The 72,089-nt window shown below is 46.6% G+C and overlaps 2 protein-coding genes and 2 long non-coding RNA genes across 8 annotated transcripts; 2 read left to right on the forward strand and 2 right to left on the reverse strand.

Moving 5' to 3' along the window:
• Positions 1-676: 676 nt before the first annotated feature.
• Positions 677-2,985, forward strand: LOC120643961 (adenine/guanine permease AZG2). Its single transcript, XM_039920480.1, has one exon. It carries the CDS (start codon positions 724-726, stop codon positions 2,365-2,367), a length of 1,644 nt encoding a protein of 547 aa, XP_039776414.1. The 5' UTR covers positions 677-723; the 3' UTR covers positions 2,368-2,985.
• Positions 2,986-27,213: 24,228 nt separating this feature from the next.
• On the forward strand, positions 27,214-29,114 carry LOC120643962. 2 transcript variants are annotated; one of them, XM_039920481.1, is made up of 3 exons: positions 27,214-27,746; positions 27,867-28,022; positions 28,832-29,114. In XM_039920481.1, exons 1-3 carry the CDS (start codon positions 27,720-27,722, stop codon positions 28,949-28,951), a joined length of 303 nt encoding a protein of 100 aa, XP_039776415.1. In that variant the 5' UTR covers positions 27,214-27,719; the 3' UTR covers positions 28,952-29,114. The 2 variants fall into 2 exon arrangements, 1 of the variants encoding a protein (XP_039776415.1); XR_005663252.1 differs by lacking the exon at positions 28,832-29,114 and adding an exon at positions 28,188-28,207 and having other exon boundaries at positions 27,215-27,746.
• A 3,315-nt stretch (positions 29,115-32,429) lies between these two features.
• On the reverse strand, positions 32,430-36,187 carry LOC120646169. Its single transcript, XR_005664301.1, has 3 exons — positions 36,146-36,187; positions 33,226-33,309; positions 32,430-32,759 (listed from the first exon to the last, which is right to left on the reverse strand). It is a non-coding gene; the product is annotated as an uncharacterized LOC120646169 (long non-coding RNA).
• Positions 36,188-60,104: 23,917 nt separating this feature from the next.
• On the reverse strand, positions 60,105-63,101 carry LOC120643963. 4 transcript variants are annotated; one of them, XR_005663256.1, is made up of 4 exons: positions 62,308-63,101; positions 61,937-61,984; positions 60,670-61,554; positions 60,105-60,419 (listed from the first exon to the last, which is right to left on the reverse strand). It is a non-coding gene; the product is annotated as an uncharacterized LOC120643963 (long non-coding RNA). The 4 variants fall into 4 exon arrangements; XR_005663254.1 differs by having other exon boundaries at positions 60,670-61,984; positions 62,308-62,792; positions 62,917-63,100; XR_005663255.1 differs by having other exon boundaries at positions 60,670-60,727; positions 61,143-61,984; positions 62,308-63,100.
• Between the last annotated feature and the right edge of the window lie 8,988 nt (positions 63,102-72,089).

Below are 72,089 nucleotides of genomic sequence, written 5' to 3' on the forward strand. Positions count from 1 at the left end.
GCTGCTTTGGGAGGAGGAAGAGGCGCGGGGCGCCGCGATTGGTGGAGGAGGAGGTGGCGCGGGCCGCCGCGATGGGTGGTGGAGGAGGAGGCGCGGGCTGCCGTGTTCAGAGGAGGAGGGGGCGCGGGCGGGAGCTCGAGGCCGAGGAAGGGGCCGGCGGCGGCAGGATCATGAGGCTGGGAGGGAGTCGGCGGCGGTGAGAGCGAGGCTGGGGGTTTGGGCGGCGGCGAGAGCGAGGCGGGCGCCGGGGAGGTGCGCCGAATGGATAAGGAGGAGGAGGGGGAAAAAGAAAAGGGAGAGGAAAAGAAAAGGAGGGGAAATAAAGGAAAAGAAAGCAAATGGAAAAAAAAGAAAAAAAGAAAGGGTAGTTTAGACATTTCACAACCTCAATTTAACTGGTGGAGCTGTTTTGCCAAACATTTTTCAAAACGACTTCGGCTCCACCCGAGAAGCCGCTCCACCAGAGGAGCCGGAGCCGGAGCTGGAGCTATTTTTGGAGGAGCCGGAGCTCTACCAAACGGGCCATTGTACTATCATGACACCAAGAATAAACTTCTGAAAAGTGGGCCCTCTGTGCACCATTCCCAGGAAAGGACGCCCATTGTGGGTCCAGCTCACATCTGCCAACCCCAAACGCTTCTTCAACCCTCTCCACTAACTTGCGCTATAAGTTCCGGGACCCCCCCAAATCTCAAGTCTCAAGTCGAAGAACACAGCAAGAAAATGACGACGTCGGCCAAGAGGACGGCGCCATGGCACAGGCTCTCGGAGGCGGAGGCCGCCTTGAACCGCGCCGTCGCGGCGAGCTGGGTGGGGAGGTATTTCAAGCTGGACGCCCGCAAGAGCTCCTTCACCAAGGAGCTCCGCGCCGGCGCCGCCACGTTCCTCACCATGGCCTACATCATCTCCGTCAACGCGGCGATCCTCACCGACTCCGGCGGGCCGTGCACAGTGCGGGATTGCACGCCGGTGGCGAACTCGACGGAAGCGCCCGGGCCGGAGTGCACGGCCGGGCCGAGCCCGAACCCCGGGTACGAGCAGTGCCTGGCGCGCACCAAGAGCGACCTGATCGTGGCCACGGCGGTGGCCGCCATGGCCGGCTCCTTCGCCATGGGCGTGTTCGCCAACCTCCCGCTCGCCCTGGCCCCCGGCATGGGCGCCAACGCCTACTTCGCCTACAACATGGTCGGGTTCCACGGCTCGGGTTCCATCCCCTACGGCACGGCGCTCGCCGTGGTGATGCTGGAGGGCGTCGTCTTCCTCGCGCTGTCGGCCGTCGGCCTCCGGTCCAGGCTGGCGCGGCTGATCCCGCGGAACATCCGGCTCGCCTCGGCCGTCGGCATCGGCCTGTTCCTGGCCTTCACCGGCCTCCAGGCGCACCAGGGCATCGGGCTCGTCGGCGCCAGCCCGTCGACGCTGGTCACGCTCGCCGCTTGCTCCGAGGTCGACCCGGCCACCGGCGCGTGCCTCGGCGGCACCATGCGCAGCCCGACGTTCTGGCTCGGCGCCGCCGGGTTCCTCGTCACGGCGACGTGCCTGGCCCGGAACGTGAAGGGGGCCATGATCTACGGCATCGTGGTCGTCACGGCAGTGTCGTGGATCCGCGGCACGAGCGTGACGGTGTTCCCGGACACGGCGGCCGGCGACGCCGCCTTCACCTACTTCAGGAAGGTGGTCGGCTTCCACATGATCAGCACCACCGCGGGGGAGATCAGCTTCGCCGGCTTCCGCCACGGCAACGTCTGGGTGGCCCTGGTGACGCTCCTCTACGTGGACGTGCTGGACACGACGGGGACAATGTACTCCATGGCTGAGTACGGCGGGTTCGCCGACGAGGCCACCGGCGGGTTCGAGGGCGAGTACCGGGCGTTCCTGGTGGACGCCGGGTCGACGGTGCTCAGCGCGGGGCTCGGGAGCTCCACCGTGACCACCTACATCGAGTCGGCGGCGGGGATCCGGGAGGGCGGCCGGACGGGGCTGACCGCCGTCACCGTGGCCGCCGGCTTCCTGGCGTCGCTCTTCTTCGGGCCGCTGCTGACGAGCGTGCCGCCGTGGGCGGTGGGCCCGTCGCTGGTGCTGGTGGGCGCGATGATGATGCGGGTGGCCGGGGAGATCGAGTGGGGGGACATGAAGGAGGGCGTGCCGGCGTTCGTGACCATGGCGCTCATGCCGCTGTCCTTCTCCATCGCCTACGGCATCATCGCCGGGCTGGGCGTGTACGTCGCGCTGCACTGGTATGACTGGGCGCGCCACGGGTTGGGCAAGGTGAGGGGCGTGCTGGACGAGCGGCGGAACCAGGTGGCCGCCGCCGCGGGCGAGGTCGTCGGCCCGGCGGCGGCGGCGGCGGAGCAGGACGACGTCGTCTGAGCTCCGTTTGTTGCATTGATGCGCGCAAGATCGTAGAAGGTCGCAAGCTCTTTAATTAGTAGGTTGATTAGTTGTTTTAATTAGTACGGTGGATCACTTAATTTGGGGGAGAGCTGAGCTGAGCTGAGCGTTGTCTTTAGTATTATGGTGGTTACTGGATTAGGGAAAAGGAGTGGGAACGGGGCCTGCTGGGAGATTCTTGATGTGTGAGGAGGTGTTTGTACTTTGACCACCATTGGAGGCAGCGTTCTCATTGATTCCCCTCCCATCGCTCCCTTTGGCACGTTTCACGTTTCTTTTTCTGGCATGTTCGTGGGAACATGCATGGGCGACTGGTGTGTATTTTTGTGGGAGGGTCAGGTCAATGCCATCATTGTGAGAGCGAGTGACTACGGTAGAAGCAACAGAACGAACTGCTTGCTGAATGACCAGTGCCAGCAGCAGGGCGAGGCTCGCTGTCACGGGACCATGCACCACCTACCATGCTATGCGAGGCTGGCCTGCTCCAGTGCTATCCCTGTTCAGGATACGGTGTGTTTAGATCATGTAAAAATTTGAACGAAATTTGCTGTAGAAATTTTCAACTGAAGATTAGAAGGACTAAACATGATTTAATTATAAAACTAATTATACGGATGGACGGAAAATCACGAGACGAATCTATTAAGTCTAATTAATATGTCATTAGATATTGTTTACTGTAGCACAACATTATCTAATCATAGTTCAATTATGCTTAAATGATTCGTCTCGCAATTACACCTGGGATTGTGGAATGGATTTTGTTAGTTATTCACATTTAATACTCCTAATTAGTAGTCAAACATTCAAATTTACTGTAGTGCTTGAAAAAGTTTGGGATCTAAGGCCTTATAGTTTACCCCATCCCAGTACACAAAGAATTATGAGCTGGTTGTTTGGCACATGCTGGTATCATGGAGCAGAGCAGTAGATCAGTTCTTATAATTGTAAGTACTAAGTGGAGAGAGGTTGCTAGGCTGTAGCTAGGCTAAGTGGATATGGTCATGACTCATGAAGAGTCACTGTCTGAAACTGTGTGTCATGGATATAGGCTATCTCAAAGACAAATTCGTTTGTGTACCTCACAGCACTCGAATCTTATCCAGATATGTACCCTACTAGGATGGTTGGCGCGCTAACGCCGCGGCTGTAGGGCAAGACTTGTATCGACTATGTTATCATTCATCAGCATTAGTATAGTATATAATTAATTAATGGAGCCTTTACGGCTGCAGTACAACAGTTGAAACAATAAAAATACTAACCCCGTATAAGACATGCAGACTTACGGACTTAGGGTCTATTTGAATTAGCTAAAGTTAGGTGCTAAACTTTAGCGTCTACTCCCTCCGTCTTGAAATTTAAGATATTAGAGAATTTAAAATTTATACTCAAATGTAAGGCATCCTAAATTTTTTGGCCCAATCTCTCCCCTCATTAATTCCAGTGGGCTAGAAAATAATAAAAGGAATGAAGATCTCATAGGTTTTACTGCAGCAATCAATAGCTAGCTGATCCATCTAAAAAACCAATAGCTGGCTGATAATCTTGCAATTAATTAACCAAATATAGAACTAATGAGGGGTACATGCGTCTTTTTCTATCTCTTTATTTTGTTTGCAAAAAGCTACAACACTCGATACATTTCAGGACGAAGGGAGTACTTCGTATTAACAATCATACCCCATACTAAAGTTTTTGAATAATGGCAAAAGGTTAGCCCAACCTAGCACTGTAGTTTTGAGAAGCTAGTGTTAAAGTTTACCTTTTTTTAGATATTAGCACCTGGATCCAAACAACCACTTATAAATAGGATGTAGGTCAGACTAAAGAAAAAAGCGTGGACCAAGGATCTATTTGGAGGAGATAAAGTTGAGTGGAAACTTTAGCATATATTGACACTCATGCACATACTAAAGTTGAGTGTTGGCTAAAGATTAGCCCACCCAATTAGCACTTTAATTTGTAGTGCTAAAATTTAGCATTTTTACCTATTAATACTTGGATTCAAACAGGGCTAGCTCGGGAGTTATATGATTTTGTGAAGCACGTGCATAGAAAAAGATGTAGTTCCAAAATTGAAAAAAAAATGTAGTTCCGAAATTGAAACAAACAATAGCAGCATCTCTTGTAGGCGGCAAGAGGTTTAATACGGTGGAGGCAGATACGTGCTCTGAGAGCCTGTATCACCTTCTTATTGGTCAGCTCCCGTTCACTGCAGGTCTGCATGTTGCGCGAGGCGAGAGGGAAATTTTTGAAATACGCGCTGCATATATTACCATGTAAGGAAAACATACATAGACGCGTACAAATACGAACGCATACGCAAAGGATACACGGGGGACAGCTGCCCCAACCAAACTTGACAGAGGCCCTCACCAAAAAAGAAAAAAACATGGAAGTCCTTGGGAGCTTCTGTAACCACCGGAGTCACCGCCTTCCACCGACTTCCACCACCGACGGAGTCGCCGGAAAAAGCCGCAGCAAGCAGCCCCCATCCACAGGCCCGGGAGAGCACCACCGCACACAGGCTTTGAAGAGAGCCGCAGAAATCTCCCGAAACGAACGGGACACAAACCAAAGACGAACATCGGCCGGGGACGCGCCCCATGCAGACCCAGGCCTGGATCTGGCCATCCTGCCGGAGACCGGAAGAAAGAGAAGCCAGATTGACATACCAGACTGCCACAGCCCCGAGAGCTTCCCCGCAAGCCTCCTCGCGTCGCGCCGCTAACACCAACGCCGCCGACAAGAGCCGGCCAAAAGTCCCTACACAGAAGCCGACGAGACCTGGAACTCCAGATCCGGTCGAACACCACCTCACACGCCCATCGCCGTCACCGGAGCAGAAGACGGCGAGGTGGAACGGGACGAGGAGGACCTTATTCCACATAGACAGCGCCGCATCCACCAAGCAGTCGCCGCCGGGATACAAACCCATAAAGGGACCTAATCTACACCGCCAGGCGAGGAGACGCCGATCCCCCACACATCCGAGGGCCAGAAGGCCGCCGGAGGCGGAGGGGATCAACGCTCCGGCCGGCGGGAGCACAGGAAGATGGGTTCGCCCCCTTTTCGCCTCTCTCGACTGTAGCAGAGAGAGAGGTTTCGAGAGCAAAAGCTGAGGCTCCAAAGTTACTTTATTTGGTACTACTAGTGCGAGAGGGAAATTTTAGCGAGGCAAGGACGGTGCTTAGCCTCCGCGTGTGATGCCCACATGATGGGCAGGTTGGGCCCACATATCATCATGCATGCGCGAGCCCGGTAATTCAAAAAGGCAGGCGTGTAACCATTTACCGCAACACGGAAGGCTGCCACGCCTAGCGGACACGCGGCGCGATAGCACCGGCGAAATAGCTGAGGCTCTCCGTTGGCCTCCGTTTAGTTCAGGGTTAATTGGATCCATGTCATTACAATTTTTTAAATTCAGCGATCTGCTATTACAATTCATCTATTTGGATATATGCCATTATAATTCATTCTTGGCTTGAAATGTGCCATTTTATATGTATTTAATGCTCTTAGGTCCACTTGCAGACTTTTATATTTTCGTATGGTCCAAATTGCCCGTGCAACTTCTCTTCTCTCCACTCCATGACATGTGGGCCCCACGTCATCTTCTCCCTCCTTCCTCTCTTCTCCGACCACCCTCTCTTCTCTCCAGCGCCGCCGCGGTTGCCGCTGGCCGCATCACCCTCAGCAGTGCCGCAGCGTTGCTGCCGGCCGCATCACCCGCCATTGTCAAGCACTAGCGCCGGCGGGCTGGCTCCTTGTCCCAGCCACCTCTCCTTGCCGGTCGGGTGCCTTTTTCTCCTCCTCCCGCTGGCTGCAGACGCACGATTGTGTGGCTCTGCAGAGGTCGTTGTGGTTGCTTGGGACGTGGTGTCGTCCAGCCCGTCGAAGCCCGCGCCGGCATCGGACATGACGAGGTATGCGGATCCCCCAATTCTCACCTATCGCTGCCGCAGCAGTGCTTCGTTCTGCATTCTTGGTTCTCCCTTGGTGTTCTTTCTTGAGATTCCGTTCTCATATATTGTAGCTTTTCATTCTGAATTTCCACTCGCGTTCTGTGCTGATTCCTCTGCACAAATCTCTGAATGGCCTGTTTAGTCTGAAGTTTTTTTTTGCAATTTGTGAGAGTGGTGATTTTTTTGGTTCCGAATTCTGGCACAAATACGAGGATTTGCCCTTCCTTTAGTCCCCTGTTCGAAGTGTTCGACCATGTTCTTACCCAATCTAGTCGCTGGCTCGACTTGCGTTTGATTGATGATTTTTGTTGTAGATTCTAGAGGCCCAGGTCAGATTGCCTCCCGCACCCCAATATCATCACCGGCGGCAGCAATGTCAGCGGTAGCAGGAAGTCGCCGGCCACACCGGCCTCGAGATCGAGCAAGGACGACGCTGCACCGACAGTCGCCACCGACAGCTCCCGCCTGGCGGCGTTCCCGGCCTTGACATCGCTCGAGCCCAAGCCGCGAGCTCACACTCCAAAGCCGCTGGCACAGGGGGTGCCTTCCTCGTCCCCCACCGCGGTCGCAACCCGGAGATGAAGAACAGAGGAGGAGAGGGGAAGAAAGGATGGAAGAAGGGGATGACATGTGGGTGTAAAGATCACCGGGGTGTCCGACCCTAGAGGGGGAGGGGGTGAATAGGGTCGCTAATCGCTTTTTAACCTAGGGCTCAATCTACTTGCATAAGATAAACCTAACACGTCCTATGCATGCTAGTTATGACTAAGGTTTATCTTTGCTACTCTCTACTTGCCCCAAAAACTTGGAACCTATAGCCAATCCTAATCAAACTAACTAGGAATGTTTAGGCACACAAGAAGAGTAAATGCGGAAACGTAATACGGTAAGTAAAGAGGTAAGTGCAAGAGGGATGCAAACTCCCGAGTAGACACGGTCATGTAACGTGGTTCGGCACAAACGCTTATGCCCACGGGACACCGAGGCTCTTCCGATCACCGTCTTGCACTACGCCACCAATGGCGATGCCGGCAAGCAAAGGCAAGTGCCCACAAGACACCGAGTCTTATGCACCGCCACCGTCTCTCTCGGTCACCTGGCCGAAATCCACTACGGAGCTTCTCCACCAAGGAAGGGGCCTCCTCTTCCCCCGCACAAAGTGTCGTTGCCACTCCACACCAAGACGGAGGGTCACACGACGGATCACAAGTTGCTTGCCGCAGCAAGGCTTCTCTCAAGGGAGCTCTCGCAAGAACTAATCCCTATTACAAGCACTAAGCACTCTCACAAGTGTGCTTAAGCCTATATGATGTACAATGAAGCTCTATGGTGGTTGGAGATGTTCTTAGGTGTGTGTGGGATGTCCAGCAACTCCAGCAATCTTCAAATGGCCGGGGTGAGGCGTATATATAGGCCACCAAGTCTTGTAGCCGTTGCTCCAACGGTTAGCTGAAAATCTGCGTACCACCGGAAGAACCGATGCCTCTTGGCGGGGTAGCGTCGGTTCTTCCGGTCACTCATAACACGAAGTAGCCGTTGGACTCCTGACGGCTGACGCAGAGACCACCGGTTGAACCGATGCTTTGCACCGATGCTTCACCGGTTCAACCGGTGCTGAAGGAATCTTCTCCTGGACGCTGACGTCATTACACCGGTGGTATGCACCGATGCACCGTCGGTTGAACCGGTGCTGAAGAAACTTCTTCTGGGCACTTGACATCGTCTCTGGTACAAAGGACTGCCAATGCACCGATGCCCTTTTTTTGGACCGTCGGTTCAACCGGTGCCTAAAGGCTGACTTGGCTTCGATTCCATTCTGCACCAAAGTGTCATGGCGTCGGTTCTTCCGATTACCACCAGATGCTCCGATGTCCTGGCGTCGGTTCTTCCGGTGCTCCTGAACCGACGAGCTTTCAGGGCGCTGCCCTGAGACCCGCGAGGGGCGGCTCCCCCTCGACCCCCGTCCGCTAACTGGGTAGCGGAATCCCCGTAGGGATGGCCCTTCGGGCCTTGCTACGCCTATCTTCTCTTTCTCTTTGTCATCACTTGAACCTAAAAGCCTGAGAATGGTCATCTTAACAATCATATTAGTCCAAGTGTTGTGTTGTCATTTGATCACCAAAATCACTTGAAATGGCATAAATGGTGCCATGTTCCTTACAGTGGGGCCATATGTCAATGAGTGTAGAGGGAGGATCGTAGCATGGGTATTTTGGTCTATACAGTAATATTGATGTCTGCACGTGGGCTCGAGGTCGTTGGAGACGTAGAAAATGGCAAGCATCAAGTAGACGAAGAATTGTAATGGCATATCTCCAAATAGGTGAATTATAATAGTAAATCAGTAAGCTTATGAAATTGTAATGGCATGGATCTAATTAACCCTTTAATTCAGCGATATATGTTTACATATTTACATATATGCTAGCATGCTCGGCTTCCCTGTTTCCTCCAGCGGATACGTTCATCTCCTTTTTGTGGCTGCGTGGCCAAAGAAAAACCACAAATCTACCAAATGAACACAAAAGAAAAGGGATGGGCATAAGAACTTTGTGTCTGAGTTAAGGAAGACTAAATAATACAGAAGAATACCAGTGAGCAAAAGTCAAAATACAACATGACTGGCCATGCGTAGTAGAGAGCTTAGTAGAGAGCAGCGGGTGCGGACAAAGCTAGAAAAAATTCATAACCACTTATAACTTCTAGATTTTCACAATATTTGTACCACTAACACCTTAATCACATATTTGTATTACTAACCTAGTTTCACAATTATTTTAGAGAATTGTCTGTTTTAGATGAGAAAGAGTAGAATAAAACGAAAACACGATGAAGACGCCACAAAACAACGCAAAAAATCGCATCCGGCGTCACCCACTTATAAAGAGGACCCACCTGAAAGAGCAAACGGACGCGTCATGATGTACGAGAGAATAAGATTGAGAGCCCACCTATCAGCCTGCCAGAGGAAGGCACACCTGGGGGAGCGCCACTAGGGGTCGACCGAACCCTCGGTTCAGCCGAACCTGGCCTGCGCTCCCGTCCAGGTGCGTCTCAAGGAGGAGTAGCCTCTACACTTCCTGGTCACCTTCCATACGAGGAGCTGGAGGGAACTGGCCTCCAACACTATACATAGGCACCCTCTCCCCCTCATTCAACACACACACACACTTCACACCACACTCTCCAAGGAGGCTCTCTCCTAGGCTAGTGTAGTGTAACGTCCCGCCTCCCCCGAGGCCAGGCCCGCTTAAATCTGGCAGCTTTTTAGGACATAGACTACCCTCACAGACCAACACATGTCTTTTCTGCGCACTTTGTCCTCACTCGTGCGCACCCGGGAAGAAGTTCCCGGTCGGTCACCCATCCCGAAATTGCTCCAGGCCAAGCACGCTTAATTTTGGAGTTCTTTCGAGATCGGCTTCCGGAAAAAAAGTTGCAACTTGTTGATATGAGTATTCTATCAATTCTATTAAGCCCTTGGGCTGGGGTGTCACATGGAGCTAGGCTAGTTTTTACTTAGCGAATCAAGTCGTCCTCGAAGTTAGCGAGTAATCCTTGACTCTCGGTATGGATTTGTATTCTAACTGTAGTTTATCAATCCATACTTATCTCGATAGTTATGCTATCTCGGTAGTTTAACAATCCATGCTTTGGTTATTCATGAGTTATGCTAAGAGTGTGGTTAGGCCAGATGATCCGGGTACGGATATGGGTTCGTTGTACTTTCGGGCTTGCTCTAGTATTTTACTTGTACATTCGAAGGGTGAGAGACCCGGGGATGCTAAGGTAGTGACCTCATACACGGGCGTGGTGCTTAGGTATGCGGGATCCTTCAGATATGATCGTGCTCCACGGTGTGACTAGGTAGATGGCAGGTGGTGACAGTCCTGTCCGTCCGTCGTAACAACGGTGTTGCGATTAGTGCATTTCCCGACGTTTGAGTTTGGTGTAGGAGTTCATGTAAAGATGTAACGACCCTAACAGTACCTGCCGAGACATTCTCCCCGATACTCTCATTTTTTTGACACCTGCAGCCCTAATCATGTGCTAACATAATCTTTGCTTTTAATAGAAGCACTATGACCCTCTAAACTAGTCTAAACTCCAGCTAACTTAACATAACATATAACAGTTTAGTTTGTTTTTCTTTCTTTTTATTCTTGTTCTTCCTTTGAGAGTTACAGAACCCTTCATTGGTCCCGGTTGGAAACCGGCTTTAGTCCCGATTTTTCAACCGGGACTGCCAGTCCGGGACTAATGTGACTAGCCTTTTGTCCCGGCGCCTATTGAACCGGGATGAATGTAATTTTTCATAATAAAAAAATCTAGGCCTAGTTCCGCCGCTCGGCCCCTGCCGGGGCCTGCAGCTTTGTCTCGAGCGCCACTTCTTGAGCTCCAACCAACCACCTCGAACGCCATAGAGATGCACTCAAATCGAGAGCAAGATACAACCGAATGATTCACATCACATGAGTTCAATTATTTGATTCATCAACTGATTCACAACACAAGAATTCGATTTGATTCACAGTACAACATCTAATTCACAACACACTGCAAACGAATCATTCAAGAACACAAATCATTTACAACACATGAATTTATATGTAGCTTTTCACCGGATGGATCCGCTGCAGCCGGACCTGTCCTCGCGTCTGGCGGCGACATGCGGCCCTCGCGCTCGCGATGATGGGCTTGGCCTCGCCGTGAGGCAAGGTGCGCACGCGCCGTTGCAAGCTAGACCCACCATCGCTCGCCGCGGACCTGAGCCATAGCAGCGCGGCGCTGGTTGCCGCGGCCTCGCGCCACAGCCGCTCGTGGACTCGCCGCAGCGCTGCTTGCTGCGGCCCCGCGACGCCACCGCGGCAGCGCTGCTCCTCGCGACCTCGCGTGCCGCCGCCGCCGCCGCTCGCCGCGGTCACGCGCTGCCGTGCACCACTCGCCGCAGTCCCGCTCCACATCTCCATGCTTCGCTACTCCTACTGGCTACCAGCTGTTGAAGGAAAAAAAAAGAGAGGAAGGATGAGGGAGAGGAGACCGAAGAAGATAGGAGAGGGAAGAAGATAAGGAAGAGAGAGAAGAGCACGGGAGAGATTGAGAGATGAGAGAGATAAGGAGGTGGGTCCGTGGGAGGCGTGCACGACAAAAGGGGGGAAAGGCAGCTCACTTTTTTGATCCCGGTGCTAGCCTCCACCCGGGACTAATGTGCTGGGTCTTATTCTGGTTGGAGGTTCTAACCGGGACAAATAGTGCGCGGGACCATTAGTCTCGGTTGGAGCCATAAAACGGGATTAAAAAGAGACGTTTAGTCCCGGTTGGTAGCTCCAACCGAGATCAAAGGTCTTTTTATTGCTTCTAGCAGTTGGACTCGGGACAAAAGTCTCTATTGGTCCCGGGTCCAACAACAGCCTAGACAAATGTGAAGGATCAAAGGCCTGTTCTGTAGTAGTAGTTGGTTCTGTGTTTCTATCACATTACTCTTGCTTATTTATTTATCATGGCTTATCCATGTTAGAGTTTGCCTATTGCTTAAGGAACAATATCATGATTAATGTTAAGTACAATATCTTTGCCACTGCCATATTTCGGAAAAATATAAATAATGATACCCTTTCATTCTGGATGAAATGATATAACAGTATATTTATGTGCTTCCGAATTGTTTCTGTAATCGTAAAGTTATACGAGAGTGGGTCTTTCATGGTGCCGTCACTGGGCGTGGGCTTAACACTTCCGTTTCTAGTGATTTCGTTAAGGAATGCCGACAAGTATTTCTGGTGCCGTTGCCGGGGACACAAACATGATCGTGATACTAAAAAATGTCAACAGCTAGCTTCAATATTATACACATACTATAAAGCGCCGCACCCTTTCTATTTTTCTCTAGCTTTGTCGCTGTGTAGGAACTAAGGGGGTGTTTAGTTGATGAAAATTTTTGGTACAAATGTCACATCAAATGTTTGACCAGATGTCAGGAGAGATTTTCGGGTACTAATTAAAAAACTAATTTCAGAACTCGCTTGGAAACCGCGAGACGAATCTTTTGAGGTCTTTGACCACATCATTAGCACATGTGGGTTATTGTAGCACTTATGGCTAATCATGCACTAATTAGGCTCAAAAGATTCGTCTCGTCGTGTACATCTAAACTGTGCAATTTGTTTTATTTTTTAACTACATTTAATACTCCATACATATGTCTAAAGGTGAGGCAAAAATTTTTGGGTGAAAATTTTTGGTAACTAAACGGGCTCTAAACCAAGAAAACCTTAGACAAATAAATTTTGTGCACGTGTCGGTAATAAGAACTTCACATCTTCTAGCAGGCCATTTTATTCGTGGAAAGTGTGTGCCTTATGAGGATATGCAGTATGACGAATAGATGGTCACAATTATGTTATCGCTCAAAGCGGTCAGGGCCATTTTGCACAGATTGTCTTTAATTATTACCTAGCATCGGTATCGAATGTTTTTATTAGCTAAAAGTCAAAGCATTGACCGTCAATCACTATTACGGTTTCAATTTCTACCGGTAGTGAAAATAGATTATTACCGCCGGTCCGTAACAGATGTAGTTATCACTGCCAACGCCGGTGGGGTGGGGGTGGGGCCCGTGCTGGCTCCAACCCTGCGTGGTGGTGCTGCACAAGGTCATGTGGGTCATCACCATGCCTGCGACAGTCCGTGTACGTGGCCGCTGCATGCTTGCATCAGTGAGCTGTGCATGTAGTGGACTGCGGGTGAATGATTAAAAAAAATACTTCATCCGTTCTTAAGTATTTGACATCGTTGATTTTTATATAAACGTTTGACTATTCATTCATCTTATTCAAAAAAATCTTAATATTACTAATTAGAGGCTTTTTTTGAAGCCTCCAGATGAAGCCACCCAGGATCCTACGTGGACAGTCTGAAAAAATAGAGAAATCCTACAAATTCTCACAAAAATCAAAAACATTCGGCCATCAATTCGGCAACTCTAATCATAATAGCCATTGAATCTGTTATTTTTTCTAATAAATTACCCACCTTTGCCATTATGAAAATAGACTAAAGTAACCCCCTAAACATATATCTAAATTATCTACCTTTGCCATTATAAAAATAATTTAAAGTAACCCCTCTAATCTTCATATAAATTACCCACTTATACCGTTATAAAATAATATCAAATAACTCCTTAAATTTTTATGCGTGTTACCCAATAATAATGATAACATAATAAAAAGTTAAAATAAACCCAAAATCTGAATCAGAATTATATTATTATAATAAGATCTTAACGCGTGTCAATATAGAATTCTAAATTACTATTTCTATCATTATTAATATATTATTTATGTTATTATTTATATAAAATACTAACCATAATGTGTGTGTCACCATATATTCATGTATAAGAGAAAAGATAAGAATATCAATCTTACTATTACTAATTGGAGGTACTTTTTGAAGACTCCAGGTGAAGCCACATATGATTCTACGTGGACAGTCTAAAAAAATAGAGAAATCCTACAAATTCTCGCAAAAATCAGAAACATCCGTCCATCAATTTGGCAACTCTAATCATAATAGTCATTGGATCTGTTATTTTTTCTAATAAATTACCCACCTTTGTCATTATAAAAATAGACTAAAATAACCCCTAAACATGTATCTAAATTACCCATCTCTGCCATTATAAAAAATAATCTAAAGTAACCCCTCTAATCTTCATGTAAATTACTCATTTATACCATTATAAAATAATATCAAATAACCCCTTAAATTTTTATGCGTGTTACCCAATAATAACATAATAAAAAGTTAAAATAAACCCAAAATATGAATCAAAATTATATTATTATAATAAGATCTTAACGCGCATCAATATAGAATTCTAAATTAATATTTCTATTATTAATAATATATTATTTATGTTATTATTTATATTAAATACTAACCATAATGTGTGTGTCACCATATATTCATGTATATAAGAGAAAAGATAAGAATACTAATTTTCATATTGTTCACGTAGCTCAAACAAAGTGTTCAATTGAATACATATCAAACACATATGGATGTGTGATGCAAAGTGAGAAAAAATGTTAGTAACTAAACCTATTATATTTATTACAATTATATAATAAATATGTATCTTTATAGTACTATATTAGAATATTTAATTATTTAAAAATTCGTGAGATAGATAATTATTAGATATATCTAATTAGCCTGTGCGGAAGCACGGGGTGATAGACTAGTTTATATAATTATTATTTATTTTATGATCATTTGTTTTATCATTATACATACTTTAAGCATAATTCATGTTCTTTTATATTTGCATAATTTTTTAAAGTACGACGATAGTGAAACATTTGACAGGCCCGGTACGGACGATGGAGAATGATTTTTTCTTACATGTTAAATTTAAATATTTCTTATCCTTACAAATAAGAGTTAATTTTAGGAGACGTTGGAGAATGATTTTTCCCATAAATTTTAAATTTAAAGGGTGGATAGTGAAATTCATAGAGGTGCTCTTAAGTTCCCCTGAAATTACCACATTACCATTGGAAAACCATTTGGTTCCATGTACCTTATCCCTAAGTTCTTCATCTACACTAGCTATTTTTTTTTCCCAACAAGCAGAGGTAGAGACCTGCCAAACAGTGACCCCGAAAGTTCTGGAATTCTGGTCTTTCTAAGATAGAAATTGAAGATCGATCGTGTGAACATAATTGATCGTACCTATCATTTCTATAGTCTACAAGGAATCAAAAATTTCCATATTCATATATAATCCATGCATGCCAAAATAGCACTGAACATGATTTCCTGGCCTACATATATGAACAGACGAGCCATGAGGCTTTTCCTGACACATCAATAGGTAGGAGAGACATAAAAAAAAAGATTGGCCAAAGAAGCAACGAGGGATCGATCTCCATCATGGCCAAGGCCACAGGTCGTCAAGTGTTCTTCCTCGTCGCTCTCCTTAGCAGCAGCTACCTGCACGGCGGCGAGGCCCAGCGGGGCTGCCGGCCATCCGACATCTCCGTGGCGGTGGAGGAGACGGGGCTCTTCTTCCACGGCCAGCCGGAGTGTAACACTCAGGTGTTAATCCACTAGTTAGTTAAATTAATCTCCGGTCATTAGTTTCAAACCACGCGACGAAGCACCAAACTTGTTTCTGTCAGCCCTGGGCCAGTTCAGCCCGGACCGGTCTGACCGGTATGGGCGACCAGTCTGACCGGTCTAGCCCGAATTGGTCGGGTTGGGCCCCACAGTATTTAAATCTCTCTCTCACTCCCACACCAGAACCCATGTCCTCAGCGCCCAGCTCTCTCCCTCCCGAGCTCCCTCCTCCCCAAACTCTCCCTCCTAAATTCCTCACCCCAAATGCATTCCAAGGCTAGGGGAGCTTCAAATCGGAGTCAAGGATCATCTCCTCCATGTTCTCCTCCATGGGGTGACGCGGGATTGCAAGTTCTTCGTAGGGAAGGAGCCATTCAAGGTAAATTAGAAGTTTGGATCGATCTCTTGTTCTAGAAGATTTTAGGTGGTGTTCTCTGGTCAAAAGCGTCCCCATGAACCCTTGAACTAGATCCTAGAAGGTATTTGGAGTTGGTGGGCGATTTTCGCCGCGCCAAGGAATCCTAGGTTTTCACTGGGTAGGACCGGTCTGACCGGTCGGAGGGACCGGTCTGACAGGTGTCACAGTAGGTTCATTAGGACCGGTCTGACCGGTCTGATGGACCGGTCTGACCGGTGGGGTGTTGGCTGAGAAGGTAAAAGTCGGGGTAGTTGGTACAATTGGTTAGAAATTATTTTGGCTATTAGTTACTTATAATTTTTATAACTCATGCATGTATTCTCATGTCATATGCATATGCACACGTGTAGCAGCCGCGGCGGAGGAGGTCATGTACGAGGTGGTTAAGGAGCAACAGGAGCCGCAGGGGCCAGCCCCGCAGGAGGAGGTTCGCGGGGAGTCGGCCCAAGCCCAACTCATCCTAGTGTTGAGCAGCAGACGCAAGGCAAGCCCCGGTGCAACTCCTATTATTTCAAATTATAACACATATATATGTCTCTACTACTTGTGCATTAGGTTTAGGAATTTCTTGGAACCCTAGCTGCATGATCCCTAGGTTTCCTCGAGTTTATACTAGTATGTATAGGACGATAGAAGTGCTATGTTGAATAGTTCCCGGTAGAAGACGAGTGACCTCTTACCACTCGCGAGATATAGGATGTTTAGAAGTCGAGTAATTTCCGGTTACTCGCGAGATACAGGGTATAGTCATATTCCAGTACATGAGTTGTGAAATTGGTACGCAATGAATGGAGAATTGAGATCGGACGGGGAATGATGATGTATAGGTATGGCAGCAGGACATGGTTCCTGGATGTCTTAGTCCCGTCTGTGTCGTTTAAGGACCGAGCCGTTGTTGGCCATGCTGATCATGTTTGAACAGTACTAACCGCATACCGGGAGTAGGAGGTAGTCGAAACCGGTAAGCCGAGTACTGCCTTGCTTCGAAAGTACAGGAACCCGCACCCAACTCCTGGGGCGAGTCGAGTAGTCGCGAAGAATTGGGATGCATATGTTTGCTTTTGGTGGTCTCACGTTGAGCTCGGCTGACCATATGTCGTTGGGCTGGTTCCTGTAGTTCGAGGCGGGGAGGGGAATGGTTGGCATGAATAGTCTGACGGGGCAAATACGTGTTGTGTTGGTTAGGTCCACCTTGCAAGGTTAAATCGGATCGATTCGCCGTCAGTCGCTCTCGGATATGTGCACCTTGATCACCAAGTCGCAGCTTAGTGCGAGTAGGGATGATAAGTGATTAATATAAGGTTTCTCTATATTGATTTTATACCTATTGCTCCACCATGTTTGCTATAGTTAGTTTATGCTAATGATAGATCATGGTTAGATTATATATACAATCTGGGCTAAAATCATGAAAGTAAGGACTTACTTTAGCCGCGGTTTCTGCAAAATAACCACCAGCCAAAAGCCTTGCATGTCTAGTTATGTGGGCTAAGTTATACCCACTAGTCGGGTAAGCCTTGCTGAGTATTAGAATACTCAGGGTTTGTTGCCACATTTATTATTACAGGACACCCGGACGTCGACTTCTGCCCCTGTTGTTTCAAGTTCATCCGCCGGGATGCAGAGGGGTGGCAGGTCGAGAAGCGGGACCCTTAGGTTAGGGCGCTGTCGAGTTGTACACTTGTGAGCTGAGTGTGCAGCCTTTCTGTTTTGCGTAGACCGGTCTGACCGGTCCGTGGGACCGGTCTGACCGGTGGAGTTTGCAGCGGGGTGCCGACCGGTTCGACCGGTTGGATGATCCGGTCCGACCGGTCGGGGTGGATCAGAACTGATGTAAGCTAGAGTAGTTGTAGGATCTTTGTATTCGACTTCAGTCATGTCTATGTAAGTGTTAATCTTGTAAATTATTTATGTATTTGAACTCGGTTTGTAAAACTAAATGTTTCGTGTCGTGAACACTCTTGTATTTTCAAATAATGAGTCGTGCTTGTACCATCTGCGCCCACCTTCGCGTGGGACTACCGGTGTTGTTTCGATCGGGCCGTGGGTTGAGAAAGGATCGCCAAATTAAGCCGTTAAGCTAAGGCGCCCGATGTGTTCAAATGACGGCCATTACGCTTAATTAGAGATTTAATTCGGCGGTTCCGTCACAGCTGGTATCAAAGCCGAAACGCACTGGGGATGGTACAAGCATGATTAATTTTGAATATTACAAACTAAAAATGAAATTCTGACTTAGGGTGAGAAGTAGTTAAGTAGTATGGGTGGGAATTATGCGAAGTAAGCCATAGATATATATTAAGTGCTAGAGTCGTAAGTAGGGTTTTAGTTTTGGTCGAGAGGTTAACGTAGGACGCTCATGCATCATGCATCATGGCATTTAAATTTTTGGTTGCATGTGAAAGTTTGGCACGGGAGTTCATGTATTATATCATGCATCATGGCATCGTGATTTCCAAATTGCAGAAAATAATTTGAATTATGGGGTTGGTGCACAGATAGTACTTAGAAGTTTATTTCTGCTGAGGACCGGTCTGACCGGTCTTGGCCACCGGTCTGACCGGTTGATCTACGTAGAGCCCATGCAGAGCCATGCAGACCAGTCTGACCGGTCGGTTGCACCGGTCTGACTGGTTGAGCGCAGACAGAGACCCCTAAGTTGTGTTCAAATAATTGATTTTCGGCGATTTCTTCCATGATTCGGGTGTTAGTTGCAGTCAAGATTTTTCTTAAGTAATCAAAAAAATGTAACTAACCCAATCATGGTTGAATGCAGAATGGGAGAGCCACCAAACCCTCCTGAGTTGGCCCAGGCTATTGCGGCCATGCTCACCGGACGCGATGAGCAGACGGCACTCCTCCGTGAGCTTGTGGCGCAGGGCAGAGCGCCGCGGCCTGAGCATCACCACTAGCCACCTGCTCCAGGATATCCGGAGTTTCTGGCCACTCAGCCACCGCTCTTTCATAAGGTGGATGAACTACTAGAGGCGGACAGTTGGCTTCGGACCATCGAGTTCAAATTCACCTTGCACCCATGCAATGATGGGGATAAAGCAGGATTGGCAGTCTAGCAGCTGAGGGGTCTCGCGCGCACATGGTGGGGGAATCATGTAGCAATGTTCCCCGCGGACACCCGGTTCACTTGGGCTCAGTTCAAGGAGGCTTTCAGAGTGCACCATATTCCAGCTGGTGCGATCCGAAGGAAGCTCACAGAGTTCTTAGCCATGAAGCAGGGCAATAACAGTGTGCTACAGTACTCCCATGCCTTCAACACACTGGCACAGTATGCGGGGTACCATGTAGACACCGATGAGAAGAAGCAGGCTTGCTTCAGGCAGGGGCTCAGTAGTAAGCTCCAGGATCGCTTGGTAATGGTCAAGTTTGACAGTTTCAGTGAGCTGGTCAATGGGGCTATCATACAGGAGGACGCCCACATAGCTCACAAGGCAGAAAAGAAGAAAAAGGCGCCGGCAGCGGGATCTTCTAGCAGTGCCCCTCAGAGGTTTCGCTTGGTGCAGTCGGGCCCACAGCAAGCCCCCTTTCAGCACCAGCCGCCGCAGCAGTGGGGATACAGACCCTCTCAGTACACTCAGCCACAGGGGACAGTTAGGCCTCCTGTCCCTCAGCAGAGTGAGCAGAAGGTGTGGGTGTAGCAGCCGGGGATGCGCCCCAATTTGTTTCCGTGCTACAACTATGGACAGCTTGATCACTTTGCACGGAACTGCCCAATGCCACCCAAGCAAAGCCAGCAATCGAGCCAGCAGGGTCAGAAGCAGCAAGTGGCTCACTTCAAGCCAGGACAGGTGCACTACACCACCCTCGAGGGTATTCCTGAGGGAGCTCCAGTGATGGCGGGTACGTTCTCAGTAAATGAACAATCCGTTACAGTATTATTTGATTCAGGGGCGTCTCATACCTTTATTAGCAAGGGGTGTGTTGTTAGACTGGGGTTGAAAATTGAAAGCATGCCCAAGCCATACCATATTCATTCGCCTGGGGGAAAGTTAATCACCAATCAGTTTGTTAAGCAAGTACCCCTACAGTTGCAAGGAAATTTTTTTTCCTACGGCCCTGATTATGTTACCAACCCAATGGATAGATATTATATTGGGTATGAACTGGATGGAGGGTCAGGGAGTTACTCTGGACACGACCTCACAATCTGTGCACATCTAATCCTCTACTCATGGTAGTATGACTTTGAATTTAGGGATCACGTGTCTTTGACTCATACCGTGAACCACGCCGAAGACAAGAAGCTAGCAGATATACTAGTGGTGTGTGAGTATCCGGACGTCTTTCCGGATGATTTGCCTGGAATGCCGCATGATCGTGACGTGGAGTTTACCATTGAATTGCAACCGGGTACGGCACCGATTTCTAGGAGGCCTTACCGGATGCCACCCAATGAGCTGGCGGATTTAAAGAAACAATTACAGGAATTGCTGGATAAGGGTTATATCCGTCCTAGCACGTCACCTTGGGGCTGTCCTGCACTCTTTGTGAAAAAGAAAGATTAAAGCCTCAGGTTGTGTGTGGACTATAGACTTCTGAATGCCGTCACAATCAAAAATAAATATCCCCTTCCCCGGATTAATATTCTGTTTGATCAGCTATTCGGGGCCAAAGTATTTTCCAAGATTGATCTCCGCTCTGGCTATTATCAGATAAAGCTTAGAGCTGAGGATATTCCCAAGACGGCTTTTTCCACCAGATACGGACTTTTTGAATATCTGGTCATGTCTTTCGGGCTAACGAATGCCCCTGCTCATTTCATGTATCTCATGAACTTGGTGTTCATGCCCGAGCTAGATAAGTTCGTCGTGATTTTCATTGACGACATCCTGATATTTACCAAGAATGAAGAAGAACATGCAGAGCATCTCCGCATTGTGCTTCAGCACCTGCGGGAGCACAAGCTGTATGCCAAATTCAGTAAATGTGATTTCTAGCTCAAGGAAGTCCAGTTCTTGGGCCACATCATCTCAGACAAGGGGATTTCTGTTGATCCTAGCAAGATTCAGGATGTCCTGAATTGGAAGACTCCAGAGTCTGTTTCAGAGATCCGGAGTTTCCTTGGGCTAGCAGGGTATTACCGGCGGTTTGTACCTGAGTTCTCAAAAATTGCTAGGCCCATGACTGAGTTACTCAAGAAAGGGGTGAGATTTAGTTGGGACGACAAATGCGAGCAGGCCTTCTGGACTTTGAGGAAGCTTCTGATGTCTGCCCCTGTCCTCACTCAGCCAGATATTACTCGGCCTTTCGATGTGTATTCTGATGCATCAGGTACGGGTCCCGACTACGTTCTCATCCCTGTTTGTTTTCGCCAGATATTATTCGGTCATTAATACTTGTTGTAATGCATCAGGTACGGGCCTAGGCCGCGTCCTTATGCAGGATCAGTGAGTGATTGCTTATGCCTCCAGAGCCCTCAGACGGCACGAAGAGAATTATGCTACACATGATCTGGAGCTGGCAGCAGTCATGCATTAAAGATTTGGCGCCATTATCTTCTGGGCAATCCCATTCACATATACCCAGACCACAAGAGTCTTAAGTATATTTTCACCCAGAGCGAGCTGAATTTGTGCCAGAGACGGTGGTTGGAGCTGATCATAGACTATGATTTGGAGATTCATTATCACCCGGGCAAGGCTAACGTTGTAGCCGATGCCTTAAGTTGCAAGGCAAGTTGTAGCTGTGTGTCCGCTACAGTCCTGCATGAATCCTTGTGCCAAGAGATGGAGAAGATGAACTTGGCTATTGTGTCTGAGGGAACACTGGCTAACATTACCATCACCCCTACACTTCGTGATCAAATTGTTGCTGCTCAGAAAAATGATGTGGGCATGGATAAGATCAGACAACGGCTCAGTGGGAATGATCCTCAGGTTCAATGCTTTCATCAAGATAGTGAAGGGGTTCTATGGTTCATGAATCAGTTAGTGGTACCTAAAGATTTGGGGCTTCGGAAGCAGATTCTAGATGAGGCTCATCTCTCTAGGTATTCCATCCATCCTGGCAGCAACAAAATGTATCAGGACCTCAGACAGCGGTTGTGGTGGACAAAAATGAAGCGGGAAGTCGCCCAATATGTGTCTGAGTGTGACATTTGTAAAAGGGTGAAAGTGAGCCACTTGAGGCCAGCTGGTCTTCTACAGCCCCTGACTATTCCATCAGGAAAATGGGAAGATATTAGTATGGATTTTATTGTCGGACTTCCCAAGACTGCAAAGGGTTATGACTCCATTTGGGTTGTAGTGGATCGCTTCACAAAATCCGCTCATTTTATTCCAGTCAAAACAGGGTATAAATCCCACCAGTATGCCGAGTTGTACATTGCCTGGATTGTGAGTCTTCATGGTATTCCTAAGACCATTATATCTGACAGGGGCTCACAGTTTGTTGCACGCTTTTGGGAATAGTTGCATGGAGCTCTTGGTACTCAACTCATCCGCAGCTCGGCTTATCATCCCCAAACCGACGGACAGACGGAGAGAATAAATCAGATTCTTGAAGATATGCTTCGAGCTTGTGCGCTCACATACAACCAGAAATGGGATGATTGTTTACCTTTGGCTGAGTTCGCCTATAACAACAGTTATCAGGAGAGTATCAAAATGGCTCCCTTTGAGGCCTTATATGGGCGAAGATGTAGGACTCCATTGAACTGGTCGGAAGTTGGGGAGAGGAATTTCTTTGGGCCGGATATAGTTAATAAAGCTAAAGAGCAAGTTCAGCTCATACAGAAAAATTTGAAAACGGCTCAATCCCGCCAAAAGAGTTATGCGGACAAAAAGCGACAAGCTATCTCGTTCCAAGTGGGGGATCATGTCTATTTGCGGGTATCTCCAATGAAGGGGGTCCGGCGGTTCAGGGTCAAAGGAAAGCTCGCACCTTGCTATGTTGGGTCTTTTCCCATTCTTGAGCGGTGTGGGCCAGTGGCATATCGCCTGGAACTCCCTGCACGATTATCCGCAGTGCATAATATATTCCATGTCTCGCAGCTCAGAAAATGCCTTCGTGTTCCCACCAAGATTGTGGATATAGATGAGTTACAATTGGAGCCCGATCTTGTGTATCCCGAGCACCAGGTGAGAATTGTCGATAATAAGACTCGAGTCACTCGAAATCACACTAGCAACTTTTATAAAGTGCAATGGAGTAATCACTCCGAGCGGGAAGCAACTTGGGAGACGGAGGAATTTGTTCGGACTAAATGTCCGGAACTATTACAAACCTATCAAGGTACTCATCAAGTCCTAACTTTCCATTTAGTGCATTTATTAAATCTCGGGACAAGATTTCTTTTAGGGGGTAGGATTGTAACACTCAGGTATTAATCCACTAGTTAGTTAAATTAATCTCCGGTCATTAGTTTCAAACCACGCGACGAAGCACCAAACTTGTTTCTGTCAGCCCTGGGCCAGTTCAGCCCGGACCGGTCTGACCGGTATGGGCGACCGGTCTGACCGGTCTAGCCCGAGTTGGTCGGGTTGGGCCCCACAACATTTAAATCTCTCTCTCTCACTCACTCCTACACCAGAACCCATGTCCTCAGCACCCAGCTCTCTCCCTCCCGAGCTCCCTCCTCCCCAAACCCTCCCTTCTAAATTCCTCACCCCAAATCCATTCCAAGGCTAGGGGAGCTTCAAATCGGAGTCAAGGATCATCTCCTCCATGTTCTCCTCCATGGGGTGACGCGGGATTGCAAGTTCTTCGTAGGGAAGGAGCCATTCAAGGTAAATTAGAAGTTTGGATCGATGTCTTGTTCTAGAAGGTTTTAGGTGGTGTACTTTGATCAAAAGCGTCCCCATGAACCCTTGAACTAGATCCTAGAAGGTATTTGGAGTTGGTGGGCGATCTTCGCCACGCCAAGGAATCCTAGGTTTTCACTGGGTAGGACCGGTCTGACCGGTCAGAGGGACCGGTCTGACCGGTGTCACGGTAGGTTCAGTAGGACCGGTCTGACCGGTGGGGTGTTGGCTGAGAAGGTAAAAGTCGGGGTAGTTGGTACAATTGGTTAGAAATTATTTTGGCTATTAGTTACTTATAATTTTTATAACTCATGCATGCATTCTCATGTCATATGCATATGCACACGTGTAGTAGCCACGGCGGAGGAGGTCGTGTACGAGGTGGTTGCGGAGCCACAGGAGCCGCAGGGGCCAGCCCCGCAGGAGGAGGTTCGCGGGGAGTCGGCCCAAGGCCCAACTCATCCTAGTGTTGAGCAGCAGACGCAAGGCAAGCCCCGTGCAACTCCTATTATTTCTAATTATAACACCTATATATGTCTCTATTACTTGTGCATTAGGTTTAGGAATTTCTTGGAACCCTAGCTGCATGATCCCTAGATTTCCTCGAGTTTATACTAGTATGTATAGGACGATAGAAGTGTTATGCTGAATAGTTCCCGGTAGAAGACGAGTGACCTCTTACCACACGCGAGATATAGGATGTTTAGAAGTCGAGTAATTTCCGGTTACTCGCGAGATACAGGGTATAGTCATATTCCAGTACATGAGTTGTGAAATTGGTACGCAATGAATGGAGAATTGAGACCGGACGGGGAATGATGATGTATAGGTATGGCAGCAGGACAGGGTTCCTGGGTGTCTTAGTCCCGTCTGTGTCGGTTAAGGACCGAGCCGTTATTGGCCCTGCTGATCATGTTTGAACTGTACTAACCGCATACCTGGAGTAGGAGGTAGTCGAAGCCGGTAAGCCGAGTACTGCCTTGCTTCGAAAGTACAGGAACCCGCACCCAACTCCTGGGGCGAGTCGAGTAGTCGCGAAGAATTGGAATGCATATGTTTACTTTTGGTGGTCTCACGTTGAGCTCGGCTGACCATATATCGTTGGGCTGGTTCCTGTAGTTCGAGGCGGGGAGAGGAATGGTTGGCATGAATAGTCTGACGGGGCAAATACGTGTTGTGTTGGTTAGGTCCACCTTGCAAGGTTAAATCGGATCGATTCGCCGTCAGTCGCTCTCGGATATGAGCACCTTGATCACCGAGTGGCAGCGTAGTGCGAGTAGGGATGATAAGTGATTAATATAAGGTTTCTCTATATTGATTTTATACCTGTTGCTCCACAATGTTTGCTATAGTTAGTTTATGCTAATGATAGATCATGGTTAGATTATATATACAATCTGTGCTAAAATCATGAAAGTAAGGACTTACTTTAGCCGCGGTTTCTGCAAAATAACCACCAGCCAAAAGCCTTACATGTCTAGTTATGTGGGCTAAGTTATACCCACTAGTCGGGTAAGCCTTGCTGAGTATTAGAATACTCAGGGTTTGTTGCCACATTTATTATTGCAGGATACCCGGACGTCGACTTCTGCCCCTGTTGTGTCAAGTTCATCCGCCGGGATGCAGAGGGGTGGCAGGTCGAGGAGCGGGACCCTTAGGTTAGGGCGCTGTCGAGTTGTACACTTGTGGCCTGAGTGTGCAGCCTTTCTATTTTGCGTAAACCGGTTTGACCGGTCCGTGGGACCGGTCTGACCGGTGGAGTTGGCAGCGGGGTGCCGACCGGTCCGACCGGTTGGGTGAACCGGTCGACTAGTTCGACCGGTTGGGTGAACCGGTCCGACCGGTCGGGGTGGATTAGAACTGATGTAAGCTAGAGTAGTTGTAGGATCTTTGTATTCGACTTCAGTCATGTCTATGTAAGTGTTAATCTTGTAAATTATTTATGTATTTGAACTCGGTTTGTAAAACTAAATGTTTCTTGTCGTGAACACTCTTGTATTTTCAAGTAATGAGTCGTGCTTGTACCATCTGCGCCCACCTTCGTGTGGGACTACCGGTGTTGTTTCGATCGGGCCGTGGGTTGAGAAAGGATCGCCAAATTAAGCCGTTAAGCTAATGCGCCTGATGTGTTCAAATGACAGCCATTACGCTTAATTAGAGTTTTAATTTGGCGGTTCCGTCACACGGAGCACAAGGTGACGTTCCGCTCCGAGTGCCCCTGCCCGATGGCGAGGGTGCACGTGACGTGCGCCAGCGTCGACGGCAGTGCGGAGCCGCTGGACGCCGACAAGGTGGAGGTGGACTACGGGATGTGCGTCCTCAAGCAGCCCGTCGTCGCCGGCACGCCCTACTCGTTCAACTACGCCCTCGCCGCGCCGGTCAACTTCCACGTCTTCAGCGGCGCACTACCACAAAACGGAGATTTCATGAGGGGGGCTCCATTTTCATGAGAGTAATGAACAACTCTCATGAAATACTTTATTTTCTTGAAGGTGGTCTAAAAACTCTCACGAAAAGCTATTTTTGTGAAGGTATTTATGGACCTCCACGAAAATAACTGTTTTCGTGAAGGTGTTGAAAAAACTCTCACAGAATCTATGTAGATTTCGTGAAGGTGTTATTTAACACTCATGAAAAGCTATTTTCATGTAGGTATTTACAGACCGTCATGAAAATGATTATTTTTCATGAAGGTGATGCAGCAACTCTCATGAAATATGTGTTGATTTGGTGACAACATACTCTCATGTAATAGTTGGATGTACACTCTAGTGTTCCAAGTCACAATAGTTATTAAATTTTAATAATATCTAAATTCTCTCAAACAATTATGAAATTTGGCTAAGCACCAATATAAATCCTTATGACTTGCCCAAAAAAATTTCATGATGAAAATCTTGTTTCGGTAAAAACTTGTTTCCTTTGGTGTTCATTTGAGAGCATTTGTTCAAAGTCAACTATCTCCACTTTAACAAGATCCAAGGTGATATCCTACTTCATCTTTTTTTTCAAAAAATTAATATAACCTTGATTAAGTATGTTTTCCATTCAAATAATTTAACCACACCTTTAAGGCAATAATATACATTTCTTAGTATTGTAATTTATTTATACCAATTTATTTGAATTACATCACCTTTGAACTAGATGAATTGTAAAAGTTATCCCTAAGTTCCAAAGAAACATATATGGAGTTAGATTTATACATTTCAATACAACATGAAAATTGGGAAGGAAATATTTAAATGTTTAGTTATATACTTTACACTCTTGTTTTCTTAGTCACTTTATAGGTTCTAAAATTTAATAATACCTTAATTTTCTCAGAAAATTATGAAATTTAGATAGTTTCATCAATAAAATAAAATTAAGTTAATGGTTTGGTTCATTTAGTGGTCATATCGAATCACAAGTTCACGTCAACTCTCTCTTCTCTAGCAAGATTCTAAGTGATCAATAGATAACTTTACTTTTTCGCATAAAAATTGATACAACAATGAGCTAGTATATTTGTTAATGAAGACACTTGAACTATACTTTTTATGCAATTTTGTGCCTTTTGAAACGAATTTAATTGCATTTCAATTTAAGCAAAATACCTGTTAATTTTTTGTTAAACGGGCTGAAACACCTACACCTGGGCCGCTTCTTTTTGGCTCGCCCACACGGCCTTCCATGGCCCGATCAGTTCTGACCGTCCACCTCCGATCTGACGGTTTGGATCGCGCTGTAATGGGATGAAAGGGCTGCTGGTCGACTCATCTTGAAACCCTAGCTTCTTCTCCTCCCCCCCTCTGTTCACATCTCCTATGGCGGCTCATCTCATCTGGGGGCGCTCCCTTCCCCTGCCTGCAATCCCAAAGCCATCTCTCTTTCTCAGCAGCAGCAGCAGTAATAGCAGCAGGTCGAGGAGCAGAGAGGCTCGATGGGGATCTGCGTGTCGTCGAGGCTGGTGGAGCAGGAGCAGGAGTGCGACGAGAGCGTGGTGTACGTGATGGACGAGCAGTGCGGCGGTGGGGGAGGCGAGGACGGGACGGGGACGGCCGTGGCGCGGCGCCGGCGATGATGGCGACGGCAGCCTGCCGGAAGGTGCCGTGGGATCTCTCCTATCTGCTTTTTTCTCGGGTCATTTTGGTTCACAACTGCCTCTGCAGTTTCCTCCGTCTCTCTGCTCATTTCTTCCCCTCTCTCTCTCCATTTTTTTTACAGCTGAGCTCTGGTAGATCTGTACCGGAGCCGTTGCCGCTGGTGCCGGGCCGGGCTCACCTGTCGCAGGGCGTGCCGCCGCTCGGCTTGGCCACTGCAGCAAAGCTCCTAAAGAGCGTTGGTGCCAGATCTACAGGGGCGGCTTGTTTGATGGTTCAGGTTTGTTTTCACAAAGCACAGCCTGTTTGTTCAAATGCTCTATTGCAAAGATGGTTACTTTGCTATTCTGCATAATCAGTTGCCTCAACGAACCTGATTAGTTGCTTGTATTTTGAAGGTTATAATACCCGACTTGTTCTGTATTTTGAGCCTGTTTGTTTTCAGCTGTCTTGTTCAGGAAGCTGAAAAAAGGATAGCTGAACTGACTTTGAAGGGTCGAAGTGCAGTAGAAGCTGAGCTTGAGACTTAATGTTTCATACTAAGGCTTTCTCCAACCATTCCCCCCATCCAACTCCCCCCAAACATACTATTTACTATATTTTACTATCTCTCTCCAAAAGATTTCTCCCCCTTTAACTTCTTCTCTCCAACCATTCCCTCCATATCTATTCCTCCTATATATTATCACTCATTAACTAACTATTTAATTAACGTTTTTGAATTTAAAAAAAATCATACACTATTTGTACTGCCATAATACACATTATCATCGTGTTACGGGCTCAAACGGGATTAATATCGCGAAGAAACGGTGTGATTAGAAATATAGTGGGAGTTGAAACTCCCCCATACGTGGGGGGAGATTCATCTCTCCCCCTGCGTAGGGGGAGCTGTGGGGGGAGCCGTTGGAACGCTCGCTCCCCCCAAAGCCCCCCCTACGTAGCGTGGGGGGCGGCTTACGGTGAGCCGTTGGAGCTCGCCTAAAGGTTGCTTTGTACCCTTCTTTGATAATTCACCTAACACCAGTTAATCCTATGTTCTTTTATTCTCCATAATACTAATACAAGTTCTCTTATCTCCTTTTGTAGACAGTGAAAAGGGATCTCCTTTTGTTAAGGTGGAATCTGCATGGGGACTTGTTACTTGTTAAGGTGGAAGGGTACAATAGCCTCTTCTGTAGTTTGTGTATATATGATGTTCTAAACTAACTGTAGGAGCTGGACTTGTTTTGTAGCCTACTTTAAGTTCTTTTGGTTCAAAGTGAAGTTATGCAACACTACTTTAATGATATCTATATGAATGATGGATTTGTGCTGAATTGATATGTGGGGTTATTTGTGCTGGAATAAGATCAGATGTTTTATGTGTGTATTTCTTCCTGTGGCACGAACTCATGAAAATGGCATTATTTTTGTGGTGGAACTAACTCATGGAAATGACACTATTTTCATGACGGGATGAACGCTCATGAAAATGAAATCTGCCCTTTGGCTCAGCATTTTTCGTGGCGGCCTGCATTTATTTCGTGGTGGTTTCACATGGTCACGAAAGTGAATTTTTATGGGTGTTAGCCTACAGGAAAAATATTCAAGGTGGCTTTTTCGTGATGTCTGGCTCTCATGAAAATAATCTTGGAGGCCAGGTGGTAGAATTCATTTCGTGGAGGTCACTGACATGAAATGCCTCCACGAGAATGGATCCTGGCGGTTGACTTTCACGAGAATGGTATTTTCGTGAAGCCTGATCTGTGAGTGGGTTTTCGTGAGAGTTGGACGTCACAGATTATTTTCATGACGGTTTTACCTATTTTCGTGACTATTTTCAGCTCTCACGAAATTTCAAGATTCTGGTAGTGGCGGCCCAGCATGCGGCGTTTGACAGCTGTACAGATTTTGATTGCGGTCCCTGTAGCCGAAGATGCAGGGAATAATTGTATGGGATAACGTACCAATTTTCATAGTATCTTGGTTATCAACGTATCAAGATATGAAAACTGTAGGAAATAATAAATGCATAGTTATTCAAGATAATCAAAGCACTTTAATGCTGTGCATATATGCATTTTTCTAGTCCCCTGTATACAACAATGCATTTTTGCCACATGGATTCGAAGAAAACCATAACACGCTATTAAAAATAAAGTGATAAAAGCAATGGAGAAATGAGGATCACAAAGATAGTGATTTTTTTTGTTTTCGTTCCACTACTACAGAACTCTTGATTTGTTCCGGTTGGGAAATCTCTATTGTTAGGGCGAGGGCAATGTTAGAGGACCGCATGGTCCATAAGGCGGGGGCCACACCAGGTGTCAATAGTCTAAAAGTTACTTCACAATGTGCAAATAACTAGGTAGGTCATACGGTGAGTCCCACAAGTTAAAAAAATTCTGTTTTTACTCAACCTCCTCATTTCCAACACCAACTGGTTCAGTTTAATATCCATTTGTACACAGTAAAATCAAAAGTTAATATATTCTATTCTCTTATGGCCGGTCCATATGGCTATGAACTACTTTAGCAATCATTACTATAAAGACCACATGTGCAATGTATATAGCCAGTCCTCAAAGGTGCATTTATTGCATAATGACCACTTGTTTACCACATTGCGGCTGCCCTTAGGACTAAAGAGGTCGCTAGTCCCACCCTGGACGAAAAGGGCTGCCAGCTCCGACGTGGTGGGCACACCCTATGGTTCTTGTTTGTAAAGGTCTTTTTTTCTCTTTTCTTTTCTATTTATTTCTTTTTTATATCAATTATACTTTTGTATTTGAATTCTATGCGAAGTATGAACTCTACTAATATATCTGTACATATTTATATATATATAATATTTGTCTTTAATATTTACCATATGTCATATGGCGATTCGTGTGTGTGAATGTATGTATCTATATATATATATACATATATATATATATATATACACACACACGGTAGCGCTATTCTACACTCTAGTTGTAGAATGGGATTCTACACCCAACCAACCCAACACCAACCAGACTCATAACCCCACCACTCCGACCCGTCCCCCCGGGTGTCCAGCTTCTTTGTTCACGAGCACGAGCCGCGAGCGGCGCGGAGCGGGCGCGAGTGGCGAGTGCGAGATCTTCCAGAATCGACGGCGCGCAGGACGGTGGTGGCTGCGGCAGCGCGCAGGAGTGTGAGGCGGCAGCGGCCCGCTGGCTGGTGCTGGCAGCAGCGGCGACGCGCTGAGGGGCGGCGGCGCGCGGAGGGGCAAGGTGTGGCGGAGCGTAGGATGGCGAGGGTAGTGGTAGCGCGCAGCGGGACGAGGCTCCCATAGTAGCAGCGCGACCAGCGGTTGGCGGCGCAAGGAACAGCGCAGCCAGCTAGCAGTCCCCGATCTGAGGACCAAGGGCGCGCGACAGGGGGAGCAGAGGCGCTGCGGCCCGCTGCTGGGCAGTGGCGACGCGGGTAGCAGTGGCGTTGAGGGTTCCCCTCGGCTTCTTCTCCATGGATTAGATTGGGAAATCAAAAATTACTGAGCCTTCCGCTAAAGTTCAATAAATTACCGAAGCACTTGGCATCTTCTCTTAGTAATTGAGCTACTACTCATCATGTTCTAACTTTTCTTTCTTTCTTTTTGCTGTGATTGAGTTCAGTAATTTAGTTTTAAACATCGAGATCAGTAATTGATATTATAATGAGTCAATTCAGCCTAGCAATCAGTGTTGATGATCTATCAAATCACAGGAGTACTAAAATTACTGAATTCATGTATGCATGAATTACTAAATTCAGTAAAATTATGGATGATTTCTCGAATTACTAAAATACTAAAGTTACTGATGTATCACGGCAAGTTGTTTTTTATTAAACAAAAATGTATTACTGATGCTCTCTTGTATTACTAGATTACTGGTTGCATTGGTCAGTAGGTTTTATGTAATGTTGGTAGTATCAATCACATTGCTCGTTCAAGGGGAAACACAAGGCGGAAGTTTAGAATAGGAGGCCGGGGATGGAGGCGTGCCCTTTTTACACACATTGTGCTTCAGCATAACTACAAGCACGTCCCTACACTACGTATAAGGAAGCGTACGAGAGCGCACAAGGTGAAAACCCAACTATGATGAATCCAGTTGACACCATATGTGCAAGCCATGTCCTCTACCCCAATGTTTTGCGCATCCTACACAGTGTTGACCAACATATATTACTGGATTACTGAATATTTATTACTATAATGTTGGATACTGAATACAAGACATGTGCACAAACATCACTGGATCACAAAAAATTCTATTGATTTGCTAGATAAATTGTAAAAAGAATTACTAGGCCTGCATGTATTGAATAATTGTAAAAAGAATTACTAGACCTGCATGTATTGAATAACTGAATCTACATATACATAAAAAATACTGAATTGATGTATCACCATGTTACTGGACCCAAATGAATGTACAGAATTATTAGATGTATTACCAAATAAACATATACAAAGGTATTGTTGGATGAACATATGCATATGCATTACTGAATAACTGAAACTGTGCATTACTGAAATGAAGCATGTAAATGGTTGTTACAAGAAAATGATTCCCCCAAAACATGAGAAGTTACTAGAAGTGCATAATACTGAATAACTGATTCTCTAGATTACCGAAAATTCAAGCATATACATTTAGTTGGCGGTGAGCATGGATGTATGGATAACTGGAAATACTGAATAACTGGATGTCCCTGTTACTGAAATGAAGTATGTACATGGTGTGTTACTGGGGAAACCATTCATCAATAATCTGAGGAACCGCTGAAAAAAAGTACATAATACTGAATAGCAAGTTCCCTGGATTAGATATACATGTAGTTGGGCGGTGACTACGCATGTGTACACATATTAGTTAAGATTGTCTATCTCATGCAGCCTCCAAAAATACAAAAAGTCTTCAAAAAACACATGAAGCATCTTTCTCTTCACTTGGAACCCTCTCCCCTTGTGTCGTGTGCATGAGGTGACAGAGTTGGAAAGTGGTGCCATGCCCACATAAACCTGACACCAGTAAAACTCTGAAAAGATCATTGACAAAAATAGAGCAAGAATGACATGATATTAAATTGCTGGGTTACTGCTTTACCGAGAGTAACTGAATTACTACAAAGTATTACTAGGTTATAGAGAATTTACTGAAAAATGTGCAAGTAATTCTCGGGTGTCGAGGGATTACTGATATTTGTAAGTATTACTGGAACTGGAGACATACCGTAAGCAAGGGCAGTAGGACGACCCCATATCTGATAGAATTGGAGTTTAGTTCTTTATCATCAACCATCAGTAATGAAAAAAATATTGGCTATCTACGAAACCTAAAAAATTATTGATACTAAATCCTAACAAAAACTACTAGCCTAACTAGCCAACATGGAGCACAGTTTAGAGCATCAAAATGTATTCAGTGATCGCTGACAAAAAATGGCTTGTGATTTTGGATAATGAACATTACTCCCGCTGTTCTTACCTCATGTTGTCAGCATCATTGCTTGCTTAACGACTAGCTTGATGTGATCAACGTGTCTCCATTTCCAGCATACCGCGAGAAACCCTAGAACACATATATCAATCAAATATTGCGCAGATGATTCAGTAATTAGCATATTCAAACTATGTTGAGTGTCTGGCTCTAGATGATTCATGAGATGATTGAGCTCAATAGTTTTTTTAGTTTCAGTAGTTTTAGTTACTGAGCTCTATTTCAATCTCATGTAGTGAGATAGTCTAGTATTTCATTACTGAACTACTAAACTACCTACTCGGTTCAGATCATAAGTGCTCAGAAAAAAATACAGAACTAACCACTAAACCTAACAAAATTACTGATACCACTGGCCTAACTAAATTTTGAGCATCAACATTTATTAGTGATTGCCAACAAAAATAAGTGGTGCTGGAAATAATCGTAGACAAAAATAGGCATGTGAAGTTGGATATTAAGCACTACTCCCACTGTTTTTACGAATTTATCAGTGCCGTTGATTGCTTAATGACCAGCTTGATGGGATCAACATGTCTCCATTCAAATTTTGCATACATGGATACGATCGGATAACTCAAGAAAGAGTTAAAGAGCACTTCAAGCTGAAGCCGAAGCCGGAGCCCGAGAAAGTGATAAATCCGATAGATTTGAAATTTTTTAAGGGAATGTGCGAAGCAAATAAGAGAAAATTCATTCCGAGAGACCCCCCTTCAGACTATGAACGCACAATTATCAAAACTTGAGAAAAAGAAGAGACAATCAAAGTCGTCGTCGTCCGACGTTCCACAGCTCGGAGCCCAAAAGAAACAATCAATAGAGCCTCTCGTAGTGGGACAGACGACGCAAGAACAAGACTTTGTTATATTTTTGAAAGAATCAAACCTGACGGCCGCTCAGATTGCAGGGGGAGAAGATATTCCAAAGGCCGATGTGGTCGTCAAATGGACGTTTGAGATCGGCAAAACTCTTGTACCCCCCGAAGTAGTGTTTGTGCTTCCAACGCAAATGTATAAGCTGCACCAGCACTACATGCGTGCGATGGACGATTGCATCTTCATGCAGGGCGTAAAGATTAAAGATGACGATTTTTTACAGGGGGAGGCCATTATATGGATAAACAGGGAAGAAATTTACCAACTATTCCATCAGGAGGCCCTCGACATCTCTATGGTCGGCTTGTGGGTTCTGTAAGTATTTTACTCTCCTTACGTATTGTTTTGCATGATCTCAACATACTGATCTCTTGATTTATTCGGTATCATGTAGAATGGAGATACATACTTGCAGAAGAAAGGGATACTCTCACCTCAGCTTCATCAACCCAATTACTTGTAATTGGAGGCTTCTACGTGACAATTCCGATGAGATATTCCAAAACTTGTTCAAGTACATAAGCGTTCATCACAACAAGCAAATGATATTGTTTCCTTACAACTTTGCGTGAGTGATTCCTTCCGTCTAACTCTTTCTATTCTGTAATCGAATTGTTTAAAACTTAACTACCAAGAACTGCCTCCGTATAATCTTGCAGTGAACACTTTGTCCTAATTGTCATAATTCCCGAGAAGAGCCTACTCGTGGTTATGGACTCATTGAGGAGACCTCCAGAACAATACGAAAATCTTCTTAACATGATGAAAAAGTAATTCTACCACTACTCCGTCGATGACCGATAATTTGAATCACTTTGTTACTTGACTATAATTGTTCTAATCATGCACAGGGTTTGGAAAGAATTCGCTAAAAATCATCCAGGCAAATTTGACAAGGAATTGAAGATCAAGACAGATTTTTCGGTACGCACTTGGATGATTCGTTGCATGATTCATTAGTTTTATTATATATTCATGTAAATACCTGATAATTTCTTCTCTCTTAAAGTGTATGAGGCAGAAACCAGGCACTGTATTGTGCGCATACTATGTATGCGAGAACATCCATGGTCTGGTAGGTCCTCCAAAGGGCTGGACAGATTGGGAGGAGGAAGTAAGTAAAAAACTTGTTAATATTTGAACTCGTATTTTAATTAGTATAAATTAATTATCCCCTTTTTCCATAGGTCGGGGAGATGCGTGATAAACTCATACCGGAGGAAAAGATTATGGCGATTCAAGAACAATTCTCCGGATTTATTGTTGAGCAAGTCCTCGATCCAAAAGGCGAATTCTACTATGATGGAATATCTAATATTGACAATCACAGCAAATATGACAATATACTTGTATATATGTAATTAAGAACGAATATAACTATGTAAATATATATGTGTGTCTATGTATTAAATTTCTATTTATGAGTATGTATGTATGTATGTATTAAATTTCCAAAAGACGAATTCTACTATGTAATTAAGAACGAATATACTTATGCAAATATGATGTAGTATGTATGTATTATATATATAAGCATTCCAATAATATATATGTGTATATATATATTTATATAATATTGGTCCTAGACATTTTCATATGTAAAGGAATTCACATGTATAGATATGTGTATACATATATATATATAAGTGAATTAATTTATATATGAAAACTATCTAGGACAAATATTACATAAGTAACTATATATATGTATATATTAGTGGAGATCATACACACTGAATTCCAATACATAAGTTTAATTGAAATGCAAAATTATAATTGAAATAGAAAAAGAATTGAGAAAAAAACATGAAAAAAAAGAGACCTTTTGTCCCGGTTGGTAACACCAACCGGGACAAAAGGTCCTCTTTTGTCCCGGTTGCCACACCCGGGACAAAAGGGCACCCCTTTTGTCCCGGACTGGCGTTCCCGGTTGGGAAACCGGGACAACAACGGTTTCCCAACCGGGACAAATCAACGTTTTTGTAGTAGTGGGAATTGCATAAATTAGAAAAACAATGCAGTGTGATGCTCACCGGAGCACCTCACGTAGGATCAGGATGCCTCTTCAACCTGCTGCTCATCGGATCGTGCAGGGAGGGAGCACTAGGCGTGCAGGGGAGGGATGCTTTCAGGCCGCATCCCCACAGCTCGAGGCTGCCGCGACCACTATGCAAGTGCCCAATGCGAGGATGGGGTGAACGCGGGTATCTGGCAACCTCCGAGACGCCGCTCGATGCTGCTGTAGGCAACCGGCAAGGGCCCAGGCGAGTGTGTGTGGGACCACGTCTACTGCACTCCATCGCTTGTGACGCACCTCGGCCGCTGAAGGATGTCGATGAGGCGCCTCTGCGCCACGCCACTCGCCGCCGCAGCAGCCTCCGCGCCCCGCTCAACACCTCCGCCTCACGCAACTCGACGCCTCTGCGCCTTGGGTGCCAGATGCCTTGAATCTCGCTGCTGTGGCAGAACCACCTGAATTATCCCGGCTCAAGTGCGCAGGCCATCACCATAAAGGCAACACCGACTCAAACGCACTTCAAACGGAACAATTATTGGTCTGTCGGGTAACGTCCCGATACAACCACTGGTTCTCGGATCAAACAAGCATACCCCGCACGAAAGCGAGTCCAGAGATATTACAACCACAATTTTACAACACAGGCAAAATAGTGATTACAACGTGTTTCAAAGTACTTATTACAAAACCAAACTTTGTAAAACAGTTATACAAGCCATAACTTTTAACTTCAGAGTTTAAAAAGCAGCAGAAAAAGAACACGACAGCTACAACACATAGCAAAAGTATACCAGGCTAGCCCAAGCATGGTATCACTCGTCAGGGTCATTGCCGGCCGAAGACGTATCCCACTCTACGGACCAGCCAGGAGGCAAAGAGCAGGGCCAAGACAAACTAGCGACCTGGTCCTCAAAACTCATACCTGAAAAAGGGTTTCAATAGCAAGGCTGAGTATTCTAATACTCAGCAAGACTTAACCGTCAACGGGTATACATAGCCCACCTAACTAGACTATGCGGGGTTCTGTGAGGCTTTGGTTTTCCTTTTGCTGAAAAGCAATAAAGAGTAGGTCCTTACTTTCAAATTTTAGCTTCCAAGATTCTAGTTGATTAACCATTCTATGTATGCAACTACTATTCAACCATGGTAGAACTTTAAGCAAACGCCAAGATTGATCATAATAAAGTTGCTCTTGTTACTCTGTGTGGCAAAGGGATCAAGCAGTCCCAAACCGTGAGAAGCGGACGATTCGAATCGAATTTGTTAACTTGGCTAGGCAGACCTAACACACACATTTGGAACACCGTCGGGTCGTTCCCAAACAACCGTTTACCTTTCTTTCCGGCTTGTGGATAGAGTCGCTCTCCCCGACTACAGGGCTCCAAGGTCCAACCTTGTCCCTCCTAGCCGTTGTGTTGCGCAACATAAAAATAAATCCTATCCCTAAGAGAGAGTGAGAGGTATATCAACTCCCCGGTCCAATCGGCTACTAGGCTTGCCGCGTATCATATTTACGACATGTGGCTAGTACGTTCAAAAACTTAATCACCACTACCACACACCGCGACCTTAGCAAATTCATCAACACAGACGGGGTCTCACACAAGGTCATGATATCGAACACAATACCGTCCGTCGTCCTTATATTGATAACAGAAAGTAAACAAGCAATTCCTATAGAGCTCGCGAGTGACAGGCAATCACTCGACTTTTACCGGTCCTATAAGCTTAGCAATTATTCGAACTCAGGTCTAGTGTTCAGTACATAGGTTCCTAGGATCATGCATCTAGGGTTTCAATTCAAATCCTAAGAACTGTAAATGCACAAGTAAGTAATAACAATAAATGATAATAATTTGAAATATAGGTTATGTCCGGGGCTTGCCTTCTCGGTAGTCACTAACTATTTCAGCCCTGGGCTCTTCTGAACTTTGGTCCGGGGCTTCAGTTAGTACAACAGTGTTCACTTGAGCTTCGAAATCACCTCCATCAGACTCCGGGATCAGCTCGTACGTCCTGTCCGACAGAGCAGTCGTATCTAAATGTAATGCAATAGATGGAATTACAATCACACTTATTTCACGATAAAGTTGTAGTCTACAAATAGCAACACAATTTAGCATATGGGCAATCGTTTATAGAGTAGATAACTAACATATCTAACTACACAAGGCATCATGATCAACAGCACAAAAGAAGCTCACTAACTTCATAAAACAAGTTGTAGTGAAATCCTATAGCTTCCAATTCATGGTTTGCTAAAAATTACCTAACTCAGCACACTTTCAGTAGTAAATTCAGAAAAAATTACATCAAACAGAAGGCAAACAGAGTGATCCACCCTGAAAATTTCATACCAAAACATGCAGCCATTTATTCAGGACAAATCATTTATTATGACAACTCCTAGAACAAGATTGAATTCTACAGATTAAACTATAGCAAAACAAATAATATAAATTAAACAGAATACCAACACAGTGCTAACTAAGCATCTGTAAAATTTTCAGGATTTATTCTGCACAGAATTAATTCTAAGAAAATAAACAAAATTGACAGCAAGTTAAAAAGATTCATTTTTAGCTTCTTTTCTATTCATGAACTGGTGCTCAATTTTTATAAACAGTAACATATGACTAAATCAAGGTTCTACAAAAATTACCAGGATTTTCTAAGCAATGAAACTATTTAACATGAATAAAGCTCACTTAACAAGCATTAAATCAAAGAAATAGCTAAACATGAGAACTGAACACTAAATATTTATAGCAATACTAGAGTCACATAAGCATCTCACCATAAAAATTTCACAGCAAGATATGGTTTCAAACATCAGTTAAGGAAAAGGTAAAAACAACTAGCATTTAAACACTAGTAACACAAATCTATTTTTACAGCAAAAACTCTCAACTAACACCCAACATATTATGATTCTACTGTAAAGATCTCTTCATGAGGATTCCAAAACATCAAGATTTGCATTTTTTTGATTTTTCTCTGAATTCCTATGGAATTTCAAAGTTTACAACAAAAATATCAAAAAGGTCCCTAATGGCACTATTCACTTGAGTCACGGTCTATTCACATAACCCCCCTAGGTTTCTTGAATTCTAACAGGGGGTCCTCGATCGGATCGGGAACAGAGGAGGGGTGGCCGGCCGAATCCCGGCAAAAGGAGTCACCGGCGGCGAGGCTTAGGGTGGGGAAAACGGAGAGGAGGCCGAGGCGAACCAGCAGAGGTGCTCGGTAGGGGCAGAGACGGTCGGAGGAGACAGGTCTGCGGAGCACGGCGGTCGCCGGCGATCTGCGTTGACAGGGATGGCGCTCCGGTGGAAGATGGTCGACGAGAAGAGGTCGACTAGCTGCGCGAGGGCGAGGCGGAGCTAGTGGAGGGGTTAGGTTGAGCAAAGGAGGACCGGAGCTAGGGCGACGACGGCGAGCAGCGGCGGCGGAGCTCGGGACACGGCGGCGGGGTGGCTCCAGTGAAGATTGGGCGAGGAGGAGGGGTGGGTGAGCTTCGCGGGGACATGGCGGAGCTGTTGGTAGGGTCAGCGCGTGCGGAGAGGATCGGAAAAGGTAGGGCGACGGTGAGCTTGAGGCTCGCCGGCGTTCGGTGGGCGGCGACGGCGTTCTGGGCTTCCGGAGCGGGGAGCAAGTGAAAGAGCGCGCAGAATAGAATGCTGGGGTTCTCTAGATGCTGGGGCGTGCGCGAGTTGGGGTCCTGGGGTGCTGCAGCGAGCCAGCCACGACGGCGGCGAGGTGGCGGCCGGCGGGCGGTTCTGTGTGGCGTGGCAGAGCGGGGAGGGCACAGCGCGAGGGGTAGAGGGCGGTGGGGAGCTTCAGCGTGACGCGTGGATGCCAGCGCAAGCAGGAGGTGGCCGGGCTGGCCCTCCACGGTTGCGGGCGGCACTGCACAACGGCGGCGGCCAGAGGAGCAGAGCAGACAGTCAGGCTGGAGGTGGAAGAAAGTACTAGTTTGCAATTTTCGAAAATTCCAGGGACCTAACTTTAAACCAGCAATAACTTTTAATCTAGGGCTCAAATGATAAAGTGCCCAACATGAAAGTTGTTCAACTTTTCAAGATCTACAACTTTGATGTTGTGCAAAAATTTATTTGATCAAAGCTTAAAGAGTTATTTTTGAAAGATTTCCTGCAAAGTAATGATGTTGTGCAAAAATTTATTTGATCAAAGCTCAAAGGACTTTTGTCTTTTTCAAAGCAAAATCACTTTAAATCTAGGCTGAATTGGAAGATTTCCTGCAAAGTAATGGTTACACTACATTTTGCAAATAAACCCTCCACAAAAGCTATAATCACACATCCTATTCAAATAAAACTGTAAAGTTGACCTTGGAACAATTCATAATTACACAAAGGTCCTTAAAGTTTTAAAATAGGCCCTTGCCCAATCAATTTCACACATGAAGCATAGAAAATATATGTAGTTTTATTGTGCAGACACCTAGGGTGTCACAGCTGCCGCCGTCGCCGCCCGCCTGGGATCCTACCGCCGCTGCGGACGCCGAATGCTGGAGGCGGGGTTAGGTTTGCGTGGGGGGTGGTGAGGGGAGGAGGCAGCCGGGACGGGGGTAACGAGCGCGCGGGAACGTGGGCCATGGGCCTGTAGGGTGGGAGCAAAGGTGAAGGTTCGGATCGGGTCTGGGGGTGGGCTTGGTTTGGATTGGGGCTTGGTATTATGGCTCCTAAAACTCAGTATAACAGCATTGATAAATAACTCATTTAAATTAGATATATTGCAAGATCTAATTTAAAAACTTATGCTAGAAGTGTTTTTTGGGCCTACCAATTTTACACAAGCCTATACTCACCAAATGCAACACTCTGGTCAAAGATGACATGCATCAAAAGGATGGATCTTGAGATTTAAATAAAAGTGCATTAAACTGGTATTTAAAATAGAGCAAGATACATTGATCATATGAAAAACTTTATATAAAAAAAGTTGTAGATATTATTTCATAGAATCCAGAATAGTTGAGTTTGTATTTTTCCGATTTGTTTACGATTTTATATCGATTTTACAAGTTCACTGTTTAATGCGCCCTGGACGCCAGGATCTAAATATAATTTTTTTACATTTAGGTCCTATCGCCAACTGGATGGGCGACAGCCCATGTCGCCCATTAAAGAGGCGACAGGCACCCATTATTTAAAACTTCCTTATTCGACATATATTTTTAAAATTTTATTTTTTTTAAATACATAAAAAAGGCGCCGGCCTGGCCCAGACTAATCCGGCCCGGCTGGCCCAGCCATATAAAATGGCCCCCTCCTCTCCCCAAACCCTAGAACCCCGCCCACTCGGCGTCCTCCACACCGCCCAGCGCGCCTTTTTTATTTTTGCATTTTTCAAAAAAAAATTTTACAGAAATATATTTTTGGATTTAGGTTTTACAGTTCTATACCCCTACCGCCCGGCAGGGGGGGCAGGGGGCCTACCGCCCGGCAGGTGGGCGGTAGGGACCTATATGTAAATAAAAATAAAAAATTTTTGCGCAGAGGTCCTTGGAGGGGGCCTGCCGCCCCCTGCCGGGCGGCAGGCCCCCTGCCGCCAACTGGTGGGGCGGCAGGGGGCCTGCCGCCCGGCAGGGGGGCGGCAGGCTCCCTCCTCAAATATAAAACTCCAACCCTTCCCTCTGCGCCCTCATTTTCTGCCCACGAGATCCAGAGAGGGGAGAGGGAGAGAGGAGGGGTGAGGGAGGTAAAAAAACCGACGAAGCCCTGCAGGATTTTGGATCCGAACCGCAGGTAACCAATATTTCTCAACTATTATAGACTTGTTTCTAAAATAAACATGAATTAGAATAGATTTAGATTTTGGATAGTGAAATATAGAATAGTAAACTTAGTATGACAGTACCTTACTGTTATTGCAGCATAAGACAATGTCTGCCTCCAATTCTGTTGGATTTTCATGGACTGAAGAAAAATCCAGTATATTTCTTGAGATCATGACACGTCTTGTAATCAGTAAGAAGTTGGATCCATTAGCGGATGGTACGATAGAGATGGTGTTGTCCAAATTAGTTGAGTTTAAATATTTGACATTGTTTCGAGGTATTACAATGCAAGATTTAAAGGAATACCTGCTAGAACGTAGGAAGATATATATGAGGGTATGTGAACTAGCGAATCATCAACATGTTATTGGATTCCTACAAACTACTTGTAAGATATGGATGCGGCCAGAGGTGTATGAGATGCGCATTAAGGTAACTCTTATTCAGTTCTAATCACGTCCGTTATTTGTAATCCATATTTACGAAATAGTAAAATTATTGTGTAATTATATGCTAGGATTACCCCGAGGACATGGAGTTGATTAACAAATCGATACCAAATTTCAAAAAATTGGTATGTATCTTCGGTGGAGTTATGCCGCAAACTAGACGAAGGAGGTGGAAAAGATCTTCGGGTCATAGTTCTCGGCCTCCGCAAGAACACGTGACCGGAGGTTCGTCAATTCGTGCTGCACCACCTCGAGCACCTAGTTGTGTTAACTGGGATGACGATATGGATGACTTCATGCCCCCCAAATCATGGCCTCGAACACCTGATGTTCCTCCCCCTGTACATGAAAGTAGAACCATAAAAGAGAGAAAGGGAAAGTCAAGAGGTTCGTCAAGTCAAACTGCACCACCTCCAGCACCAAGTTCTATTAACTGGGATCACGACTTAGATGATTTCATGCCACCCAAACCATGGCCTCCAAGAGATGATGTTCCTCCCCTTGTGCGTGACTACCTAGATGATTTCATGAAATAATGTGTAACATATATTGTTCGTCGGTCTAGATTGCGAAGCAAATTGTACTGAAATAATTTAGATTCTTCAGTATCATGGATGTGTACTCATTTAGCTATCTTCTATGTGTCACATTATGTGGTGGCTTGTGCTATAGGTGGCGACAAACGTTAAACAAGATACCACATAAGATATTACATTAAAGGTTACGTTCATTACAACCAAATTCTATAGAAATACGCACTGCCAACTAGTTAAACAAGACATTTAGGCATAGTACATACACAATATACTTAATTTCGTACACACAAATAAATGCACAACTAGATGCGGCGAATCCTTGTAGGTGGAGCCGATCCATCCGTCGGATTCCCGGAAGGTCCAGCCTCGGCAGCAGCATTGGGTACTGATAGCTGTGGGCACTTCTTGTAAGTGTGACCGTCCGCTCCACACAAGTTGCAATATTTTTTCTTCTTTCCAGCCTCGGCCTCGTCCATTCCGTTCCGAATACGACGTGTCTGCCGTCGGCCTATGCCCCGCTTCGTAGCTGCATCAGGGATGAGAATTGGATGGGGATTTTTTTGAGTGAATGGGCCTAGAATACCAATGCCGTATATCTCATGACACCAAGTCTGTGCTGGGGCTTCTTTTGTGAAATATTGAGGAACATATGACGTAGCATCTAACCCAGATACAGAACAAGCCGCGTTGACATGGGAGCATGGTAAGTGATGCACCTTTGGCTTTTGACATCGGCAGAACACCCTCCCGTCAATGGTTTTCAAAACTTCTTGAATTACCCTTTGTCTGCGGACACCCTGTCCGGTCCTGTCCCTGCATGATACCTCAAATCTTTGCTCCTTTGTGCCCATCGATATGACTGAGTGAAATCGAGCCTTTTCAACTTTTTTCTCCATGTACTCATTGACCCTTCTGCAAAAATGCACTCCTGGATCATTAAGTAAGGGAGCGGCTGATGTGTATCGCTCCCGAAAATACCTTATGCATCCATACATGATGAACTCAACAATGTCAACAAGAGGAAATCCACGAACACGACACATTACCATATTGTAACATTCAGCATGGTTGGTCGTCTCTATCCCATAACGTCTCCCATCTGTGTCATACAGAAGTGACCACTTCTCTTTAGGTGCACCATCAATCCACTGTGAAAATGGCTTAGCATGTCCAACTAATGAATCTGTAGAACGTCTCCTGCTGGATGATGAGGCCTGGCTCTTAAGCAATTCAGCACTTATGTCATCAATTATACCCCACAAAGCATCAAACTTCCTCTGCTGATTCTGAGTGCACAATCGCTTGAACAAATTCATCAGATCCTTATTCTTGAACCGCTCATAAAAGTTAGCAGCCATATGCCTCACACACCACCTATTGACAACATCTGGCCATATAGGAGGTGAAAATTGACTACCTTCTTGGAGCTGCCTTATAGCTGCAAGTAGACCTGCATGTCTATCACTGATAAGGCAAACATTAGGCCTTCCAGCAACAACGTGAATCTTCAGACGTTCAAGAAACCAGTACTAGCTTTCTGTGTTCTCATTCTCAACAAAGGCAAAGGCGATGGGAACTATCTACTTGTTGCAATCAATTCCGATTGCCGTCAATATTGTTCCCTTATATTTCCCTGTCAGGAAAGTGCCGTCAATACACAGAACAGGAAGACAGTAAATGAATGCCCTCACACATGCTCCAATGCAGAAGAAAACTTGCAGCAGAATGCTTGGCCCCCCTGACAAGCTCGGTACACTGTATGTATCAAAAGCACTTCCAGGATTTCTTTGCACAATTGCTTCAAGCATACGAGGTAGGTTGTCATGTGATGCTTCATAAGTGCCAAACCTCATCTCAAATTCTTTTTGTTTAGCCCGCCAAGCTTTTGCATAGCTGATCACATACTGGAAATTCTGTTCAATGTCCCTAATTATCAATGCAGGCTCATAATCCATTTTGTCAAGAATCACCCCATACATCTTCTTAGCCACGAAAGTTGATGTGATATTACGATGATGTCCCACTACACCTGTCAATCTACAAGTATGTGGTGTAACAATTGAACATTCCCAGTGTGTCTTGAACTTTCCCTTGTATGCATCCACTCGCCATGTACAGTCTCTATCTGCACACCTCACCTCGTATTCTTTGCTGCTAGACTTCAGTACTCTGAATTCCTTCCTCAGAGATACAGCCCAGAGCTTCACAGCATCCTTCACATCCTCAATGGTACGATACTTTGCCCCTTGTATGACCTCATTCACTTTGTATTCAAACTCCGGACATCTAATATCTTGTACCACTGGATTACCAAAACCCTCTTTACGCCATTCATCTAGCACTGGGAAGCGCTCATCATCCTCATCGTCCGATGAGTCCCCACATTGCTCTATTATTTGTGCATCCTGGTCTTCTTTCTCCATTTCCTCCACAATTCCAGGTATCCGCTCGCCTTCATCTGCTAAACCTTGTGGTTCTGGTTCTGGAGCTTGCACGTTCTCTTCTTCTTTATCCTCTTCCATCTCTTCATTGCAGTCAGATGTTGTGTGTGTTGACCCTTCACCTAAATCACCGGTCTTCTGGTGAATCTGAATTACCATTGCGAGAGGCCACCCACTTTCAAGAGCTGCGTGCATGTAATGTTGCCATTCTTCCGTACTACTTATATGCGTCAACTCCCAGAAATCCCCATTAGCTTCCCAGGAAGTCAAGGTATGAACCGTATGCAAATGGGTCTTTGAATTCACATTGAACATCTTGTGAAGACATTTCCGTATGGACTCAAAACTCCTCTCTAGGGGTTTGTCTAGACTGCACTGTCTTCTTTCCAATGCTGATAGATTTACTCCATAGGAATCATGAGTAATTCTATAGAAGTCACCGTAATGAACTTGAAATGCCACTTTGCTCGACATATCTGGCCATGCAAAGACTTCATTTTAATTAATCTAATATCTACAAATATACTATGCCTTCAATTATAACCACTAATCCGAACCCTAAGTGCTTACAACAATAAAAAATACTAATCATAAAATTAAATATAAAAAAATCTGGAATGACAAAGTTGAGAAATATTGGTTACCTGCGGTTCGGATCCAAAATCCTGCAGGGCTTCGCCGGTTTTTTTAACTCCCTCACCCCTCATCTCTCCCTCTCCCCTCTCTGGATCTCGTGGGCAGAAAATGAGGGCGCAGAGGGAAGGGTTGGAGTTTTATATTTGAGGAGGGAGCCTGCCGCCCCCCTGCTGCCCCACCAGTTGGCGGCAGGGGCCTGCCGCCCGGCAGGGGGGGTGGCAGGCTCCCTCCAAGGACCTATGCACAAAAAAATTTTATTTTTATTTACATATAGGTCCCTACCGCCCTGGCGGTAGGGGTATAGAACTGTAAAACCTAAATCCAAAAATATATTTTTGTAATTTTTTTTTGAAAAATGCAAAAATAAAAAAGGCGCCCACCCAGCCGCCAGCACGCCCGGCGCCCCTGCTCCCACGCGCGCGGCCCTGGAGCGCTCGCCGGCGGCGCGGGTTGGCGGCCACGCGGATGGCCCCGACGACCACGCGACGGTGCAGGCGTGGGACCCTGCCTCCGGCCCCCCTCCGAGGCGGCTCCGGATCCGCCGGACCCCGCGGCGGCGGCGTGCCCCCGGCACCGGATCCCGCGGTGGCCGTTCTGGAGGGATGGCGGTGCGCCGCCAGGCCCCGGATCCATTGTGGCTTTGCGCGGGGACGGCGGCGCGCGGCAGACCTGCGGTGGCGGCGCACCCGGGAGGCCACTCCCTAGGTGGGCTCCCGGCGGCGGTCCGCCTCCGCCGGAAGCACGCGGCGGCCCCCCTCCTTCGGTGGCCTCTCGCGTGCGCGCGGACCCCTGGCCTCTCGCCTCCAGCCCCGACGGCGGCTTGCGTCGGCTGGAGGTGCGGCGGCGGCCGGTGGCACCCACCGCTCCCGATCCCGGCGCGCGGCGCGGCGGCGTCGCGGGCTAGTGGGACCGGGAGGCGCGGCCTCGAGGCGAGCGGTGGCGACGTGGTCACGTGGGGGCCGCGAGCGTGCACCCTTCCCGGCGGCGAGTGCCCTAGTGGCGACGCCCCCCATCCCCGGCGACCTCCCTCCCCGAGGGGCGGCGCTCCCGGTGCCACCCCCTTCTCGGCGGCGTGGCCACCAGCACACACGGGGGCCCCCTGGAGCGCTCGCCGGCAGCCCGGGTCGGCGGCCACGCGACGGGGCAGGCACGCGGCAGACATGCGCGGGCCCTGCAGGCTGTGCCGAGCGGCGGCGGCGGCCCTTGCAGCGGGGGACGAGGCACCGGCGCGGTAGCCGCACGCCACGGCGGCGACGGTGGCTCCCCGCGGCGAAGAGGTGCCAGCGTGGTGGCCACACGCCACAGCGGCGACGACCCTCCCCTGCAGCGGCGGCGGCGGCCCCCGCCCAAGCGGCGGACCCAAGCAACGGAGGCTGTAGCGGCGGCGGCGGTGGCGGCTCCTGCATAGCTGCTTCCCCGACGGATCCTGCGACCTCAGCATCCTAGCAGCTGCTCCCATGATGGCGACCTCGGCCCTGTGATGACAAGCCTGACGCAGTGGTGCTAGGTGCCGCGGGGCGGCGCTGAGTGCACTCGTGCAGGTAATCTGTTCGACGATATGCTCCTGAGCCCTTTGCATAAATGTACGAAAAGAACTCTGAGATGGAGTTTCTATGCCCGTGTGGTTGTGTTTGTATGCCCGTGTGCCCGTGCAGATGCATGTTTCTATTCACTTTTTTAACCGATAGCACCTAAGATCATTATATGACGATGTGTTGAATGCTATATGATGTTGTGTGGATTGTGTGTAATGTCGGCTTATGAACGCCCCTATGACCAAAGGGTCTTGATTATATGAACTGGTGCATCTTAGTGCTTGATTACTTTGTAGACCATCATATGAATGTTGCTCCACGTGTTATATGACAAGTTTTGGACATGTACTTATGTACTGAGCTATGCAGGGATAATCTATTTTAGCCCCTTTTACACAGGATAGACTAATTTCCTACTTTGCCCTCATTTCTGGAACCTGTTACCATGTTACAAATTGTGAATTTTTCTACGGCAATTGCTCCATTGTTTTATCAAACTGTTAGGATGGCCTGCCTATTAATCTTGCCCATGTATTTTGCGTGCTGCCTCATACTGCTTCCTTCTTTTTATGTGCGTATGGTTCTATGATCCAACTTATACTCAAATATGCCATTTGAATTTGGGTCCCTTGCTGTCACCTACGTGGGTTCAAATATACTCAAATACCCAACTTATACTCAACAATATGGCGATTGGTGGCCGGTTCACCCTGCAAGTTGCCTGGTGCCTGCCTGTATCCTACATCAAGTAGACGAGCACACAGCCACACACCATATAGGAAGGAGTATGCGCAGAGAGCAGACATGGCTAATGCCTAACGGTTAGCAATTCCGAATACAAACTGAAAGGATTGGATTTGTATAAGTGTATAGTGTTCATATTTGACTGATTTGATGACACAAACTTGCTTGCAGGTTGTAGCTTAAGTTGTTGGAAACAGCAGATTTACAGCTGCTACGTCAGAGCTCATTAGGCTACTGAATTTTTCATTGTAGATTCTACTATTGGCTTGAGCATGTTGCTTGCTTCTACACAAATTCAATTTATATATTTGTGCTCCATATGTTGTACTTAGATGCTATATAATTATGTTATTTATGAGTTTATATTCCTATGAACTTTCTATGACATGGATCGCTGTCTTCTATGACTTGTATGACAATGTCATTTTCTTAAACCTGCATGCCCCCTGTCACCGGATGCTGGCAGGCGGTGGTCCGGGCCAGATACACCAAGCCCTGGCGGTGACAGACCCTTCCCGTGGTGGCCTGGCGCAACCGCCTGCGATGGCTCTCTCTCCCGGTGGCGCCCGGATCCCGTGAGCGAGCCGCTTCGACGGGAGCAAGGATGACCACGGGAGTGGGGGTCGCAGCGGCAGATTGCGTTGGCGGGAGGCGTGGTGCAGCGCGGACGACGGGCGGACGACAGTGTGGCCATGCGTCGGGTACATCCGAGCTTCGCGCCGCGTCTAGGGGATGTGTGGCCCCTGTGACCCTGCAGATTTGGAGATAGCAGGTGACTGTGACTTTGCAAATCTTTTTTATTTTCACAGGGTGGCTTGGATCTGGATTTTGAATCATATATGTTGTACGAGAATGTATGTATAAATGTGATTTCTATGACTGCTAGTGTAGATATATATGCTTTGGTTTGTATGGCAGTTGTAAACAGATTTCAAATTTTATAGAAAAAATTCTGCTCGTGCTTCAAATTTCAAACTGCAAAGAGAAAATGCATTGGTTACGGTGGAAAATATGTAGTTCTACTATTCCATCAATGCATGTGTTTTGCTTGTTTCCATGCTAGACTCCAATTTCAAATTCCATCAAGATAAATATTGGGTTCTATGATTTGTTATCCTTGACTTCTATGAATGAATTTAATGAAAAGTATTTTGGTTCTATGGCTACAAGCAAAATTTATGTATGGACACGTTTTTATGATTATTATGTGACAGATTACACAATGCTTTATGAGAGCTACGCAATTTTGATCCCATGAAATTTATACGCATAGACGAGTTGTATGACATGCTACTTTGATTTGGATGAAAAGTCTATGACATGCTACTATGATTTTTTTGACTCAATCAGAATCTAAATTCAAATTCTCCCGTCCCAGCTGTGATGTGGGTTCTACAACTATTATCATTGCCATTTATGACCAATATCACTGCCTTATATGATTTGTATCGCTGTCCCCTAACCTACCTTCTATCACGTGTATTGCTCCCTTGCAATGCCCCAATATATGATTGTCACCGTGCCGGAGACCATGCATTTATATTCATGCACGCTAGTTCTATGCTAGTCAACTCAAAGTTCTATGATGTACTTCCTGACAACTCCCAGGCAACTGCGCTGCATATATGTAGTAGAACCCGCATTTCTATGAGTCAATTAGATTCAAAATTCAAAATTTTCCATCCCCATATTGTTATATGCGGTTCTATGGATGTATGCACAGATTTCTATGACATGGTAGTAGCAACTGATTAGTATACGGATTTTTTTTTTAATTTCTATGCCCCTGTATCACTGCCTATATAACATGTATCTCTGCCTTCGGGTACAAAATGATGTGTATCGCGGCCTTCTATCGACCTGTTGTCTGGTGGAGTTTGTGACTCCCTTGTACGATCAAACTGTCTATCCATGTTTCGGTACGGGTGATTCCTCGGCAGCCATCGCCTGTGACCCATGTAAGCAAATTTGTTCGAGTTCTGCAGCCATAAGGAACATGTCTCTGACAAGCAATGGGAGCAACCTTGACCCTTCCTTTTGCTCTACCGGGACAAATTACGATGAGCGGGATTATCACTGATTGTGGTCATCAGCATAGCACGCAAGGTGAAGTGCTCATTGACGACAGCATCCCTAAAGACCACACCTATCCAAAGGAGTTGGAGATCATCTATGAGGGGCCAGAGGAACACATCAATTCTATTACCAGGTCGTTTTAGTCCAGAGAGCAATGTTGACAACATGATATACTTGCGTTTATTGCAAAGCTATGGCGGGAGATTCATGATTGACAAATAACAATAGAACAGGCCACGTTCTATGTGAGGTACTCATGTTTCCATAGGGATTCATTCCATCTGTGCTCAGAGCAAACCTGATATTCCTAGGATCATCCCCGAACCAGCCGTAGGTGTTATCAATATGTCTCCATTGAGCACAATCTGCAGGGAGACGTAGCATTGTTGTCGGTGCCCTGACCCGGCGGTCCGGACCCAACTAGTGATGATGCTGCGTGTTCCTCGTCCCAGATGCTGATGCAAGAGGCAATACAGTAACACACGGGTTTATCCTGGTTCTGGTCGTGAGGCCGTACGTCCAGCAAAGGGGTGTGCGAGAGCACTGTACTATCTTGCACCGGAGGTGCCTGTAGTAGGGGGTATAGGCGAGGCGAGAGAGGGAGGGAAGCTCCCAAGTCTCTCCTAGAGAAGGAGTTGATTGAGGCGAGTGCCAAATTCGGGTTTCAGAGGAGCGTGTGTGCTCTGCTAGTAGTACGAAATGTTGTGTCCTACCGAATGGGCCGACCGCGACCCCCTTAAAGGAAGCCCGTCTCCTCCTTTTATGGACACAAGGAGGGATGGTGTACATGCACAGGGGATCGTGGAAGTCGTCGTCTTTTCCCCGAATCGCGGGGGTGCAGTGGTCGAGCACTGTGGGAAGTACACTGTGGGGCATGGCGTCGGGTGTGGCAGTCGTCCTAGGCATCGTCCTCGGCCTTGCAGAGATTGCGCCGGCGTCCTGACAGCCCCAACAGGCGGCGTGGTCGTCGCTGTAGGGTGTACCGTCTTCCAGGTGTGGTGTGGCTGCATTCCGTGGGCCCTGCAGGTCAGGGTCTTGCATATATATGTGCGCCAGCGGTAGCGGGGCACGTGGCGGTCCCGGGCCCCTCCTGGGTGGAGTGCTAGCACGTGCGCTAAGGGGGGTCCGGGAGTCACGTGGAGGTCCCGGACCCCTCGAGGGGGGAGGTCCGGGCCTCCGGCTGCTAGTGCTGAGCATCCCTCCTTGGGGGACACATGGCGACACCGGATCCCTTCCTGAGTAGGGGACAGGTCCGGGGCCGTTGGTGTGGTGAGGTGGAGTCCGGACAGCAGGAGTTGGCAGAATAGTAACGGGAGCTGTGCCGAGCATGTCTCATACCGCGTCGCAGGTTCCCACAGTGTTGCCACAGCGTCCGGGATGGCGGAGCAGTGACCGGAGTTGGCGGACGGGATTTCGGTCACAACCACTGTGGGGAATGGCGGCCTGACGCTGTCTGAACTGGGCGCTGTGGAGGAGTGGTTGGCATTTAATGCCTCCGTACGACGGGCGGGTGAGCGGAAGGGCCATTTGTCCTTTCCGTCGAGGGGTGGCCTCGGGCGAGACGGAGATGATTCGTCCCGCTCGAGGGTAGGTTCGCTACCCTCGAGCGAGGTGGAGAGTGGTCAACACCGCGCTCATGGCGGCGCAGGCGGAGTACACTGACCTGGAGCGGACCGCTGTGAGCGTGTGCCAGGAGCTCGAGGGGGAGGGCGCCGTGTCTGGTAGCTCGGTGTTCTGTCGCCTGGGAGCGCTAGGTGGCCGGATCACCGAGCACGCCAAGAGCACCTTCCGCCTCGGTGTCCTGCGAGCCCTCGCTGTGTTCTCGACGCACTATATCATCAACCTCCAGTGGGTGTTGTCGGGGTACGTCATTCCCAACGACGCCGATGCGGACGCCGCGTCGGCCATCATGGACGACGCCGACGCAGCCACTGAGAAGTTCGCCACAGTCCAGGCCGGGAAGCTCGAAGTTGACATCCCCCCGATAGCCGAATTCGATGCTGCTGAAGACCCGCAAAGGGGGGATGATAACCTGTAGGGAGACTGGGCCTCGGAGCCCATGTAATGAATTAGTACTTGTCGTAATTGTACTTGTGAATTTAGAAATTCGTTATCGTAAATCGACAGTGTAGCCCATCGAGGCCTTGTGCATTCGAGCCCTCGTTTTCTCTACTCTATTTCCGTGTTCTCGCATGCGACTTTGGTAAACTTCTGTGAGAAATTTTGCGTTCATAAGCGACTTAGGCGTGAGGTAGTGAGGGGGGTGCCGTATCCCGGAGGCATAGGTAGCCCCACGATTCGGCCGGCCTCGTACCGTAGTTGCTTATGCCTCGCGTCCGTTTTTCCCAAGTATGCGAGAAACTTAGATACGAAAATTTTTCGAAAAAATATTGGCGATTTTTTGGGGACGTTCGGGGGTTCCCCCGTAGTAGCCCCCGAAGGAGGCTTGGCTTTCCCGAGGGTAAAGCCAGGCGTACCTCAGTGTTCGTGCACTTCCGAGCCCTCGAGGGTCCGGAAAGTTCCCAAAAAATAAACAAGTAAAGCATACTCCTTTATTGTTTCGGGAAATCGTAAATACGAGTACAAACAATGTACAAATAGCTCGGAACTCTAAGGATAGAAGCGACGTAGCTGTTATATGTTCCAAGCATTGGTGAGGACTTCGCCGTTTTCGTTCGCCGGCTTGTAGCCCCCGAGGGTGGCCTTCGACGGTGTAGCCCCTGAGGGTGGACCTCGAGGGTACACACGACGGAGAGGGGGACCTGTAGAAAGTCGGTGGCTTCTAGAGCCCATGCAGTCGGATTAGCAATTTACATTGAACACGTTTCTATGCGAGAAGATAGATTAATGTAAACCGACAGAGTTGGCCGCTCGAGGCCTCGTGCGTTCGTGCGCGCCGTTTTTGTTACTAAGTTTTCGTGCTCTCGTATGTGACTTAGATAAATTTTTGCAAGGAATTTCGCTTTCATAAGCAACTTAGGCGTAGGGTGGTGAGTGGAGATGCCGTATCCCGGAGGCGTAGGCGGTCCCGCGGCTCGGCCGGCCCCGTATCGTAGTCGCTTACACCTCGCATCCATTTTTCTAAGTATACGAGAATCTTAGATACGAAATTTTTTCGAAAAACGGTGGCGATGTTTTGGGGACGTTCGGGGGTTCCCCCCGCAGTAGCCCCCGAGGGAGGCTTGGCTTTGCCGAGGGTAAAGCCGAGTGTACCTCAGTGTTCGTGCGCGTCCGAGCCCCCGAGAGTTCGGATGGTTCCCAGAAAATAAATAAGTCAATTGTACTCCTTTATTATTCCGGGAAATACGAGCACAAATGGTGTACAAAAGGGTTTGGAATTTTAAGGACAGAAGTGACGTAGCTTAGCCTGAATGTTCCAAACGTTAGTTTTGGGCGTGGTTCGTCGGAGTAGCTGCTCCGGGCGCAGCGGAGTTCATCGGTGGCTCAACTGGTCGGTTCGTCGGTGAGTCCGCTGTGTTGTTTGCCGCGTCGTTGCCCCGCTCTGCCAGCTCGACCACGGAGAACTTCCGGGCGAGATCGTAGTCCTCTTCGCTGGAGTCATCGGAGCAGGCGAAGCAATAGTCTGCCGCAGCCTGGAACGCCAGGAGTGCTTCGCGATCGCGAACTCCGGAGAAGTCCGGGGCGACGCGTTCGCGCACGAAGACGTACCCCTCATCCGAGGAGTCGGGGTATGAGCTGTCAAGTGGCGGTGCCGCGAGGTCGTGGATCGAGATGAGGCGATAACCCGGCAGATCCTCGTGCGCACTCACGTTGGTGCTGACGGATGAAGTGTGGGTCGCAGCGGGGGTGTGCGTCCCGGAGGGAAGGGGCGACGTCACGGTCGCGCCCTCCTCGGAAGGCACTGTCGTTGCAGTCGGTGGCGGTGAAGCGGTGACGTCCTCCACCACGGCGCCGGGCTGTGACCCGCCAGCCTCGACCCGTGTGGGGGAGGCAGGGCGAGCCGTTCCCGCAGTCGGTGATGGTGAGCTGACGACGTCCTCCGTAGCGGCGCCGGACTACGACCCGCTTGCCTCGACCCGTGTGGGGGTGGCAAGGCAAGCCGCTCCGTGACGCGCCATGCGCACTCGCCGCACGTGTCGGCGCGGGCGCCTCCGGCGACGGGACGATAGTGTTGGCGTGTCAGGGATGGCTCCGAACGGGAGGATGTCCGTGCCGTAGCCATCGCCGGTCGAGACTCCCGAACCAAATCACGTATCCCGCTGAGAGCGGATCCGAGACACCCATGGGTAACGGGTTGGATCTGCTCGCCATCCCTGGAGATCAAATGGGAACAAAAGAGAAAATGTCACGCATCGGCCCCTACCTGGCGCGCCAACTGTCGGGGCCCTGACCCGGCGGTCCGGACCCAACCAGTGATGCTGCTGCGTGTTCCTCGTCCCAGATGTTGATGCAAGAGGCAATACAGTAACACACGGGTTTATCCTTGTTCTGGCCGTGGGGCCGTACGTCCAGCAAAGGGGTGTGCGAGAGCACTGTACTATCTTGCACCGGAGGTGCCTATAGTAGGGGGTACAGGCGAGGCGAGAGAGGGAGGGAAGCTCCCAAGTCTCTGCTAGAGAAGGAGTTGATTGAGGCGAGTGCCAAAATCGGGTTTCAGAGGAGCGCGTGTGCTCTGCTAGTAGTACAAAACGTTGTGTCCTACCGATTGAGCCGACCACGACCCCCTTAAAGGAAGCCCGTCTCCTCCTTTTATAGACACAAGGAGGGACGGTGTACATGCGCAGGGGATCGTGGAAGTCGTCGTCTTTTCCCCGAATCGCGGGGGTGCAGTGGTCGAGCACTGTGGGAAGTACATTGTGGGGCATGGCGTCGGGCGTGGCAGTCGTCCAAGGCATCGTCCTCGGCCTTGCGGAGATCGCGCCGGCGTCCTGACAGCCCCAGCAGGCGGCGTGGTCGTCGCTGTAGGGTGTACCGTTTTCCAGGTGTGGCGTGGCTGCGTTCCGTGGGCCCTGCAGGCCAGGGTTTTGCATATATATGTGCGCCAACGGCAGTGGGGCACGTGGCGGTCCCGGGTGTAGCGAAAATGGCCTCTCATGCCATATTTCAATATAATGTTTTGGCGATTGATGACACACGCAACACTTGAACTAATGTGTTTGCTTAGATGATATACTCAGGCTTTTAGGTTCAAGTGATGACAAAGAGAAGAGAGGCGAAGCTAGGCCCGAAGGGCCGCCCCTACGGGGGTTCCGCCACGTGCCCCACTGCCGCCAAGCAAATTACACACGTCGGTGCATTGACTTGAGCACGTCTGGGAGTTTTAGTATCACCGGTTAAACCGACGTAAGGCAAAATGTACTCATCGGTGCAATGACAGAGATGGCCTGCGGGCTAGGGTTTGGCACCGGATGAACCGACGATAGGAAGTTTGAATACGTCGGTGCAATGGCAGAAGCAGACCAAGAAAAATGCATACATCGGATGAACCGATGATGCACCGGTTAATGGCGTCGGTACAGTTGTCCAGAGTTTGTTTTTCAAGGATCAGAGGACAGTTGCACTCACCGGTTAAACCGACGCTAATATTACATACACCGGTCGATTGCGTCGGTTGATTGCCCGTACACGTAACGGCTAGTTTTCAGTGGGCAGTTTAGTATCACCGGTTAAACCGACGATGGCAATTTGGGGAGCATCGGATTAACCGGTGTTAAGCACATTTCTGGCAGCTTTTCCCCAACGGCTATATTTGCTTGTGCTGCCTATATATACCCCCAAGGCCGCACCATTTGAGTGTGCTGGAGTTCAAAGAAGTATACTAGAGCTAAAGATCATCTCCAACCACCATAGAACTTCATTGTACATCATATAGGCTTAAGCACACTTGTTAGAGTGCTTAGTGCTTGATTAGGGATTAGTTCTTGCGAGAGCTCCCTTGAGAGAAGTCTTGCTGCGGCAAGCAAACACTTGTACTCGTCGTGTGACCCTCCGACTTGGTGTGGAGTGGCAACGACACTTTGTGCGGGGAAGGAGGCCCCTACTTGGTGTTAAAGCTCCAAGATAGTGAAGACGGTGCCATGGTGACACTTCGAGATAGACGGTGGCGGTGACCTCGTCTTTGTGACTTGGTGTCACTTAGCCTTTGCTTGTCGGGAGCCTTGGAGGCGTGGCAAGACGGTGATCAAGCGAAGAGACTCGGCATCCCACTTGTTCTTTGTGAGCAAGTGGCCGTGGACGTAGGGAGGGACTTTGGTGTCCTAACCGAACCACGTCAAATCGTGTGTCTTGGTGTCTTCACGGGAGTTTGCATATCCTCTCCCTTACCGCTTTACTTACCGCATTACGTTTCCGCATTTACTCTTTCTTGCTTACCTTTACTTTCCTAGTTAGTTTGATTAGGATTGGCTATAGGTTGCAAGTCTTTTGGGGTAAGTAGAGGGTAGCATAGATAAACCTTAGTCATAACTAGCATGTGTAGGACGTGTTAGGTTTATCTTATGCAATTAGATTGAGCCCTAGGATAGAAAAGCGATTAGCGACCCTATTCACCCCCTCCCCCTCTAGGGTCGGACACCCCGGTGATCCTTACACCGGGCCCCCCCTAGTTGGAGTGCTAGCACATGCGCTAAGGGGGTCTGGGAGTCACGTGGAGGTCCCGGACCCCTCGAGGGGGGAGGTCCGGGCCTCCGGCTGCTAGTGCTGAGAATCCCTCCTTGGGGGACACATGGCGATGCCGGATCCCTTCCCGAGCAGGGGACGGGTCCGGGGCCGTTGGTGCGGTGAGGTGGAGTCCGGACAGCAGGAGTTGGCAGAATAGTAACTTGAGCTGTGCTGAGCACGTCTCGTACCGCGTCGCAGGTTCCCACAGTGTTGCCACAGCGTCCGGGATCGCGGAGCAGTGACCGGAGTTGGCGGACGGGACTCCGGTCACAGCCACTATGGGGAATGGCGGCCTGACGCCATTTGACCTGGGCGCTGTGGAGGAGTGGTTGGCATTTAATGCCTCCGTACGACGGGCAGGTGAGCGGAAGGGTTGTTTGTCCTTTTCGTCGAGGGGTGGCCTCGAGCGAGGCGGAGACGATTCGCCTCCCCGAGGGTAGGCTCGCTACCCTCTAGCGAGGTGGAGACGTGGGGCGCGGTCGAGGGTCTCGATGGGAGCCCTCGAGCGAGACGGAGATCACCCCGCGGGTCCGAGGGGGGTGCGGATGGGCCGCGTGCTGGGCTTCTTTGAGTCATTTCCTTTCTTCCAGATTGGAAGGAGGTCGTAGGTCTTCGTGGGCTCAGTTGCCTAATATGTGTTTGCGTTTTTTAGGGTCATTTTAGTACCCCGATTAGGGTGCCCCTAATCGTGGTCCCCGACAATTGTGTCTTTATTACGACCCTCCTCATGCCAACGCAACAACTTTGCCTCCTTCTTGTTTGCGAACATTCGCTATAGTCTGGAAATCAAAGAAAAATACCGTGCAACTTTCCTAGGAGTCCCCTTCTTCCTCTCCTTATTGATGTTGTCCTCTCCATCATCACCACCATCCTTTCGATGCTTGTGCCTCATTGTTCCATATTCAGGGCAATGGTCCAGATCTTCATTCTCTCCATGAAACAGGACACAATTATGATAGCATGCATGAATTTTTCAATTTTCAATCCCACGGGACACACAATCTGCTTGACCTCATACACAGTATCCGGGAGCAAGTTTCCCTCTGGCAGCATATCCTTCAGGAGAAGAAGCAATGCTTTGAAACTCTTGTCCGTCCAACCGTGAGCAGCCTTTAGTTACAGAAGCTTCAGATCCCCGTTACCCGCGAGTACTTCTCACAATGGGGATAAAGAGGTTTTTTGAAATCTTCAACAAATTGTCTGTATTTACGCAGCTCAGCTTCTGTCATCTCATCTTCTCCCCTTACATCACGGATCATGTCTTCAACATTGTCGACCAAGGCATTAAACTGGTCATCATTGCACTCCAAAATGCACTCCTTATTGATGTCATCATAAGCTTGACCGTCATCACAATTGTCTTGTTCCCCATCCTGATCACCGTCCTGCCTTTCCCTACGGTTGGGCCCTTCTTGATGATCAGCGACCCATTCCCCCCTTTCGTTCGGCCCTTCCTCTCCGTGCTTATTCCAACAAGAGTAATTTGGTAGAAACCCACGAACGATCAAGTCCGTATATACTACTTCAAAGTCTTATCATTTTTGCAATCGAGGCATGGACAGTATATTGTTGTTTTCGACCTCGCTTCCATGTCGGCCCTCGCAATCTCCATGAAAGACTTCAACCCTCTCAAGTACTGCGGAAAACAATAGCTAGGAAGGCCCATCCAATTTTTATTCTCCATCTACATCCACGAGAACACAAGATTTTTCAATAATTAATTGAAGAGGAGGGGGAGGAGAGGAAGGAGAGGGAATGGGGGAGAAAAGAGAAGGGAGAGGGGAATAATTTGGAGCACTAACCTTGCACGACCTCAAAATCGCCCAAAATGGCCGCCGCCGCCCGCAGCCGCTACCTACTGGGAACTGCTGGCCCGAGCGGCGGCTGCCAAAGGGAAAATAGCAGGTCAGGCTTTAAAGGTGACTAGCATCAATTATACCCATCACCTGTGTACTCTACAAAGGTGACGGGCTTCATGAAAGGCCGTCACCTATACCTACAAAGGCAACGCCCGTCACCTATGACTTGATTACAGATGATGGGCTCCACATATCGCCCGTCACCTGTAATATAAGTGACGGGCTTCATGAGCTGCGTCACCTTCCCCTATCAAAGGTGACGGGCCACTTTTTCCCAAGGGCCCTAGGAGAATAAAAGGTGACGCGCCTCATCTGTGTGTGTCACCTTTCGTATTAGGGTGATGCGCAACAAAGTCATGTCACCTTTGTGTGCGTCACTATAGGGTGGATCTTACATAGTGCTTGGCAGTTCCACAAAAAACGCCTTGGCCAAGGCAATTATAAATTTCCTTGGCTGCTTACAAAATCCGCTATAGAATTATATTTCCTTGGCCGTTATCAAGCACCGCAAAGAAAACAATATATTCCTTGGCAGCTAAAAGTCGGCCGCCAAGAAAATCCGTGACCGCCAAGGCAATTCCATTCTGGTGTAGTGTCATAACTAGGATCTATTTGGAATTCAATGGTCTTTAATAGTGAACACTAGGACTTCGTTGAAAACTTCATCTAGATGGGATGTTGAAGGAAAAGAAATCCCGTCGAAGTCTTTAGGGTTAGCCAATAGCTCCATATTTTAGAAGTGCTTTTGAGTATTAAAATCTTCATATTTCCTCCTCCCATAACAAGTAATACTACTTTATTACCTATCCTGGTATTTAGTGTTTTAAAAGTTCAATTACGTGCATTTTAGAACGTCGTCTATTTTGAACCCATTTTTAGAACATGAAACTGTTTTGGACCCATGATATTGTTATATTACAAGTTGATCACTACGTCAAAATACTATATTAGTGACAGCCGAAGACCCACATTAGTGACAGCTAAAATGCGCGTCACTAAATTTTCATCACTGATGTGAACCACATTGCCGCGGAAAAGCCGTCACTAATGAATTATAAAGGTGACGACTTTTGAATTTACCCGTCACTAATGACAAACAATAGTGATGGCTATAAATTTTACTCATCACTGACTTCAGGCAAAGGTGACGTATTTCTCCGCCACCCGTCACTAATATCTGTGACACGTTTCCCAATCCGCATCACTGATATACCTCATCAATGACATTACTCCACCAATACCCGTCACTAATGATTAATTGTAAAAACAAAAAAAAAAGATAAAGAGAACATTACATACACCTTATCCATTACATCTATCACAAGTGCGCATTTTTCATACAAATGACCCTTGAATAGGGCTTGTATTCTCTATTCATACAAATTTTCACACATAAATATCAACACTAGATTGTCCTATGGATCACAATAAAAAATAAGTCAAACAACCCCAGATCTGTATAAGGACCGCACTGCATCTCAATGGCCAAATATACTTGACAAAATTAATAGCAGCTTCGAAATATCTAACATTTCCTTTGCGATAACCTTTGAACCAATTGCTGCTTGTATGGTGATCTCAAACATTTGCCTGCATTACCACAGACAAGAGCATGAAATGAATAATGTAAGGCAGCAGAAATGCAAATCATGCCACCACTCAACATGAGCCCATGGTAAAATTCTGTTCTAAGCCTTGCAATAACCTTGCAGGGTAGTTAGAAACTTTTATCACATCATGGTGGGGATGGTAAAGTATATGCATCTTAACCATGAAGCTTCATAGAGATCAAGACTTGTTGACATATCAACTAGGAGCTTGAGTGATTGAGCATGCTTACCATCAAGATGGTACCGAGAAAGGCTGCAGTTTGTTGCTCCCAGACCGTGTGACCTCACCTAAAACAATAGCCAAAGATTAAAGACATGAGCAACACCTCTGTTCTGAGCATGTTTACTTTGTAAGAAAATAGATGCATGCCCATCTAATTAACAATAGTATCACCAAGAATCAAGATCTAGCATCCTTGTTTTAGCAAGAAAAAAAATACCATCCTTGTGCAAATAATATGAAGCAAACTTAGTACAACTATTATCCAGTAACACAGAGGCATTGACATTCATATTCACATTCACAAGGGAGCACTATATTTTGAAATCAAGTCAACAATTTTCAGGCACAAGAGAGTACTAAGTTTACTACTATGCTTTTACTGTAGTAATTTAATCTGAGGTAGAAAACAGTTGGTTGTCCCTGTCTATATTATTTGGACCTTTAAGAAGAGAAAGGGCAACAGAAAGCAATATAACCTACCATCAGAATCCCATTACCATCAGTTCTTCCAGTTACCTCTGGGACTATATAGAGCTATGTAGCCTAGAACTCCAGATAACACCATATGACCATTGTGAACCACTGCTATCAGAAAACTGCGTAATTTACTGAAGCAATAGTTATGTACTATTAACAATATACAAGTTTGCAAATAAGCACTGCTTCTTAACAGAGCTTATGCAACATCAGTAGTACAATAAATCCATTGCTGTATAGGAGACCATGAAAGAAAACAGAGACCATTCTTTTCTCTACAAAATATATTATTCATCTGGACTAATATTTTTTTTCTTATGGCATTGATCTGTGCTGGGCATGATACTTACTATGAGAAGACATCAAGGACTGATCCCTTCTTCAACTACTTTTCCAAAACCAATAAGTCAATAACCTAAGCAAGATGTAACAATTCAGAAACAGGGCTAAATATGAGAAGACAGCTACCAAATACAGCACATAGCAATAAACTGATTATAACTAACTGATTATTGTCTCTCTAATCAGATTATATTTTATCTAAAAACCTAACACATCAGGACATCTATACTACAAGTAGAACAAAGACCAGGCAACAAAGTAATCTACAAACAGAAGCCAAGACATGATAGGTAATTAATCTAAAAACAGAAGCCAAGACATGATAGGTAAGTAATCTACAAATAGAAGCCAAGACATGATAGGTAGGATACTTAGTCCAGGAGTTGCAGGGAAGTGAGCTCTCTGGCTACCAGGTCAATAGCTACAAAGTAATCAACAAAAAGTTGTCTATTTACCCGCGCTTTATTGAGAAGTTCACAGCTCCACAAGCAGAAATCATTGGTCTGGAAACAAAAGAAATTCAACATTAACCATTTTCACCTACATCTAGACAAGTAATGTGAGAAGATCAGTGACAATTTTTATTTTCTACTGCCTAGTAAGACTGAGTTAATTCAGCGATCACAAAAGTAATGTGACAATTTTTGTTAGATAATAATATGCTGCAGACAATATAATAGCATTGCTTTGTAAGGTAATATTCAGAGATCAGTGAACAAATGGCAAGTTAACTAGTTCATCCAGCTTATTTTCAGACCCGTTAGTTCGAGTTTGTCTAGCAATAAAAAAAATTAACCCTAAAACCTTAAGAGCCCAAAACCTTTACCTATGCACAAAAGCATCTTGATGGGATGCGCAGGGGAGGAGGAGGCAGAGCTCTTGTGGTACGTGTTGGCCTTGATGGTGCCGAGCTTCTGGTCATTCTAGATCCAGACATAGGGGAAGGGTTGGTGATGGGGGCTAGGGTGGGTTGGGGAAGACTGACTCGATTCAACTTCACCCACACGCCGAGGATCCCGTAGGCTGCTGTGGATTCGGCCGTCGTGGTCCCCTTGACGACGACCATGGTGCCGCGGTGGATCTCGTCGCCCTCGATGCGAAGAGGAGACTGCCCCCAGCCGCCTCGGGAAGAAGAGAAGGGCCTGCCCCCAGCCGCGTCGTGCGGAAGAGAAGGGCCGCAGCCGCCGCATCGTGTGGAGGAGGAGGAGGATCTCGGAGGCCGCATCTCGCTGCCGCCGCTGCGCTCAAACAGGGAAAGAGAGGGGAGGAGACGAGCAACTGAGAGGGATGAGCATGGGGTCTGAAAAGTACCTGTATTAATAGAACGGGACAATGTGTAAGTACACAGACAAGACAGGCACCTCCTAGAAGAATACAGAGTGGACAGGTGTCCAACTAACATTACATAGAAGACTCTAACAAAAGAAAAAATTACAGTCAGGTCTTTTGGATCCTCCATGTTCGCTGATATTGCCGCAGTCCGCTCAACTCCGCTGTCGCTGAAGCCAACACCGGAGCAAAGGGAGGACAACATGAAACTGAAGCCTAGAGAGACACCATCCCACACAGGCTTTAAAACGAGCCGTAAAAAATCCCAACCCGCAAGATGGGAACTGAAACACTATAGAGCAACATTGGTCGGGGCCACACCCCATGCCTCCCTGGCTCTGGATCTGTGGCAGAACCGCCTAAATTATCCCGGCTCAAGTGCGTAAATCATCACCATAAAGGCAACATTAGCTTAAACGCACTTCAAACGGAACAATTTTTGGTCTGTCGGGTAACGTCCCGATACAACCACCGATTCACGGATCGAACAAGCATACCCCGCACGAAGGCGAGTTCAGAGATATTACAACCACAATTTTACAACTCAGGCATAATAACGATTACATACCAGTTAAAAACATTATTACAAAGCCAACTTAAATAAAACAGTTATACAAGTTATGATTATAAGTTCAGAGTTTAAACAGCGGAAGATGAAACACGATGACTACAACACGTCGCAAAAGTATACCAAGCTAGCCCAAGCATGGTATCACTCGTCATAGTCATTGCCGGCCGAAGACGTATCCCATTCTACAGACCAGCCAGGAGGCAACGAGCAAGGATAGGTCAAGCTAGCGATCTGATCCTCAAAACTCATACCTGAAAAAGGGTTTCAACAGCAAGGCTGAGTATTCTAATACTCAGCAAGACTTAACCGTCAACGGGTATAAGTAGCCCACTTTAGCTAGACTGTGCAAGGCTTTGTGAGGCTCTGGTTTTCCTTTTGCTGAAAAGCAATAAAGAGTATGTCCTTACTTTCAAGTTTTAGCTTCAAGATTCTAGTTGATTAACCATTCTATGTAAGCAACTACTATCCAATCATGGTAGAAATCTAAGCAAACATCAAGATTGATCATAATATTGTTGCTCTTGTTACTCTGTGTGGCAGATCAATCAAGCAGTCTCATTTCATCGTGAGAGGCGGACGATTCTGAATCGAAATTCAACCTTGCAAGGATAACCTAGCACACACGTCTGGAACACCGTCGGGTCATTCCCAAACAACCGTTGACCTTTCTTTTCGGCTTGTGGATAGGGTCACTCTCCCCGACTACAGGGCTCCAAGGCCGAACCTTGTCCCTCGAAGTCGTAGTGTTGCGCAACATAAAATAAAACCTATCCCTACTGAGAGAGTGAAAGGTATATCCACTCCCCGGTCCAATCGGCTACTAGGCTTGCCGCGTACCATATTTACGGCATGTGGCTAGTACTTTCAAAAACTTAACCGGCACTACCACACACCGCGACCTTAGCAAGTTCATCAACACAGACGGGGTATCACATAAGGTCATGATATCGAACACAACCCCGTCCGTCGTCCTTATATTGATAACAGAAAGTAAACAATCAATTCCTATAAAGCTCGCGAGTGACAGGCAATCACTCGACTTTTACCGGTCCTATAAGCTTAGCAAGTAGTCGAACTCAGGTCTAGTGTTCAGTACATAGGTTCCTAAGATCATGCATCTAGGGTTTCAATTCAAATCCTATGAACTGTAAATGCACAAATAAGTAATACAGTAGTGATAATAATTTGAAGTATAGGTTATGTCCGGGGCTTGCCTTCTCGGTAATTGCTAACTATTTCAGCGCTAGGCTCTTTCGAACTTTGGTTCGAGGCTTCAGTTAGTTCCGCAGTGTTCACTTGAGCTTCGAGATCACCTCCGTCAGATTCCGGGATCAGCTCGTACGTCCCGTCCGATAAGGCAGTCGTGTCTATATGTAATATAAGAACAACATTATAAACAAACATGGGCAATCGTTTATAGAGTAGTTAAATAACAAATTTAACTACACAAGGCATCATGATCAACAGCACAAAAGAAGTTAACTAACTTCATAAAATGAGTGGTGGTGATTTCCTATACGATTTAATCATGGTTTGTAAATAAATCAACAACTCAGAGTATAAATAGTAATAAAAATCTACCAAAATTACACTAAACAGAACATGAAAAAAGTAATCTACCCTACAAAAATTATGTCAAGATATGTAACTATTTAATCACAATAAATCATTTATGCAGGCAACACAGAGTACAAGCTTGAATTATACAGATCAAACTAGAGCCAAACAGAAGCTTAAAATTTAACAGGAGATCTACTCAAGGATGATTTACCTACTGTGAATTTTTCATGATTTTATCTACACGGAATTAATTCTGAGAAAATAAACAAAACAGACATTAGTTTAGCAAGATTCAATTTTAACTCATGTTCTAGTCATGAAATAAGGCTTAAACTTCCTGGACAAGTTAAGGTATTCCAGATGAACACTCAGGAATATTTTCAGGATTTAACAAGAACAGAAACTATTTATCATAAATAAAGTGTACTAAACAAAGTTTAAATCAAAGAAAAAGCTACACAAGAGAACTGATCATGAAATTTTTATAGCAAAGCTAGTGTAACATGAGTAAACTACCACAAAAATTTCAGAGCAAGACCAGCTTTCAAGCATTAAATAAGAAAAAGACTAAACATCTAGTATTTATATACCTAGTAACACAAATCAAGGTCTACAGCAAAAACTTGTAACTAAAGCCTAACATATTATGGTTCTACTGCATAGAGCTCTACAAGAGGATTCCAAAACATCAAGATTTGCTCTTTTACGAATTTTCTACAAATTGATATTGAATTTCAAAGATCACAGCAAACTATTACAAGCAAGTCCTTAGAGCACTATTCCTCTGAGTCTAGAGCTTCGCAGACAGCCCCCTGGGCTTTTCCAAATTCTAACACCGACGTCCCTGGCCGGGTCAGAGAGGGGAGGCGGGGTTTGACCGGCCGTTTCCCGGCGAGGGGCTCACCGGCGGCGAGAGTGGAGGGGTGCGTGAGCTTCACGGGTGCAAGGCTCACCTCTGGGTGGCCTAGGGTGCGGGGAGGGGCTCGGAGGCGGCGGCTCGATGGAGCAGGCGGGTCGGCGGCGGAGTTCTACGGCGGCTAGGGTTATCCGGTGGTCGAGGGTGGAAGATAAGGGGCTAGGGAGCTGCGCGGGGCCAAGTCGGAGCTACTGGAGGGGTTAATTTGGGGCGGGGACGGGCGGAGGAGTGAGTTCAACGGCGGCCTGGGCTCACCGGCGTTTGGCGGATGGCGGCGGTGGTGTTCCTGGGTCTGGGGTTGGGGAATCGGAAAACAAACGAAGGGAACGGGTCGCGGGGCTATTTGCAGTGCTCAAGCGCGCGCGAGATTGAGGGCTGGGGCTCTGTGGCGAGCTCGCCACGGCGGTGTCGCGGTGGCGGCCGCGAGGAGGTTCTGGGCTCGCCGGGGTGGCGTGGCTCGGCTGTGGAGGCTCCAGCGCGAGGCAACAGGAGGGGGAGGAGGTCGTCCGCGACGCGTGGGAGCCAGCGCACGGCGAAGTAATGGCCGGGAAAGCCGGGAAGGCGTCGGCGGCGGCGCTGTCGGTGGCGTCGGCGGCGAGAAGCAGAGCAGGGAGGGGGAGATGGTGATAAGGGTCGATTTGTAATTACCAAAAATTCTAGGGACCTCTCTGTAAACAAGCAATAACTTTTAAACTAAAGCTCAAATGAAAAAGTGCCCAACATGAAAGTTGTTCAACTTTTCAAGATCTACAACTTTGATGTTGTGCAAAAATTTATTTGACCAAAGATTCAAGAGCTAAAATTAAAATCATTGAAGAGATTTTTGAATTCTAGGAAATTTGTCTTTTTCAAAGCAAATTCACTTCAACTCTAGACTCAAAAGCAAAAATGGCTGCCATGCATTAAATGCACTTAAATTTTGCGAAAACACCCTCCATTAAAGCTATAATTACACAACCTATTTAACACAACTGCAGAAAGGACCTTGCATAAAATCATAATTACACATATAACCTTTCATAATTACAAAAAGATCCTTTTTAAGCAAATCAAACACATGATGCATAGCAAACATACATAATTACTGTGCAGACACCCGGGGTGTTACAGCCTTCCCCCCTAAAAGGAATCTCATCCCGAGATTACAGAAAGAAAAGAGTGCAAAGATTTGGTACCTGGATTGGTTCTAAGAAAGTCGGGAAAGTTTCTTTGGAGAAAATTTTCAGTTTCCCAAGTAGCTTCTTCTACAGTATGCTGATTCCACTGGATTTTGTACATTTTAACTTTCTCCCTTCTAGTACTTCTTTCTTTGGTGTCAAGAATCTTGATTGGATACTCCGTATAAGATAGATCGGATTCAATTTCGATATCCTGCGGTTCAAGGATTTCAGTCGGTACCCTGGTGCATTTCCGGAGTTGTGATACATGGAAGATATCATGAATGGCTGCCAACTGAGATGGAAGACGAAGTCGGTAGGCAACGGGTCCACAAGTTTCGATAATTTCAAATGGTCCGATGTATCGGGGTGCTAATTTCCCTTTTAAGCCAAAGCGTTGAACACCTTTAGTAGGAGATACTCGCAAATATACAAAGTCCCTTACCTTGAATTGTAAAGGATCTCTTCTTTTGTCTGCATAACTTTTCTGTCTTGATTGGGCTGCTTTAAGATTAACCTGGATAACTCTGACTTGCTCCTCTGCCTCCGAGACTAAATCTGGCCCAAAAATTTTGCGTTCCCCAGCTTGTGACCAATTCAAAGGAGTTCGACACCTTCGACCATATAATGCTTCAAATGGTGCCATTTGCAAGCTGGATTGATAACTGTTATTGTATGAAAACTCCGCCGGTGCTAGGCACTTAACCCAATTCTTGCCATATTGAATAACACATGCCCTCAACATGTCTTCAAGGATTTGATTGATTCTCTCAGTTTGCCCATCTGTTTGTGGATGATAAGCTGAACTACGAATCAGTTTTGTTCCAAGGGATTTTTGTATTTGCTCCCAGAAACGTGCAATAAACTGAGGCCCACGATCAGAAATAATCGTCTTTGGAATTCCATGTAAACGAACAATCTGATCGAGATAAATCTCTGCGTACCTCTTGGCAGAATAAGTGGTGTGTACAGGAATAAAATGAGCGGTCTTGGTGAGTCTATCAACGATTACCCAAACAGAATCATGCTTATGAGGAGTAGTGGGTAAACCAACAATAAAATCCATACTGATGTCCTCCCATTTCCAGGATGGAATAGATAAAGGTTGGAGAGTACCAGCTACTTTCAAGTGACTAGCTTTAACTCTTTGACAAATATCACATTCAGAAACGTATCTGGCGATTTCTCTTTTCATTCGAGTCCACCAGAAATTTTGTTTGAGATCATGGTACATCTTGGTACCACCGGGATGAATCGAAAACTTCGATAGATGTGCTTCATCAAGGATTTGCTTTCTAAGCTGAGGATCCTTAGGTACAACCAGTCGAGATTCAAACCATAGAACTCCTCTATGATCCACTCGGAAACATTTATACTTTGCTTCTCCCTGTGATAACTTTTCCTTGATGATCTTGATACCCTCATCATGTAATTGTCCCATGATGATGCTATCATGAAGTGTAGGCTCAATCGATATATGGTTCACACTTCCTTGTGGTACCATTTCCAGGTTCAACTTCATCATTTCCTGGCATAGAGTTTCATTGAATGGTTCTACAGATAGACAATGGCATTGTGACTTGCGGCTGAGTGCATCCGCAACCACATTAGCCTTTCCTGGATGATAGTGCACTTCTAGATCATAATCCTTTATCAACTCCAGCCAGCGTCTCTGTCTCATGTTGAGATCAGCTTGAGTGAAGATATATTTGAGGCTCTTATGGTCAGTGTAAATATTACAGTGAGTTCCCATAAGATGATGTCTCCAAATCTTAAGAGCGTGAATGACAGCTGCTAACTCCAGATCATGGGTTGGATAATTCTTCTCGTGATTCCGGAGAGCTCTTGATGCATAAGAAATAACCCGGTTGTCCTGCATAAGCACACAACCAAGTCCCGTACCTGAAGCATCACAATAGACATCAAAAGGTTTGGTATTGTCCCGTGTAGACAATACTGGAGCGGTAGTTAATCTTGCTTTGAGAGTTTGGAAAGCTTCTTCACACTTATCATTCCAAACAAACTTCACTCCCTTCTTCAATAACTCCGTCATAGGCTTGGCTATTCTGGAGAAATCAGTAATGAACCGACGATAATATCCAGCTAAACCAAGAAAACTGCGAATTTGATGAACTGAATTAGGAGATTCCCAATCCATCACTTCTTGTACTTTAGTTGGATCAACAGATATACCATCACTGGAGATAGTGTGGCCTAAGAATTTCACACTGTCCAACCAAAATTCACACTTGGAGAATTTGGCATAAAGATGATGATCTCGTAATCGTTGAAGAACGATACGCAAATGTTCAGCATGATCTTCTTCATTCTTGGAGTAGATCAAAATATCGTCGATGAAAACCACGACGAATTTATCCAGCTCCGGCATGAAGACTGAATTCATCAAGTACATAAAATATGCTGGGGCGTTGGTAAGGCCAAAAGACATAACCAGATATTCATATAGTCCATATCTGCTAGAGAAAGCAGTCTTTGGAATATCACAAGGCTTGATCTTTATTTGATGGTAGCCAGAACGAAGATCAATCTTAGAGAAAACCTTAGCTCCAGCTAACTGATCAAATAGAATATCAATGCGGGGAAGAGGATACTTGTTTTTAATAGTGATTGCATTGAGTGGTCGATAATCAATACATAGCCTCAAGCTGTTGTCCTTCTTCTTCACAAACAAGGCTGGACATCCCCAGGGTGAAGAACTTGGACGTATAAAACCTTTGTCAAGAAGGTCTTGGAGTTGGACTTTCAATTCTGCTAATTCATTTGGAGGCATTCGGTACGACCTCTTAGAAATAGGGGCGGTACCGGGTTGAAGTTCGATAACAAACTCGATGTCTCTATCAGGAGGCATCCCAGGTAAATCATCTGGAAATACATCTGCATACTCCCACACAATAGGGATATCTTCAAGTTTAATTTCTTTTGCGGCATAAGCACAAGAGTTAACGCACTCTCGTTGCGGTAGATAGAGTATGGTGGTTCCTTGATGTGGTGAATCTATCTCGATAGCTCGGGAAGAGATATCTAACAGTACTCTATGTTTAGTCATCCAATCCATGCCCAGAATAGCATCCATGCCTTCTAAATTCATTAAGATCAAATCTGTTTTGATCAATTTACTACCCAACTTAATTGGCACATGTCTAGTGATTTGATTGGAAGCTATCTTCCCACCAGGAGTTGTTATCATAAAAGATCCCTTAGTATGACAAAAGTCCAATCCTACTCTTGCTCCAAATTTGGCACTTATAAAACTATGCGTTGCACCAGAATCAAATAATATAGCTGCGGGTTTATTGTGGATAGAGAAAGTACCCGTCATAACTGGTGCTCCTGCTGGAAGGTCTGCAAGAGTAGTGAAATTAACTCGCCCTTGCCGGACTTGCACCATTTGCCTCTTGCCCTTGCCCTTGTTGTTGTTGTTGTTGTTCTGATTAGAGTTTTGCCCTGGATTATTCCTTCTGGGTTGTGGACAATTCTTGGCAAAATGAGAGGCACTGCCGCAATTGAAACATCGATTATTACTATTCCCACTATTGAACTGTGGGGCATTCGGCCTTGGGCTAAATTGCTGCTGTTGCTGCTGTTGCTGCTGCTGTTGCTGTTGCTGAGGCACTGGAGGTCTGAATCCTCCTTGTTGCTGAGGCGGCCTAAAGACAAACCTACCCACTGGGGCATTTCTTTGTGGAGGCCTAGGTGAAGTATTTTGCACCAGGCGATACCTCGGTGGCTGGGCACTCGAGGGTCCCGTTGGTGCCTTCCGCTTTTTCTCAGCATGATGTGCAGCAATACAATCTTCCTGTGTAATGGCCATATTAACCAGCTCATTATAGGTATTGGGCTGAACCAAGTTTAAACGTTCCTTGAGCTTAGTATTGAGGCCACGACGGAAACGATCACGTTTCTTGGCATCAGTATCAGCATGATGGCCCGCATACTGGCACAGATGATTGAAGGTCTGTGCATATTGAAGAATAGTGCGGGTTCCCTGATCTAGAGCCAAGAATTCATTCAACTTTCTTTCAATTAGTCCATCCGGAATATGATGTGATCTGAATGCAGTTCTGAATTCCTCCCAAGATATGATATGTTCAGCAGGCTGCATTGCACAATAATTATCCCACCATATACGTGCAGGACCACGCAGCTGTTGGGCGGAAAAGGGGGCCTTATTTGAATCAACACACGGTACTGCTAACAAAGCAAACTTGGAATTGATTGTACGGAGCCAAGCATCGGCATCCAATGGGTCATCAGCTTTGCTGAAAAGCGGAGGTTGGGTACCAAAGAATTCCTGGTAACCCGCTGGTTGTGCCTCCCTTCCTCCATACTGTTGGCGTGGCTGATTTTGTTGCCCTTGGACTAGCTGGCGAAGCAACTCTGTTTGCATGGCCATTAACTCGGCCAGATTCGACGGGGGTGGCGGTGGTTGCTGAGATCCACTGCCAGTTTCACAACCGAAGCCATCAGGCGTTCCGCGTGTATGACCAACCATCTGTAATTATGGAAGACATCCATTAGATACATATTTCTTGCTTCCAAAATCAATGGTACGTGCAATGATCATACATTGGATAAAACAAAATCAGCAAAAATGTAACTAGTTGCGGTGTAGCACAATATGCACAACACATAACTGTGCAACCCACAAAAATCAAAACTGGTCAGCTGTTAGATAGCTTCATGCTCCATCGTATAGAGACTCAATGCTGAGAGCAAAGGGTAAAGAAAATAATCTATCAAATCGCTCTTCATCGCTATGTGCTATGCTATATATCAACAGAGATCACAGAAGTGATTGGACTAAAATTTAGTCTCACAGATTAATAGACTAAAAAAATTTTGATGAGCACACATGCCACAAAAATTTTGCAACATCTTGTATTCATCAAACGGCGTGAACATGCACAAATGAAGAGATATGCTAAGTAGGAAGATTATGATTTCCAAACTGGTAGTCGCTACTTATATTACATTCAAAGCAGCATTTTTCTTACAACCTAACATCACTCACCCTTACCACATATAATACAACAAGTGGTACTCCTCCCTAGGGC

Source organism: Panicum virgatum, chromosome 8K (genome assembly GCF_016808335.1).
Source record: "Panicum virgatum strain AP13 chromosome 8K, P.virgatum_v5, whole genome shotgun sequence".
Lineage (NCBI taxonomy): Eukaryota > Viridiplantae > Streptophyta > Magnoliopsida > Poales > Poaceae > Panicum > Panicum virgatum.

Bases quoted from the DNA above. Each gene is read 5' to 3' on its own strand.
- LOC120643961 (XM_039920480.1), top strand. From the start codon at position 724: ATGACGACGTCGGCCAAGAGGACGGCGCCATGGCACAGGCTCTCGGAG.
- LOC120643962 (XM_039920481.1), top strand. From the start codon at position 27,720: ATGATGGCGACGGCAGCCTGCCGGAAG. The intron at 27,747-27,866 runs GTGCCGTGGGAT...TTTTTTTTACAG, and splicing joins CGACGGCAGCCTGCCGGAAG to CTGAGCTCTGGTAGATCTGT. The intron at 28,023-28,831 runs GTTTGTTTTCAC...CTCCTTTTGTAG, and splicing joins CGGCTTGTTTGATGGTTCAG to ACAGTGAAAAGGGATCTCCT.